Genomic DNA, 72,089 nt, shown 5'->3' with positions numbered 1-72,089 from the left:
AACATGTTCCCCATCATAACAACTCAGCCATTCTTTCTATCATTGCAACTGATGATATATAGAATTTATATGGAGGGTTGAGGAAATAATGCGACTCGGCTGACGGCGCGCCGGGAAGGAAATTCAAAAATAAATGTCTTCAAGGACTTTTAATCATTTGAAGCAATGAAGAGTAAAAACACCCCAATATGCATGCTATTTTGAGTAAGACACACTGTTCATAATAAGTTGAATATTTACGACCTGGAATACCTTGAAACCAACATACAAAATGAGAGTCAACTCATTTATCAGGGCCGTAAATTACCTGCCCTGTAAGGGGAGGCAGGTTATGTTCGCCGAGCGGAGCAAGGCGAAAAATTTTTGAACCCATTTTACACAGAAAAGGATATTTTTTCGGGCCTTTTCCTTGTATGCAATGGACCTCCCAAGAATACACGACTTGTTAATTTTTTGTTACATTTCATTAAATATGCGCCTGGAATATATTAAAAATAGTTATAAACCAGAGTTAGATTACGTGTCCCGATAAGGTAAGATTTCTTTTCGCTTTATCCTGCTTTATGACTCTTTACAAGGTATTTTTTATTAAGTTTAGGGGAAAATTTGCAAAGACTTGAAATGAAAGCACCCTGAAATTGATCATTGTTTGTGGTTTTTCCGGCTTAATTGGCTGTCTAAATCGAACTTATTTTGACTTCGTTTCAAATTAAAGACACAATTTTCAAACCTTAAAATGAAAATGCATACTCAATAACTCATAACTTTATCTATCAAGTTCAAATTATTTAAAAAAAAAAAACGTTACAATGTTTGTCTACACCAAAACGTTTTACTCTGGCTTTGTCAAATGCTAAGGTGATTTTTTCTGACTGGACGAATCCCATCTTTTTAGCACTTTTATGCATTCAATATTGCCAACATTGTCACTTCTATGTATGCAGATGCAATAGTATTTCGGTTGGGAAAATTTTATGTGTCCAAAGGAGCTGAGTTGGGTGCCGACCGTTCAGATCTAAATATCGAACACACCTGTATGGCACGCCTGAACCACTTTTATTAATTAATCTTAGATTATCTCAGATAAATTAGGTTTATCTGAGATAATCCCGGTTTATCTAAGATAAACTTAGATTATCTCAGCTTAATTCAAATTCGAAAAAATCCTAGTTTATCTCAGATAATACAGAAAATTCATTATCTGGAGAAAATCCCGGTTTATTTGAAAATATTAAGAAAAGCTAGGTTTATCTGAACGATTTTCAGATAATCCTAATTTATCTCCAGATAATTGATTATCTGAATTTCAGATAATTCATTATCTCATTTTCCAGATAATTCAGTTTTAAAAATACCAAAGAATAATGTAACGAGTGTTCTGATTGGACGACAATCGTTTGCCAGATTATTTTTAAAAAAATACCGTCAGATAATTCATTATCTCATTTTCCAGATAATTAAGGTTTATTACGGATTCTAAATTTACCAAAGAACAATGTAACGAGTGTTATAATTGGACTACAATCGTTTGCAAGATTTTATATGAAAAATAGTTTTTATACCGTCCTTTTTTAGAAGAGGGGCGACGTTCTGCACACGGCACGCAATTAACAAACTAATGACGGTGTGGACATCATCGTTATTGACACCTGGACAAGCGAAATTTGTTGAATAAATTTTCTTTTAAGACTGCTCAAAACAAAACAAAAAATAACTCATGCACGAAAAAGATATTTTGAAAGATTAACATTCCTAAGGTTTCTATTTTATATTTTTCTCTTATCTTTTATTCTAAATTAAATTATCACTTCTGACTGAAACTAAAAAAAGAGTTATAAGCGAGTAATGGATAAGAGCATTCGTAAACATAGAAAGCAAATTAGACACAAGATAGAAAACTTAAAATCGATTAACCCGAAAGAATACTGGAAGATTTTGAACGGTGGTAAAAGGGGAAACAATCCATGTGTACATATTTATATTTTGTTTGATTATTATAAATATAGGAAATTCTGAAGATGAAGAGATTGTTTTAGAAAATCAGAACAATGTAAAAGATTTAAATGTTATATTAAATTCACCTATTACAGAAGAGGAAATTGAAAAATCTTTGAGAAAGTTAAAAAAAATAATAATTCCTCTGGTGATGATATGATTGTAAATGAATATTTAAAACACTCTTTTAGTGTTATGTCACAGGTGTTTGTGAAACTTTATAATATTATATTTGACAGTGGAACTATCCCTGAAAATTGGCTTTCTGGAAATATAATAACTTTATTTAAGAATAAAGGTAACAAACATGATCCTAGCAATTTTAGACCTATAACAGTTATAAGCTGCTTTGGGAAATTATTTACTTCTATTTTGAATTCACGTTTGAATAAATTTTCCGATGATTTTTGTTTACTATGTCCGAATCAAGCTGGTTTCAGAGAAGGTTATTCTACTACAGATAATTTATTTGTTATCTACATGCTTATTAGTATCATGAAAAATAAGAAAAAGAAACTGTTCTGTGCATTCGTAGATTTTGCTAAAGCCTTTGATACTGTTTGGAGAAAGGGTCTTTGGCATAAATTACTTGTGAATGATATTAACGGTAAAATGTTTAATGTAATTTTTAATATGTACACTGGTATTAAATCTCGTATTATGTATAATGGTTAAATGTCAGAATACTTTTCATGCAATATCGGTGTAAGACAGGGTGAAAATGTGTCTCTTTTTTTATTTTCATTGTATTTGAACGACCTTCAACAGTTTATTGAAGAAAAAAATGTATGTGGTTTAAATTGTATTACTGATGAAATAGAGAATGAGTTTGATATCTACTTAAAACTGAAAATTAAAAATGTGTTATTATACGCAGATGATACAGTGTTATTTTCGGATAATGCATCCAATCTACAGTTGCAATTAGATATATTCTTTGAATAAAAATATTGCAGTACCTGGAAATTAAAAGTTAACACAAGTAAAACTAAGATAATATTTTTTTCTGGTGGTAGATTACCCAAAAATATTAACTTTATATATGACGGAAATGCATTGGAGATAGTCAATGAATTGACATATCTTGGGTTGAATTTTTCAAGAACAGGTAGCTTTATGAGTGCTAAGAAGATTTTAGTTGAAAAGCAAATAAAGCAATGTATGAAGTATTGAAAAATGGGAGGTTGCACAACTTGTCAGTGAAATCACAATATGATCTTTTTGATAAAATTGTGAAGCCATTTCTCCTGTATGGGTGTGAGATTTGGGATTTCAGTAATACTGATATTATAGAAAAAGTGCACCTAAAATTTTGTAAACTATTATTAAACCTTAAGAAGTCGACACCCAATTTTATGATTTATGGTGAACTTGGTATTTATCCCATGTCTTTATATACACAGCTGCGTATGGTTAATTTTTGGTCAAAAATGGTTAACGGGGATGATAACAGTAGGTCAGGTTGGTTGAAACACATTAAAAATATATTAGATAAATGTGGATACAGCAATATTTGGTTGTCACAAGGAAATTTCAATTCTAAGTGGTTGGGTATTAGTTTAAAACAAAAGTTATTTGATCAGTTTCAACAGAAATGGAGAGCTGATATTGACTGTTCGCCAAAACGTTTGGCCTACAAATTGTATTAACAAAATTTTGAATTTGAGGAATATCTGAATATTTTAAATGATAAAGATAGAATTACATATTGTAGATTTCGAACGGGTAACCATAAGTTACCCATCGAAACTGGTAGATGGAATAAGATTGAGCGACACCTTAGATATTGTAACGTATGTCATTGTAACGAGATTGGTGATGAATTTCATTACACTTTGCAGTGTAGTTCTTTGGCAAATTTTCAAGCACAATATTTGGATACTTTTTCTTACACAGATGTAACATACTAAAATTTAAAAACTATTTCAGTTAATAATTAAAAATAAGTTGAAAAAGCTGTGCAAATTTATCAGGATTATAACTTTTCAAGTGAGTCTTCCTGGTTAATCACCACTCTTCTTTACTATACTGTTTATTATATATTATTTGTTATTTTCATCTCATCTTGTCATGTGTGTTTGTGTTATGATATATGACTTTTGATGAACTTATTTGTACCATTGTATCTTTATGGTGTTGAAGAAATAAAGAATCTTGACTCAAAAACTAGCATATTTTAACACACAAGACACAAAATCACAATCCAGTGATATGAATTTTATTTCTTGAATTAGATCCTTCTCACAGGAAATATCCTTCTATAATAATTAATTCAGAGCTCTTCAAAATTGACGAAGAACATATAGAAAAGAAAGAAAAGAAATCTAAAATGTGTTCGTCAATCCGTGTACAAAGAAAGAATGGAACTTCATCCAGTTCAACCAAAAATCCATCTGAATTTCACATACCTCTTGATGATATTGGTATTGTCTCTGTGTTGTAACAAACACAGATGTTTCAGCATATTTTGTACATAATTAAAATAACTCTACCAAGTTGTAAAATGCTGGTCCTAAGCATGAAAAATGGAGGAGACAATTCAATTATTTAGTCGATTTATAAGTAAAAATAAATGATTTCATAAAATTGGCAAGACAAGATAAATTCATCAAACTTGTAAGACAAGGCGAACGTATGACAGAAAGTCACAGGACAAAAAGTCACAATTCAGTTTTGAGATTACTTTTGAACAAGAACACATTTATTTTGAAAATATTTTTTTCACATTTTTCTTGAAGTTTTATGTTTCAAGCAACATATCTATCACCCCTCTGAATATCTTACAATCTGTATATCTATTTCAACTCTGTATATATATATATATATATATCACCACTCTGTATATATATATATATATATATATATATATATATCACCACTCTGTATCTATCACCAAAGTAAATATCTAACACCACTCTGTATATCCATCAGTATTCTCTATATCTGTCACAACTCTGTATATACAACCACTCTGTACATATATCACATCTCTGTATATCTATCACCACTCTTAATGTTTATCACCACTCTGTATATCTATCAATCCCTCTGTACATCTATCATCACTCTGTATATCTATCACCACTCTGTACACATATCACCTCTCTGTATATCTAACGACCCTCTGAATATCTGTCACCCCTCTGAATATCTTACACCACTCTGTATATCTATTACCACTCTGTATAAATATCACCACTCTGTATATTTACTACCACTCTGTATATCTATCGACACTTTGAGTATCCATCACCCCTCTGAATAACTTACACTTATCTGTATATCTATCACCACTCTGTATATCTATCACCAATCTGAATATCTATTACCAATCTGTACATATATCACCACTCTGTATATATATCACCACTCTGTATGTCTATTACCACTGTGTATATCTATCATCCCTCTGAATATCTATCAACCCTATGAATAACTATCACCCCTCTGAATATATATCACCACTATGTACACCTATCACCAATCTGTATATCTATCGACCCTCTGAATATCTATCACCACAGTGAATAGCTGACACCACTCTGTATATCCATCAGCATTCTCTATATCTGTCACCACTTTGTATATATATATCATCACTCTGTATATCTATAACAATTCTGTAAATCTATCACATCTCTGTATATATAATACCACTCTGTACATCTATCACCACTTTGTATATCTATCACCACTCTGTATATCTATCAACACTCTGAAGGTATATCACCACTCCGTATATCTATCACCACTCTGTATATCTACCAACACTCTGTTTATCTACCTCTGATCTAAATATCTATCTAACTTTGTCTATTATCAACCACCCTGTATATCTATCACCTCTCGAATATCTATCACCACTCTGTATATCTATCACCACTCTGAATATTTAACACCACTTTGTATATCTATCACCAGTTTGTATATCTATCACCAATCTGAATATCTATCACCACTATGTACATCCATCAACACTCTGTATATCTATCACCACTGTGTATATCTATCCCCCCTCTGAATATCTATCACCCCTCTGAATAACTATAACCACTCTGAATATCTATCATCACTCTGTATATATATCACCACTCTGTACATCTATCATCACTTTGTATATCTATCACAACTCTGTACACATATCACCACTCTGTATATCTTTCGAACCTCTGAATATCTATCACCCCTTTGAATATCACCACTCTGTATATCTACCTCTGATCTGAATATCAATCACAACTTTGTCTATTATCAACCACCCTGTATATCTATAACCACTCTGTACACATATCACCACTGTGTATATCTATCACCCCTCTGAATACCAACACTCTGTATATCTACCTCTGATCTGAATAGCTATTGCAACTTTGTCTATTATCAACCACCCTGTAAATCTATCACCACTCTGTACATCTATTACCCCTCTGAATATCTAACACCACTCTGTATATCTATCACCAATCTGAATATCTATTACCACTCTGTATATCTATCACCACTCTATATGTATATCACCAATTTGTATATCTATCACCCCTCTGAATATCTTACACCACTCTGTATATCTATTACGAATCTGTATATATATCACCACTCTGTTTATATCTACTATCACTCTGTACATCTATCACCACTCTGTATATCTATCGACACTCTGAGTATATATCACCCCTCTGAATATCGAACACTTATTTGTATATCCATCACCACTTTGTATATCTATCACTAATCTGAATATCTATCACCACTCTGTACATATATCACCACTCTGTATATATATCACCACTCTGTATAGCTATCACGACTGTGTATATCTATCATCTTTCTGAATAACTTACACACGCTGTATATCTATTACCACTCTGTATATATATCACCACTCTGTATATATCTAATACCACTCTGTACATCTATCACCACTCTTTATATTTATCGAAACTCTTGAGTATCTATCACCCCTCTGAATATCTAACACTTATCTGTATATCTATTACCACTCTGTATATCTATCACCAATCTGTATATCTATCACAACTCTGTACACATATCACCACTCTGTATATCTTTCGAACCTCTGAATATCTATCACCCCTCTGAATATTACCACTCTGTATATCTACCTCTGATCTGAATATCAATCATAAATTTGTCTATTATCTACCACCCTGTATATCTATAACCACTCTGTACACATATCACCACTGTGTATATCTATCACCCCTCTGAATACCAACACTCTGTATATCTACCTCTGATCTGAATAGCTATTACAACTTTGTCTATTATCAACCACCCAGTAAATCTATCACCACTCTGTACATCTATTACCCCTCTGAATATCTAACACCACTCTGTATATCTATCACCAATCTGAATATCTATTACCACTCTGTATATCTATCACCACTATATATGTGTATCACCAATTTGTATATCTATCACCCCTCTGAATATCTTACACCACTCTGTATATCTATTACGAATCTGTATATATATCACCACTCTGTATATATCTACTACCAATATGTACATCTATCACCACTCTGTATATCTATCGACACTCTGAGTATCTATCCCCCCTCTGAATATCTAGCACTTATTTGTATATCTATCACCACTTTGTATATCTATCACCACTTTGTATATCTATCACCACTTTGTATATCTATCAATAATCTGAATATCTATCACCACTCTGTACATATATCACCACTCTGTATATCTATCACCACTCTGTATAGCTATAACGACTGTGTAAATCTATTATCTTTCTGAATAACTTACACCACTCTGTATATCTATTACCACTCTGTATATATATCACCACTCTGTATATATCCACTACCACTCTGTACATCTATCACCACTCTGTATATCTATCGACACTCTGAGTATATATCACCCCTCTGAATATCTAACACTTATTTGTATATATATCACCACTTTGTATATCTATCACTAATCTGAATATCTATCACCACTCTGTACATATAACACCACTCTGTATATATATCACCACTCTGTATAGCTATAACGACTGTGTATATCTATCATCTTTCTAAATAACTTACACCACTCTGCATATCTATTACCACTCTGTATATATATCACCACTCTGTATATATCTACTACCACTCTGTACATCTATCACCACTCTTTATATATATCGACACTCTTGAGTATCTATCACCCCTCTGAATATCTAACACTTATATGTATATCTAACACTTATCTGTATATCTATTACCACTCTGTATATCTATCACTAATATGTATATCTACCACCACTCTGTACACATATTACCACTCTGTATATCTTTCGAACCTCTGAATATCTATCACCCCTCTGAATATCACCACTCTGTATATCTACCTGTGATCTGAATATCAATCACAACTTTGTCTATTATCAACCACCCTGTATATCTATAACCACTCTGTACACATATCACCACTGTGTATATCTATCACCCCTCTGAATACCAACACTCTGTATATCTACCTCTGATCTGAATTGCTATTATAACTTTGTCTATTATCAACCACCCTGTAAATCTATCACCACTCTGTATATCTATCACCAATCTGAATATCTATTACCACTCTGAATATATATCACCACTCTGTATATCTATTACATCTCTGAATATTTAACACCACTCGTTATATCTATCACCACTTTGTATATCTATCACCAATCTGAATATCTATCATCACTATGTACATCCATCACCAGTCCACTGTGTATATCTATCAACCCTCTGAATAACTATCACCCCTCTGAATATCTATCACCCCTCGGAAAACCACCACTCTGTATATCTACCTCTGATCTGAATATTAATCACAACTTTGTCTATTATCAACCACCCTGTATATCTATCACCACTATGTACACATATCACCACTGTGTATATATTACCACTCTGTGCATCTATCATCACTTTGTATATCTATCACCGCTCTGTACACATATCACCACTCTGTATATCTATCGACCCTCTAAATATATATCACCCCTCGGAAAACCACCACTCTGTATATCTACCTCTGATCTGAATATTAATCACAACTTTGTCTATTATCAACCACCCTGTATATCTATAACCACTCTGTACACATATCACCACTGTGTATATCTATCACCCCTCTGAATACCAACACTCTGTATATCTACCTCTGATCTGAATAGCTATTACAACTTTGTCTATTATCAACCACCCTTTAAATCTATCAACACTCTGTACATCTATTAACCCTCTGAATATCTAATACCACTCTGTATATCTATCACCAATCTGTAAATATATCACCACTCTGTATATCTATCACCACTCTATATGTGTATCACCAATGTATATATCTATCACCCCTCTGTATATCTTACAGTACTCTGTATATCTATTATCACTCTGTATATTATATCACCACTCTGTATATATCTACTACCACTCTGTACATCTATCACCACTTTGTATATCTATCGACACTCTGAGTATCTATCACCCCTCTGAATATCTAACACTTATTTGTATATCTATCACCACTCTGTATATCTATCACCAATATGAATATCTATCACCACTCTGTACATATATCACCACTCTATATATCTATCACCACTCTGTATGACTATTACGACTGTGTATATCTATCCCCCCTCTGAATATATATCAACCCTCTGAAAAACTATCACCCCTCTGAATATCTATCACTCCTCTGAATATCTATCACCACTCTGTATATATATCACCACTCTGTATATCTACCATCACTTTGTATATCTATCACCACTCTGTAGACATATCACTACTCTGTATAGCTATCGACCCTCTGAATATCTATCACCCCTCTGAATATCTAACACTTATTTGTATATATATCACCACTTTGTATATTTATCACTAATCTGAATATCTATCACCACTCTGTACATATAACACCACTCTGTATATATATCACCACTCTGTATAGCTATAACGACTGTGTATATCTATCATCTTTCTAAATAACTTACACCACTCTGCATATCTATTACCACTCTGTATATATATCACCACTCTGTATATATCTACTACCACTCTGTACATCTATCACCACTCTTTATATATATCGACACTCTTGAGTATCTATCACCCCTCTGAATATCTAACACTTATATGTATATCTAACACTTACCTGTATATCTATTACCACTCTGTATATCTATCACTAATATGTATATCTATCACCACTCTGTACACATATTACCACTCTGTATATCTTTCGAACCTCTGAATATCTATCACCCCTCTGAATATCACCACTCTGTATATCTACCTGTGATCTGAATATCAATCACAACTTTGTCTATTATCAACCACCCTGTATATCTATAACCACTCTGTACACATATCACCACTGTGTATATATATCACCCCTCTGAATACCAACACTCTGTATATCTACCTCTGATCTGAATTGCTATTATAACTTTGTCTATTATCAACCGCCCTGTAAATCTATCACCACTCTGTATATCTATCACCAATCTGAATATCTATTACCACTCTGAATATATATCACCACTCTGTATATCTATTACATCTCTGAATATTTAACACCACTCGTTATATCTATCACCACTTTGTATATCTATCACCAATCTGAATATCTATCATCACTATGTACATCCATCACCAGTCCACTGTGTATATCTATCAACCCTCTGAATAACTATCACCCCTCTGAATATCTATCACCCCTCGGAAAACCACCACTCTGTATATCTACCTCTGATCTGAATATTAATCACAACTTTGTCTATTATCAACCACCCTGTATATCTATCACCACTATGTACACATATCACCACTGTGTATATATTACCACTCTGTGCATCTATCATCACTTTGTATATCTATCACCGCTCTGTACACATATCACCACTCTGTATATCTATCGACCCTCTAAATATATATCACCCCTCGGAAAACCACCACTCTGTATATCTACCTCTGATCTGAATATTAATCACAACTTTGTCTATTATCAACCACCCTGTATATCTATAACCACTCTGTACACATATCACCACTGTGTATATCTATCACCCCTCTGAATACCAACACTCTGTATATCTACCTCTGATCTGAATAGCTATTACAACTTTGTCTATTATCAACCACCCTTTAAATCTATCAACACTCTGTACATCTATTAACCCTCTGAATATCTAATACCACTCTGTATATCTATCACCAATCTGTAAATATATCACCACTCTGTATATCTATCACCACTCTATATGTGTATCACCAATGTATATATCTATCACCCCTCTGTATATCTTACAGTACTCTGTATATCTATTATCACTCTGTATATTATATCACCACTCTGTATATATCTACTACCACTCTGTACATCTATCACCACTTTGTATATCTATCGACACTCTGAGTATCTATCACCCCTCTGAATATCTAACACTTATTTGTATATCTATCACCACTCTGTATATCTATCACCAATATGAATATCTATCACCACTCTGTACATATATCACCACTCTATATATCTATCACCACTCTGTATGACTATTACGACTGTGTATATCTATCCCCCCTCTGAATATATATCAACCCTCTGAAAAACTATCACCCCTCTGAATATCTATCACTCCTCTGAATATCTATCACCACTCTGTATATATATCACCACTCTGTATATCTACCATCACTTTGTATATCTATCACCACTCTGTAGACATATCACTACTCTGTATAGCTATCGACCCTCTGAATATCTATCACCCCTCTGAATATCTAACACTTATTTGTATATATATCACCACTTTGTATATCTATCACTAATCTGAATATCTATCACCACTCTGTACATATAACACCACTCTGTATATATATCACCACTCTGTATAGCTATAACGACTGTGTATATCTATCATCTTTCTAAATAACTTACACCACTCTGCATATCTATTACCACTCTGTATATATATCACCACTCTGTATATATCTACTACCACTCTGTACATCTATCACCACTCTTTATATATATCGACACTCTTGAGTATCTATCACCCCTCTGAATATCTAACACTTATATGTATATCTAACACTTATCTGTATATCTATTACCACTCTGTATATCTATCACTAATATGTATATCTATCACCACTCTGTACACATATTACCACTCTGTATATCTTTCGAACCTCTGAATATCTATCACCCCTCTGAATATCACCACTCTGTATATCTACCTGTGATCTGAATATCAATCACAACTTTGTCTATTATCAACCACCCTGTATATCTATAACCACTCTGTACACATATCACCACTGTGTATATCTATCACCCCTCTGAATACCAACACTCTGTATATCTACCTCTGATCTGAATTGCTATTATAACTTTGTCTATTATCAACCACCCTGTAAATCTATCACCACTCTGTATATCTATCACCAATCTGAATATCTATTACCACTCTGAATATATATCACCACTCTGTATATCTATTACATCTCTGAATATTTAACACCACTCGTTATATCTATCACCACTTTGTATATCTATCACTTCTGAATATCTATCATCACTATGTACATCCATCACCAGTCCACTGTGTATATCTATCAACCCTCTGAATAACTATCACCCCTCTGAATATCTATCACCCCTCGGAAAACCACCACTCTGTATATCTACCTCTGATCTGAATATTAATCACAACTTTGTCTATTATCAACCACCCTGTATATCTATCACCACTATGTACACATATCACCACTCTGTATATCTATCGACCCTCTAAATATATATCACCCCTCGGAAAACCACCACTCTGTATATCTACCTCTGATCTGAATATTAATCACAACTTTGTCTATTATCAACCACCCTGTATATCTATAACCACTCTGTACACATATCACCACTGTGTATATCTATCACCCCTCTGAATACCAACACTCTGTAAATCTACCTCTGATCTGAATAGCTATTACAACTTTGTCTATTATCAACCACCCTTTAAATCTATCACCACTCTGTATATCTATCACCAATCTGAATATCTATTACCACTCTGAATATCTATCACCACTCTGTTTATCTATCACATCTCTGAATATTTAACACCACTCGTTATATCTATCACCACTTTGTATATCTATCACCAATCTGAATATTTATCACCACTATGTACATCCATCACCAGTCCACTGTGTATATCTATCGACCCTGTAAATATATATCACCCCTCGGAAAACCACCACTCTGTATATCTACCTCTGATCTGAATATTAATCACAACTTTGTCTATTATCAACCACCCTGTATATATATCACCACTCTGTACACATATCACCACTGTGTATATTCATCACCCCTCTGAATACCAACACTCTGTAAATCTACCTCTGATCTGAATAGCTATTACAACTTTGTCTATTATCAACCACCCTTTAAATCTATCAACACTCTGTACATCTATTAACCCTCTGAATATCTAATACCACTCTGTATATCTATCACCAATCTGTAAATATATCACCACTCTGTATATCTATCACCACTCTATATGTGTATCACCAATGTATATATCTATCACCCCTCTGTATATCTTACAGTACTCTGTATATCTATTATCACTCTGTATATTATATCACCACTCTGTATATATCTACTACCACTCTGTACATCTATCACCACTTTGTATATCTATCGACACTCTGAGTATCTATCACCCCTCTGAATATCTAACACTTATTTGTATATCTATCACCACTCTGTATATCTATCACCAATATGAATATCTATCACCACTCTGTACATATATCACCACTCTATATATCTATCACCACTCTGTATGACTATTACGACTGTGTATATCTATCCCCCCTCTGAATATATATCAACCCTCTGAAAAACTATCACCCCTCTGAATATCTATCACTCCTCTGAATATCTATCACCACTCTGTATATATATCACCACTCTGTATATCTACCATCACTTTGTATATCTATCACCACTCTGTAGACATATCACTACTCTGTATAGCTATCGACCCTCTGAATATCTATCACCCCTCTGAATACCAACACTCTGTATATCTACCTCTGATCTGAATATCAATCACAACTTTGTCAATTATCAACCACCCTGTATATTTATCACCACTCTGTACACCTATCACCACTCTGTATGTCTATCACCAATGTGTATATATATCACCCCTCTGAATATCTATGACCCCTCTGAATACCAACACTCTGTATATCTACCTCTGATCTGAAAAGCTATCACAACTTTGTCTATTATCAACCAACCTGTAAATCTATCACCACTCTGTACATCTATTACCCCTCTGAATATCTAACACCACTCTGTATATCTATCACCAATCTGAATATATATTACCACTCTGTCAATCTATCACCACTCTGTATATCTATCACCACTCTATATGTGTATCACCAATGTGTATATATATCACCCCTCTGAATATCTATCACCCCTCTGAATATCTATCAGCCCTCCGAATATCTATCACCACTCTGTATATATATCACCACTCTGTACATTTATCATCACTCTTTACACCTTTCACCACTCTGTATATCTATTTACTCTCTGAATATCTATCACCCCTCTGAATATCCAACACTACTCTGAATATCTATCATCACTCTGTATATCTATCACCACTATGTATGTCTATCACCACTGTGTTTATCTATCACCCATCTAAATATCTATCACCACTCTGTATATCTATCACCTCTCTTTACACCTTTCACCACTCTGTGTATCTATCGACCCTCTGAATATCTATCACCCCTCTGAATATCCAACACCACTCTGAATATCTATCATCACTCTGTATATCTATCACCACTATGTATGTCTATCACCACTGTGTATATCTATCACCCCCTCTGAATATATATGACCCATCTAAATATCTATCACCACTCTGTATATATATCACCACTCTGTATATATATTACCACTCTGTATATATATCACCACTCTGTACACATATCACCATTCTGTACATCTATCATCACTCTGTATACATATCCCCACTCTGTACACATATCACCACTCTGTATATCTATCACCACTCTATATATCTATCACCTATCTGAATATATATCACCACTCTGTACATCTATCACCTCTCTGTACACCTATCACCACTCTGTATATCTATCGACCCTCTGAATATCTATCACCACTCTGTGTATCTATCACCAATCTGAATATCTATCACCACTCTGTACATCTATCACCACTCTGTATATCTATCCCCACTCTGTATGTCTATCACCACTGTGTATATCTATTACCCCTCTGAATATCTATCACCTCTCTGAATATCTATCACCACTCTGTATATCTATCATCACTCTGTATATCTATCACCACTGTGTATATCTATCACCACTCTGTACACCTATCACCATCAACGTATATCACTAGTCTACACTGATGCAGTATTCCCCCTACTTAAACGAGGATGAAAATCAAATTTCAGTTGCACAGTTTAACATGCTATGCTAAATAGGGCGTATTGCATTTCCGCTAATTGTTTTAAGTCCCAATACTACATTTCCGCAAATTTAAAGTATTTAAAATATATAATAACATAGAAAAACAAGTAAATGTGTTAACATTGTAAAAGACTGGTTAAATAAATTAGGTTTTGGTCATCTCACTTTTGATACCTTTAATTTAAAATATCACATAAATAGTATCCAACAAAGAATATATGACCAGGCTTATCAAATTATGAATTGTTCTATCAATAAATGTGAAAATTTAAATTTCTTTTGTCATACTAATAGAATTAGAAAAAGGCCCCCATATAATGATATATGTAAATTCAAAACTGACCGATCAGTTCTCAGTAAATTTAGACTAAGTGCCCATTCCCTAGCAATTGAAAGATTGAAAGAAGTAAACGCATTTGCTTATCCTGTGACAGACAAGCAATTGAGGATGAATACCAATTCTTCTCAATCTGTCCATGCTATACATTATTGAGGGATACCTATATACAAAATATTAATAAAAATCTTAATTTCAATTTCATAAATAACATTGAAGCATTTGACCGTACTTTTAAATAGCAGTCTACCAGTCATTATAAAAATCACCATAAATTTTTGTTGGCCCCTTTTTAGGACTAAAAACATAAAATAAGTGAAATATGCACTTTTTAAACGGTTCCTGGCGTGGGGCATTCATATTTTGTAGTAGCTGGTAAGGTGTAAGGGTAGGACATTTAAGATGCTGTATCTCCTTATTAGTTTCTATCATTAAATGATAGTTTGGATCCAAGAGCTACATGTATGTACTGATACATTTAATGTGTGATTTGTCAGTAAAACATAGGCATATAAAATTCTCACACGTTTGTTGTAAGTTAAGTAAGAATAACCTCACAGAGTTCTTGTTGTTAACAAGATATACGCCGGGCTATTCGATTGAATTTGAAATACGGCCGACATGAGTTAAAAAAGACAAAAAAAGCAATTTTTATCCAAATGTTTGATTGATATGTTTCACCCAACAACATTAAGTGAAGAAAAGGGTTCCAAATCAATCAAAGGCTAAGAATGAGTCTGAAATGACAACGAATTTATGAATGCCGGCCGACAAATGAAGACATAAAGGCCACACCCAGCAGGCAGGTTGCTCTGATTCCTTTCACGGATTTGGCTATACTTTTTGGACCTTTTGAATTATAGCTCTTCATCTTTTATATAAGCTTTGGATTTCAAATATTTTGGCCTCGAGCATCACTGAAGAGACATGTATTGTCGAAATGCGCATCTGGTGCAAGAAAATTGATACCGACGCAACGTCAGATATTGCTACCATTTAGTGTAACAGAAAAATGACGTTAAATTGGAAACCACACTATCTAATTCTTCCTGCTTTCCTTTTTGGGTAAATGCAAAGTATAACAAACAAGTATAAATGCCGTGAGAATCCAATCCAATATGATTTTATAATTAGCATAGGATATTCAATTTTACTGCTAGTAATTACGTGATTTTTGGAGGAATGTTGCTGAATTATATATTCATCCCGAGTATGATTTTTTTCAAGCAGTGACATACAATAGCTTATAGTTATAGTTATGATACTGACGTTTTCTTACTTTTTGATCGTCTTATAGATGTGCATTTTTTTAATGTGTGTATCATTTCGTTTTGTTGAAAGCAGGACATTTATATTTAGTGGAGGAAGGAACACGCGAATGCAGTTCATGCCGTCCCTAGCATATTACGCTTGTGGCGACGTCAAATTATGATAACGGACAAACTTGCAAGACAAATTCAAAAGTACTTTTTATTGGTATAGTTATCAAAGCCGAAAAATAATCTTCACGAAATCAAATCTCTATTTTTTGGCACTAAAAGTTTTGTGAAGGCATGAAAGTTTAACTCGGACATTTCCGCAAGACATTGCAAATCTATTGTTTTGAATTGAATATGTAGCTCAATTTATTTTTTAATTCAAACTTTGTGAGCTGACACTTAGTACAAAACAATAGTGCTTACAATTTAATGAATTATCTGTCAAAATTTTATTTTTGAACTGAAATGTTTCAAGTTTTCAAATTAACTTTCCGATGGGACATTTCCGTGCATCATATTTTTTGGAAAATAAGTATGCAAATCTTAAAGTGAGACAGCCATGTTAACCAGTACTGAAATATATCACGTCATAGAATTTTCATGCAAAATTTTGAAGAGTTGCGTGGACATTTCGCGAATTGTTCGAGTTTTATGTTTCGAGTTTGTTACATGAGACAACGCTGAGTAAACGTTTTTTTCGGATAATCTGTGTCTTCCTAAGACTATGAATATTATATTTTTATTCTTTCTCTATCATAATGTGAAAATTCAAGAATCAATCTTTATTTTCATGTATAATTTGAAATATTTATTTCAGCATTTTTATAAAAAAATTTCCCTTCAAATATAACGCTATTTTTCATGGTAGTAGCTTTATCTAACGTTGCGTTACCGTTAATTTTATTGCAGTCTGGTCTTGAAAAAAGTATTCCATATATATCAGTTCGGCGAAACAGGCATTCCGGTCAGACATGAAAACCCCTGCCACAAAAAAATATGCCCGCTTTTATTCATCATGTTCATTTAATGCTAAATAATTCTGTTGGGAATTTTCGTTTCTAATAGAAAAAAAGTGGACAAGATTTTTGTTTTGCGTCTAGAATTTTTGTTTAAGGCAAAAATCAAAGTTATTTTTTTTTCTCTCAAATATCTAAGACTGTCTCCTCAAATCAAATGGTTCGTACTTACGACTTTGTATCTATATAGAGCTAACTAGAACACACCCGTGATATTGCGGGTCCGTGACTGAATCAAAGTATATAACTATGCGTATGCCTTATTTTAGTATTGGTATTGTCATCTGATCAAGTCATGCCGATTATAAGATGCACAGTTTTCTCTGTTTTCAAATCTTTCTGTTTGAACATGTTGAACCCGTCGACCTGGAACCTATCAATTATTGGTAATATTATTAATTTGCAAAACAAAAGGGCCGTGGAGTACTTTTTAACAGTATACAGCAAAATTCTAAATACACCGTTTGGTGGTGCGCCTGTCAAATGCGGAACATACAGATCATGTAGGAATAGGTAACAGTTGAATATACTATTGGTATCGGTGTCGGACTCGACTCGGAACTTCTTATTTATTGGCAGTATTAATTACGTGGAAAACAAATGGGCCTGGAGTGGTGTAATTTTTAATCAACACTATTGTACTATATTAGTTATATATAAGGTTGAATTCTTTGATTCATCGTTTTTACGTGATGACGGCTGACAAATTGGACCTCGTAATTTTAGTATTATAGATAGATACTGACTGGGGATCAATATTCAGCTATATCATTTTAAAATAGGCTGGGGCGTTTGGGGTTAAACATGTTTCCGTAGTTAGATACTATTTCTGTGGAAATTTTTTTCATGAGAGTGTAATAGTCTATAGAGCATTACTTTCTGTTTGGTGAATGGCGTACGCCCTGTACGCCCCCCTCTGGGTCCGCTACTGAATTGAAAGTCCGAGTAGAAGTATCGGAAACCAGTTCACATTGACTGAATCCTATAGTCTGTTATCACGAAACCAAAAAAGGTTTATCAAGTTTGTTTTCACTTTTATCATATTTTTACAATGATAATTTTGATAATTTTCTTTAAATTTTAAGAAGGGAAAATTTTTAGCGTTTTCTTTTATTAATCATTCAATATTCATTATATTTTTAGACCACGCATTTCTCTAATCTTTATTTTTTTTGCCCATTATTCTCTAATCTTCATTTTTTAAGGGCATTATTCTCTAATCATTTAACCCCATCCAAACCCTCATAGTAGATTAATTATTTTTTATTCATATTGTTAACATTGTATGTAGAGAGCCTTATTGAAAATTGGTTTAATCCAAATCAGTATTATTATCATTATTATTATTATTATTATTATTATTATTATTATTATTATTATTATTATCGCGAATTCGAATCAATTCGTCTATTTCGAATTAAAAAAGAAGAGTGTGTAAACGCAATTAGCGAATTCGATCCGCATTCGATTCGAATTCAATTCGAATTAAATGTCCGTGTGAACGACACATACATATAAGATTCGTGTTGCTTATTCTTAAATAGTTGTCATGTGTACCATTGTATGTCTACTTATACGGTTATACCTGTCTTTTTCATTTTTAGCCATGACGTTGTCAGTTTATTTTCGATTTATGAGTTTGACTGTCCCTATGGTATATTTCGTCCCTCTGTTATATATTCCTAGCAGAAATATTCAAAAGAGCAGACTCATTTGGCGGGTGGGGGAACCTACTAGAAAACTTTTTGGTAGGAATTTTTCATAAATTCCACCTAGCCAAAAGAAACAAAAACAAAGGAAATGCATGGAATATCGAGTGTTAGGACTGGTCATGGTATTTGCAGTTACCACTATCAAAAACTGGCGAAGCCAAAATCAAGTAAATTTTACTTCTTCTAATTTCTCCGTGTGCACGCGTTGTTTTCAAGAATGTACCATATTGTTGGGCGTGCATGTTATTAATATCATGCGGCCTTCACGATTACCGAAATAATAACTACCGATATTTTATTCCAATAATTTTGTAACGTATGATAATCGTAACTGGATTATACGATGGTGGTTACTTGGACATGATAATAGTAACTTATCAGTGATAATCGTAACTTTCTTTATATGTTGATAGAGATGGCGACTATACATCGTGTTTGGATATAATTTACTAATAAACATTTTGCTTTGTAGATAGAATCATATTCAAAACAGTGTGGTCCTGGCCATTGATTGACGATCTAAATTATCCCATTGACTGGGACAGATTAGGTGAACGTTTGTCTGTAACGACCATTGCTCACTTCTTACTTATTATAGAATTTAAACTGTGGGCAACCAAAGGTTCTTAACGCCTCTAATAATAAAAGAATTCGAAAAATTATTCAGGAATAACCTTTATGTTTTGATTCATATAATTGATATAAATCAACACATTGTATTATTCCGGATTCGTTTTTCGAATTGCTTTATTTAGGTGTTGAGAACCTTTGGTGACCCCACAGATTCAGTGTATTTAACAAGTACATAGTGAGCAGTGGTTGTTACCGACAAACGTTCACCTAATCTGTCCCAGTCAATGGGATAATTTATGTCGTCAATCAATGGCCAGGACCACACTGTTTTGAATATGATTCTATATAAAGTCTTTATATTTAACAAGTTATAATTTACGGTAAATGCTTATATCATAATGAAAAGGAGATGCTGAAACGTTTTTCATGTTCACATGTTGTTAATGGAAACTTTAATGTTTAAATGGTTCGTTTTCAAGTAAAGATATGAGTATATTCAATGTTTAAAAACATTTTTTCATACTTTTATAAGATTAATATTAAATGTGCAATAATTAATTCTTGTTTATTTAGCAAAACAAACAACAGTTGCATTGTTTATCTAAGAACATTTTACTGCATAAAATAATGTGGGACATTTAGAATTGTTCATGTGGGACAATCAGAACTCTAAAATTTTAAAAAGTGGGACAATCGGGAATAAACCACTGACGTAGTTGTACTACGTATTGACGACAAACAATATTCCTACGACTTTTGCCATTTGGGAAATCTAAACAACTTGTCTTTAGAGATTTTCGGCGATTAAATATTTCATACAGTTGTTTTTTGACATCTAAGCCAAAAGCTCAGGGGATAATAAACTACATAAGGATTCCTAATGTGCTGTACTTCCTATGTGCAACTTCAAAACTTTTGGGTGATTCGACGATCATTTAAGGTTTTTTTGGTCATATTTTTTGTAATCCAGAATTAAAAGTATGAAAATACTGTCCAATTAGTTATAAATAACATAATATCCAGCTAGATAATAACAATGGCACGTATTTCAGCATGTATTAGGTAGAACACAAATCTAGTGTGCTCGCATGAGGCAGCTTAACTGCCTAAAAATCATTAGACTGGAGCATAATTCGAAATTGATCTTTAACTTGTCATTATAAAACTATATACCGAATTTCAAATCAATATCTTTAAGCATGAAGAAACAAAAGTACACACGCTGACATGTCTCGCCTTCTTTACTAATCATTGATATTATGTTGGTAGTCCTAAATATATAAAGGTTTATTACAACTGTCACACAAAGTTAACATTAACCAAGAAAACTAAACATTGACCAATGAAGCATGAAAATGAGGTCAGGGTCAGATGAACCATGCCAGGCAGATGTGTACAGCTAACAATTCTTCCATACAACAAATATAGTAGACCTATTGCATACAGTATAAGAAAAACAAACCAAAACACAAAAACTTAACTATAACCAATGAACCATGCAAATGAGGTCAAGGTCAGATGACATCTGACAGTTGGACATGTACACCTTACAGTCCTTCCATTCACCAAATATACTAGACCTATCGCTTATAGTATCTTAGATATGGACTTGACCACCAAAATTTAAACTGATCCATAAAATGAGGTCGATGTCAAGAGAAAACTGTCTGACGGGCATGACGACCCTGCAAGGTACGCACATACCAAATATAGTTATCCTATTACCTATAATAAGAGAGAATTCAACATTACAAAAAATCTTCTTTTTTTTTCAAGTAGTCACTGAACAATGAAAATGAGGTCAAGGACATTGGACATGTGACTGACGGACACTTCGTAACATACAGCATCTATATACAAAGTATGAAGCATCCAGGTCTTTCACCTTCTACAATATAAAGCTTTTAAGAAGTGAGCTAACGCTGCCGCCGGATCACTATCCCTATGTCGAGCTTTCTGTGACAAAATTCGCAGGCTTGACAAAAAAGTATGGAAAATTGACAGATGGACAGACAGACAGAGTGCAAACATTAAGTCTCCACCGTACTGCTTTCTACAATGAGCAAAGCCCACACCGCATAGTCAGCTATTATAGGCCACGATATGACAATTTACAACAATTTAAAACAATTCAAACGAGAAAACAAATATGTAACACATAAACAAACGACAACCACTGAATTACAGACTCCTGACTTGGGACAGGCACATACATAAATAATGTGGCGGGGTTATAGGGACCCCCCTAACCTGGGACAGTGGTATAACAGTCCAACATAAGAATTGATCCAGTGGTTTCAGAGAAGATTTTGTGAAAGATTACAAAAAAAAATGTTAAAAATAACTATAAAGAACTCCTTAACAGGTCAATTGACAGTTTTAGTCATGTGGACCTATTTAAGGATCTTACTTTGCTCAATTTTTTTTGCTGTTTGCAGTTTATCTGCATCTATATTAATATAAAGATAAAAACCAAAAACTGCAAAAAATTCTTAAAATTACTTTTTTTCTAAATTGTTGTCTGATTTATCTGGAAATTGAAGAACAAATATACAAATGTATTCCTGATGAACATTTTTACCCATGTCAGATATACTCTGAATGCTTAAATTTCGGAGATATTATCCAAAAATTTCATTGTACTCCTACGTTCTATTTAAACAAAACCTAGCTTTTCTTAATATTTTCAAATAAACCGGGATTTTCTCCAGATAATGAATTTTCTGTATTATCTGAGATAAACTAGGATTTTTTCGAATTTGAATTAAGCTGAGATAATCTAAGTTTATCTGAGATAAACCGGGATTATCTCAGATAAACCTAATTTATCTGAGATAATCTAAGATTAATTAATAAAAGTGGTTCAGGCGTGCCATGAAAATTGCAATTGGCCTTCATTTAGTCACAGGAAACAACTTATCTAAATTTGAAAATATTTCTTCCAAGGCTTTTCATGTAATTTAACACACATGCCCGCCAGCCGTATATCCCTAAATCAATAAAAGAACCTTAGTGAGCACGCACACATACCCCACGTCCCCACATTGTCATTGGAGAAATTAAATAAGTGTAAGGAAAAAAATTGTATAAGAAAAAATATTGAATAATAATTTCCTGTCAATATGCACATCTACATGCATAGTATGTCCTTATTATCTACAAAATTTCATGAAATTCTGTTGTGTGGTTTCAGAGGAGTTGAGATGACAAACTGTTGCAGAAGTACATTGAAGCAAATAAGTTCAAAGGGGCATAACTCCTAGAAAAAAAAATGAATAAAAATGTCTTGTCGATATTCACATCTACATAGTATGTCCTTATTATCTGAAAAGGTTTCATGAAATTCTGTTGAGTAGTTTCAGAGGAGTTGCGATGACAAACTGTTGCAGTAGTACACTTAAGTAAATAAGTTCAAAGGGGCGTAACTCCTAGAAAAAAATTGAATCGCAATTTTCCTTCAATATTCACAACTACATAGTATGTCCTTATTAACTGAAAAGGTCTCGTGAAATTCTGTTGTGTGGTTTGAGAGGAGTTGCGATGACAAACTGTTGCAGTAGTACACTAAAGTAAATAAGTTCAAAGGGGCGTAACTCCTAGAAAAAAAATTGAATCGCAATTTCCCGTCGATATGCACAACTACATAGTATGTCCTTATTAACTGAAAAGGTTTCGTGAAATTCTGTTGTGTGGTTTGAGAGGAGTTGCGATGACAAACTGTTGCAGTAGTACATTAAAGTAAATAAGTTCAAAGGGGCGTATAACTCCTGGAAAAAAAATTGAATCGCAATTTCCCGTTGATATGCACAACTACATAGTATGTCCTTATTAACTGAAAAGGTTTCGTGAAATTCTGTTGTGTGGTTTGAGAGGAGTTGCGATGACAAACTGTTGCAGTAGTACGTTAAAGTAAATAAGTTCAAAGGGGCATAACTCCTAGAAAAAAAATTGAATCGCAATTTCCCGTCGATATGCACAACTGCATAGTATGTCCTTATTATCTGAAAAGGTTTCGTGAAATTCTGTTGAGCGGTTTGAGAGGAGTTGCGATGACAAGAAACAGGACTGACGGACGGACGGACTTGGTTAGTAGATTCTGTACAGCAATAAGATTAAGCATTTTATCATCAATACCATTTCGTAACAGTTTTTGCCATAGTTAACTATGGCAAGTTACGAAATGATATTGATGGTAAAATGCTTATTGCTGTACAGAATCTGTATGAAAATGCAAAATCATGTATAAGAGAAGGTAATAATTTCTCTGAATATTTTGCTCCAAATGTAGGAGTCAGACCAGGAGAAAACCTCTCTCATTTAATATTTTCATTTTTTCTTAATGATCTGACATAGTTCTTATCAGATGCCTATGATGGTCTTAATGATGTATGTACTATTTCTCACTTGCTGTTTGATAATGATGATATTGAAGGTTAAATTGTATTTGTTACTATACTAGTCAACACAAGAAACGATACAAGACTTTTTTCAAATTAAAGATGAAGTTTTTCGTTTATAGGACCAATATTGAAGGTAGTGATATTAAATGACCATGAAAATATAAATCCGTTTAAAAAAAAAAGATTTTTTGGGGCTTTCGTGACGTCATTTTGCGAAATTCAAGTTTTTTGACAAAATTTACATAAAACAACAATTTTAAAAACAGAAGTTCTAACTAATGATGTCACTTTCAATGACAATAAAGACAATGTTTGACATTAATTCTTTTTTTAAAAATCGTACAGTGTCTTTGTTTATTTGTAAAGCAAAGTTCTGCCCAACAAGAAATCGTTAAAATGTAAACATTATCAATTGATTTACCATTGACTGTATGTGTAAAGTGAAATTAAAAAGAACGTTAACAATCTTAAAACTAATCCGAAAGGTTCTAAAGTTACAGTGTGTTGTTTTCATATCTAAAACATTGATTTGAGACGAAAACAATTTATTTTTTTGCATTTTTGAGATTTCATAAACACATTTTTTACCCATTTTTTTTCAATTCAACCCATTATATATAATTAGTTACAACATGAACATATTAACTTGATTAGCGTTATGAATATTTTTTATACGAATTTGATAATTCTATTTGGTACTTAAAAAATTGTGTGACGATTTTGTGTCAAACTTTCCACAAAAATAATTTGCACCCTATGATCGTTTACATGGAATTAAGGTACTCTCCGAAAGGTTTTGATTTTCATTATCACAATTGCATACATTGCAAATGAAAGCCTTTGGAAATAGTGTAACTCATTTTGTTAAAATTTTAATACTCTTTGATAAATTTTATTCTAAAGTCGTGTATCGTTTCTTTTGTTGACTAGTATATATGCTGATGATACTGTTATTTTTGCAGAATCTGGCAGCTGAATTGCAATCTGCACTAAAGTCTAAATGTGATGTTTTTATATTGTGAGACCTGGAAACTTAAAGTCAATGTAACTAAGACCAATGTTATTCTACTTTCAAAAATAGGCAGTGTGATAATACTCAGTTTTTATATAATAATGAATAAATAGTTGTTATAGAAGATTTTCAATATCTGGGAACAGTCTTTTTTAAGAAAAGGTACACTTTCAAAAAATAAAGCTCGGCTAGTCTAACAGGCTAGGAAGGCCATGCTCTATGCATTGTGTAAAGCGAGAAGGCTTTGTTTACCAGTTGATATTTTGTTACAAATATTTGATGCAATGGTTGCACCTATATTGTTGTATGGTGCTCAAGTGTGGGGTTACGAAAACAATGAAATTATTTAATCTTTGCAATAGAATTTTGCAAGTATATTTTGAAGATTAAAAAATGTACTCCAAATTGTATTGTTTATGGAGAGCTTGGTAGAGAACCTATGCCTATTTGTATTAAAGCCAGAATGGTTGTCTTTTTGCAACTTATTTTAAATGGTAAAAAAAAGAAAATATCACGCACGATATGATATGTTATATAGACTTGACGAAGATGATGTGTATCACTCTAAATGGTTACCATGTATCAACGAAATTTTACTTGAATGTGGTTATAATCATTGTAGGAATAACCAAATTATGGAAAGAAATGTTATTCTGTCAAGACAAGTTAAACAGTTTCTTCATGAAAAATTTATTGAAAATTGGAAAGCACAAATATTTAACTCACCTAAGTGTATTAATTATAGAATTGTAAGACTGAATTTGGTTTTGAGAAATATCTCTGTTTCCCCACCTGAAATGATGTATACTATTAATAAATTTAGATGTGGAAGTCACAAGTTGCCAATTGAAGCTGGTAGTGTTTGTTCTATTGATGGATCTGGAAAAAAAATGTGATCTAAGTGATAAAGAACAACTAGATTATGATACATATTTAATTGTAACTTTTTTAATGGAGTTCGTGTTGTTCCTTATTTATTATTTGTAACTGTTTATGTATAAAATGCCACGGTCTCTTAATTTCATGAGTCTTTAGGATAAAAAAAGATCTGTACAAGTCATTTTTATATCAAATGTATTATCACACCTTTTTATGCTCGATTTGATATCTAAATTTTATTGTTAAAAAAGGCTAGCTGTTGTCAAATAAATTTTGTGAGCAGTTTTAATACCGAGGGTGTGTCTTATTTTGTGAGTTTTCATTGGTTTGGAGTTTTTAGACCCTTCATTGTTGACCAGTGGAAAACTTCCCGCCGAAGTGTTTCAAATAGCACTTTGTCTTCAAACGAACAAGATGGACACATGCAGTTTACAGAAGCAAAAGATTTGATTTGAACTCTTCGTGAAACCACACATACTCAAGGTAGATATTAACCCCTTGGTATTTTCCCAGATTATTTTCATTATTAAAAATATGGATCAAAACACGACTTTTGAAATCTTTTTCGAAAAATTAAGATATGATATAGAAGACTATCTGATGAAATTTAATAAGTTGGCTCGTGTTCATTGATCGTCCTGAATATGCATGAAATATTTGCCACTGGACACCAAGTAACCAACAATCAATCGTGTTCATTGACATCGGAATAAATGAAAAAAAAATAAACTAGAGTATGCACTGGTTACTACAAAACAAGTGCCTGAGTCGATGCTGTAGCAAGTATCGTGATGTTTGAAAAGGTTGCACCAACTGAAAATGCAGATGGCATATTTTTGCTCAACTATCGATAGCAAAGATTTGAAAATATTTATTTTACTTTTTCGTATTTTTACTGATACATGGAATTATATTTCAAGTTTACAGTTTTCAAGTTTATAGTAGATGCAGTCTTTTAGTATTTTATAAAGATGATAAAGCCATAATTCAAAAAGTAGAAGACTTGATTCTCCATTATATTGTCCTTGATCCTCGATTTACTTACAGCCGTTTTGGTGGTAATAAATATTATGTACATGGTTTAATCTCAATTGTTTTAACACTTTTTTCACGTTTTTGTTATTGATCTGAGTAAAGTTCAGTTACATAATTTATTTGCAGTATGTCCTTTGTCAGTAGATATTTTTCTGCACAGCCAGTTACTAAAGTGTGAAATGAGTAGATTGTTGTGTAAGACCTATATGGTCATGTGATCAAAAGGTTAGAATTTGAACCGATATATGGTCGTGTCATCAATAGGTTAGAATTAGAAGCCAAATCAGTTTAAATTGATTTTTACTTGGACAAAGACCTAGGTATTTTTATGCCCCACCTACGATGGTCCACTGAACATAGAAAATGAAAGTGCAAAGTTCAGGTTAAAGTTTTTGGTCAAGGTAGTTTTTGATGAAGTTAAACTGAGTCACATCTACTTGAAACTTGGTACACATGTTCCCTATGATATGATCTTTCTAATTTTAATGCCAAATTATAGTTTTGATCCCAATTTCATGGTCCACTGAACATAGAAAATGAAAGTGCAAGGTTCAGGTTAAAGTTTTTGGTCAAGGTAGTTTTTGATGAAGTTAAAGTCACATCTACTTGAAACTTAGTACACATGTTCCCTATGATATGATCTTATTAATTTTAATTTCAAATTAAAGTTTTGACCCCAATTACACGGTCCACTGAACATGGAAAATTATAGTGTGAGTGGGGCATCCGTGTACTATGGACACATTCTTGTTTCATTAGAATATTAGGGGACATGAACTATGTTTGAAAGAATTTTAAGGCAATTAATTGATTCAATGTGATCTGTGTTGGATTTTAGATTTCAAAAGTTCCAGAAAATTACTTTAGGAGAATTGAATGATTTCACTAATTTTTCATGTTGCATGTGAAATTACAATATGATGACTTTACCCCATTTCTTTAAGTTTATTGATTTATTAGAGTTGCTATGTTTTCAAGCTTTTACTCTTGTATAAACATCACCGAACTGTAACTTTAAGTTCTGTAACCATGGTAAAATTCATGATTGATTGTGGGTGCATAACCCCCTGTGGCAAATATATCATGCATTTCAAGTTGAAAGATCCATGTAACTTGACCAGGTATTGCTTCCAAATAGTATCTACCTTCAACAACAGGAATAGGGGACACATTCATGTATATGTCTAGGAGACTGACAGTGTACCAACTGAATTTGTTGGCAATACCTTCTGAATACATTTTTTATATAAAAGTTAATTACATTTGGTTTTTCAGAGAATTTACAAGACTATTATCCACAAAATGCAACAGTCTTATTTTGATGAATTGTTGAACCAGAGAAATGTGAAGACTTACAGACACCTAGACTGTATAGTCAACATAACAATGATTAGAGAATCAGACTACAGTGAACATTACAATGATTAGAAAATCAGACTAGAGTCAACATTACAATGATTAGAGAATCAGACTATAGTCAACATTACAATGATTAGAAAAGCAGCCAGCTGCATTTCATCAATCAGTTTATGATGAAGCTTTACAGCATTGGAAATGATTACTCAGGTATGTATTGGTTAAAATTTTGAGATTTGTTTTATAGGATAATAGTGGTGTTTAATTTTATCTTTCTTGAAATAAATATATTAGAAATGAGATGAAATATGGCATTGATTAAAGGAGATGTACCAAGGAAAACATGTGACTGAATAAACATTTTATTAAAAAAGGATGAACAATACAGTTTTGAGTTTCAATCCTTTCATATATTAAAATAAAATTATATTTTGTAGGGACCAAACAACTGAGCAGAAAGAAGAATCGTATGACCTTGAAGAGTAAGCAATGTATTAAGTATATTTGGGGTTACCAAAGAGTATGGTAAGAACCTCATCTTAAATTATACTTGGTGAGTATTCTTATTGTTGGTTAAATATTAAGCATCATTATGGAAAATGGGGGATCAAGGGTATACACCAACAAGACAGTGACCAAAGGAAAATAAATAACCAAAACCATCTAGAGGTTTCAACTATAGTCTGATGTTTATACAATACGTGAACTTGTAAATCATCCAAAGTCTAAAATATTTGTGAATAAAATGAACAGACTGACAAATAACTTACATACACACAAATATCTGACCTAAGCACATGAGCATGTTGCAGGGTGAAATTTTAAAGCTTGAGCCTGTTTTGTGCAATGCCTAACCATTTAACGACAAAATTTCATACAGAAAACTTTTCAAATTGAGGGGTTTCAAATTTTAAATAAGCCAATTTATGGTTTAAAAAAATAATAGAAATCTTGACTCCCCAACAAGAGAAAAATGTCACTCTTATCATTGAGGAAAATGGCCACTACCTGAATGGTCTTTAGAATTAATTCAGTTGCTCTGGTCATTTTTCAAAATTTAACAATGTAAGTAAATATGGAGTTGTTTGATCAATGGGAGATAACTCTGACCACATGGAATAATTCTGAAAACTTAAAGAGGGGTCCTGATCCCGAAATCCCGGGCTTAAAAACACAAAATCCTGAGCTCCCGAAATTTAAATAAATTTAGATCCTGACATCAAGAAATTAAAAAAAAAAAAAAATTATCCTGAAGGGGTCAATCCCTAAATCCTGTGCTTTAAAATACCAGATTCCTGAGTCCCAATATAGGTCCTATCCCCCTCACATATATAATTGATAACTAAGATAAAAGAAATACAGAAATTGTTTTGCCTTTTGCCATGCTTACAATCAACAAAAGATTTTTTTCTTCATTTTTCAAAATAAATTCCAAGACTAAGATGTAGGATGCCATTCTTCTAACAAAATACCACTGCATGGAGACCCTAATCAGCACACTAAAATGTCCAAACGTGTGTCCTACATCTTGAAATAAATATAATTTTATAAATGTTCAAGTATCTTCAAAAACATTTTTTACTCATTTCTACTCTGTTGAGACAATTTCACTAGCACTGCACTTTGACTTTGACTAAGACAAACACAATGTTGATTGAAGTTGAATGGTACTAGTGACAACTTTGTTGGAGACATGGAAAGCATTTCGTCATTGTTAGTAGTATTATGGGCTTTCACATTCTTGAGTCACAAAGAACCTTATGTACGTTAGTTCCATTGAAATGTTATATGCATTGTCAATGCTAAACATTTGATTGACTTTGACTGATTTTTTTTTTAGTTTCGTCAGAGTGTAAATGAGTTTGAACAAAAGGCAATATAACCTTTTTTTAGTGATAAGAAGATTTGACTTTCATTTTTGATAAAGTTTCACCAAATTTATTGTTGATAGCAAGGCTTATGGTTTGCACAATAGAATATGCCTTTTACACAATGAGCTCAGTGGTGAATCCAGGGGTGGGGGGGGGGGGGGGGGTCTGGAATTTGGAACCCCCTTTTTTTTGGCCCATCAATGCATTTGAATGGGAGCATATAGTTTGACTCCCCCCTTTACTCTGGGTTGGGAATCCCCCTTTTTAAAATGGCTGGATCCTCCCCTGGAGCTTGTCACTTTCACTCAAAAAACATTAAAGAAACCATCAAATTCCTAAGCTTAGGTAGGAGCTTCAAATTGTTATAAAAATTACTTAATTATCATTATCTTGTGTATTTTAGCCACCTTCTGCTTAAAAAAAAATACATTTAGATAATTTATCACTTAAAGAGGCATTTGCAATGATTTAGATAAACAATAACAGCACTTTGTTTTTTTTATAAATATTAATAAAAGTGGAATAATGAAGAAATGACTTGTAATTATTAACAGTCATTTTTATAGTTAAATTGGTAAAAATGATCTGAAAAGCATTGCTGATTTCATATTTTTTTTCCAAAACCACAATTCAACCTCATTTTGGTCTGTATGCATACAACATTTAATAAGAACCATTGTAGTAGATGGTTGCTCAGCTTGGTCAGATAATAAAAAGAACAGAATGTCAAAATAAAACGGTTTTGCCAACAAAAAATATTATTTCAGTGGTAAAACTCAAATGTTTTTGCTTCAATTTTTTACTCACTTGAGTGCAATTATTTGCAAAGTACAAATCTTATACAAAAGAATAATGTCTGAGACAACAACCCAACCAAAGAGCAAAAAACAGCCGAATCAACTAATGACTCTTCAACGCTGCAAGAAAATCCAGCATCTGGAGGCAGGCTTCAGCTGACCCCTACACAAAAATGTTCACTAGGTCAGTGAAAGTGGATGTCATACTAAACTCAAACATATATTTAAATGAACTGAAATTAAAAAACCTATGAGACTAACAAGGTCCAGAGGCTTCTAACAAGGGACAGGTGCAAAAATGCAGTGGGTTAAACATGTTTTGAGAGATCTCAACCCACACTTATACCTCTATGAGCCAATGTAGAAAAAACAAACACAGCAATTTGCACCGTAAAACTCATTAAAAAGAAGTCTGTGTCCAACTTCAGAAAAGGTAACAAAAGAAACAGACTAATAATTTGTGTATTTTTACAACATTTACAAAGCTAAATTTTGTGGGAAAATAAAGTAAAAGTTAAATTAAAAAAGAAATATTTAATTTTGAAATTTACTTCAAAGAAAAGAAAATAAAGTTTAATTGATTTTATTCTTATATGTGTAATGTTGTATATGTATTTATATTTCATTTCAGAGTTCAACAACAGATTATTAATTCTATAATTTTGATTTTTGCAGATTGCAGCAGTGGGATGTTACAGTCATAGACGTTGGATAGACTCCGTTGTACTAGGCCAGGGAGGGTAGCGCAGAGTTTCCGCAGCACTATACAATAGTAGCAAGATCACTCTACCATGAGCTTGTTAAAGGGCCCGTTTGATGAAAGTGACACCAACATTCTCCACAACACTACAGATTTGTTTTTGCAGATGCAGCCGAGAGGATGTTTCAGTCATGGACTCATTTGATGGAAGTGGCACCAACATTCTCAAACACTAATAATTTACAAATTTGTTTTTGTTGTAGATGCAACATCAGTCATACACCCTAGAGTTTGGCTATGTTGTGACAGAAGAAGAGTGGCATATAGACTTCTGTATGTCCATTTTTATGGAAGTGACACATTACTAATCTTTCTTCTTATATCCATTTCAGAGTTCTTACAAAGATGCATAGGTATAAAATATTTATTATTTTTTGTCTTTAGGTGTATTTTTGTCAATGAGTTAAAACCCAAAGAACAGTACATTGATCAGAAGTAATAAGTTTGACTAGTGTAATTTGAGAGAGAACACTCTGGAACACAAAAAATATCCTACCTCATAAAAATTTAACACGACATCTTATTTTCACCTTTTTTCATTGAAGCAGCACACAGTGTAGTCAAGAATGTATGCATGTCCTTGAACTTCTAGAAATACAATACCTAATAGTTAAAACAGTCTGGTATAATGGTAAACAAGAGCTACATAAAAAAAAGGAAGATACAAAGTTAAATTAAAAAAATATGTATTTAATTTTTGAAATTTACCTCAAAGAAAATAAAATAAAGTTTAATTGATTTTTTTCTTATATGTGTGATGTTGTATATGTATTTTTATTTCATTTCAGAGTTCAACAACAGATTATTAATTCTATTATTTTGTTTTCGCAGATTGCAGCAGTGGGATGTTACAGTCATAGACGTTGGATAGACTCCGTTGTACTAGGCCAGGGAGGGTAGCGCAGAGTTTCCGCAGCACTATACAATAGTAACAAGATCACTCTACCATGAGCTTGTTAAAGGGCCCGTTTGATGAAAGTGACAACAACGTTCTCCACGACACTACAGATTTGTTTTTGCAGATGCAGCCGAGAGGATGTTTCAGTCATGGACTCATTTGATGGAAGTGACACCAACATTCTCAAACACTAATAATTTACAAATTTGTTTTTGCTGTAGATGCAACCTCAGTCATACACCCTAGAGTTTGGCTATGTTGTGACAGAAGAAGAGTGGCATGTAGATTTCTTTTATGGAAGTGCAAATAACTAATCTTTCTTCTTCATATCTATTTCAGAGTTCTTACGAAGATGTATAGGTATGCAGTATTTATTATTTTTGTCTCTGTGTATTTTTGTCAATGAGGTAAAACCACAGAACAAATCAATCAGAAGTATTAACTGGTGTAATTTGAGAACACCCTGGAACAAGAGAAATATCCTACCTCACAAAATTTAACATGAGACATCTTGTTTTCACCTTTTTTCAAGGAAGCAGCTCACACAGTGTAATCATGAAGGTATCCATGTCCTGGAACATCTGGTAATAGCATATCTCTAATAGTATTTTTACTACTATCCTCAAAATTCAAACAAAACAGTCAGATATTTTGATCAACAAGAGGTACAATCTCAAACCATGTGGTGAAAAAAGACAACACATAACCAAAAAAAGTGACGGAAAATTGTCTACACTGACAACAAAATATTATACAGCAACAACCCATTCAAAGACCTGAGAGATTCTCAAGCACCAATTCAACCAAAGACCAGGGATGAACTCCAGCACTGAGCACCAACCAAAACAAAGAACAGACATGAACTAGGGCAAAAAGCACCAACCCAACCAAAGACCTAAGAGGTTTTCAGGCACCATGCAACCAACTAAACTAAATAGCCAGGGATGATCTCAGACACCATGCACCAACCTTTCCAAAGATCAGGGATGCTTTCAGGCACAACAACCTTACCAAAGACCAGGAATGATCTGACACCAAGCACCAACCAAAACAAAAAAAGGGTGATCTCAGACACCACAGAATGTTAGCAAGTATTTGATATGTTAACTTATCTACTACTTGTGTAAGTAAAATGGGTTTTTTTCATTCTGTGCTGCATTTATTCTATCAAAAATTGTCAAAATGCAACATGAAATTTTTATGTGTTTTTCATCTCTTTCTTCAAAATGTTTTACATATTGAAATTTTTTAAAAATTCCATTGGACTATCAAAAATAATTAGTAAACAATTTCTTGAATATTTTTTTTTTATTGGAAATGTTAAATTACTTTAATCAACGAATATGAAAATAAATGTTCAAACCTTTTTCATGCATAACCAAATTAATAAATGTGTTAAATAAAAGATTACAAATAAAAAATTTCTATATTTTTTTTTTTTGGAAAATTAAGATATGCTTCTAAGAGTTTTTACAATTGAACTGTTCCAGAATATAATAATGTATTGTTTTTTACAGAAAATATAAGGTAAAATAACAAATTATGATTCGGGTTTACATGAAAACACTGATATCTTGAATGACAGTAGCATAGGTGGATCCAGGAAGCCTTGCCCCCCCCCCCCTTTTGTGGGTAAAGGAGTAAGTTCGGTAAGAGCCATATTTGGCCCCAATTATAAAGTTCATAGTAACAAGACAATAACTGTTTCAAGTTGCCTTAAAGACATGTTAGAAAGTTACACAGAACTGTTTTTGTCAAAGTTTACTTCTAACACGTTAATTTTTACATCCCAAAAAGGTCAAAATAAGGGATTTTGGTGAAATTTGTCAAAATAAGCCAGATTGCAACCAAATGAAGGACCAGGAAACATAGAGCGCAGGCGTGGACAAGCTTAAGATTCAAATAAGACGTGTGAAATGTCTTCACAAACATTATTTTAAAAGATCTTTGTTGTCGACGTATGCGCTCTATATTTCCTGTCCAATAATCTATGGAAATTTACCCATTTTCATTGATTTTTTCGTGAAAATCAATATGAGTTCAACTTGTGACGTCATAATGAAACGCAGAAACGTAAAATTTCCAACAAAATGGTGTATATCCTAGCTAGTCAATGGATTAGCTGTAATTTATCGTGATATTGGTCGATTAATCTGAATTTGAAATTTACGCTAAAAAGGGGGCCATTTTAGGACCTTATCGAACATACTCCTTTTGGTTGATTATATAAGGAATCACTGTAGTATGACTAGAAGGGGCCCCCTCATGAAAAGTTCTGGATTCTGCCACTGAGAAGCGAAATAAAAGTTCACTAAATTAGAAGGGGAGGCAAGTTGTATAAAATAAGGGTATCAATACGATATGGTATTTCAACAAATGATGCAATTTTGCTCTAAATTTGTGAAGTAAAATTCAGGTACACTATGCCAAGATCAAATTCATGTATATTTTACCCTTGGGAAGTGGTAAAAAACTGCTTAAAAATTAAGATATGTCTGCAAAGTATTTAGTAATTTGGGAAAATATGGTTTGGTTCAGATTAATTGAATAAGATTTTGAATTTCTGAAATTAGTTGATATTGTAATAAAAAAAAATATTTATGATTATCCCAAACTTTCACCATCAACGATTCTGGAAGATTATGTCGAGCAATTTTTTTTTGTTGTAAAAGTTTTCATCCAATAATTTATAACTGTAGCCAAATAATAATTTGATTAATTAAAGCCATGGACACCTTCTCATAATTTAAAAATATTGAGATAAATATGCCGATATAAATACAAGTGGTACTTATTTGATTCTTGTCGGTGGATTCTGGAATAATTTTCATTTCATATTTAAAAAGTACCAAAAAGTATTTTTTTTGAGAACATATTCAGCTTGAATACATAAATGACAGAGATTTTTATTAAGCATTTCATGTGAACAACCAAGTTAGAAATTTGACTGAAAAAAACTCAAAAAAAGATTCAGGCATACAAATTATAATATACATTAAAAACTGGATATTAAATGATAAAACCGTGGAAGAAGATTGACTTAATTTGATTACAACACTATTTAACCATTGAATAAGATTTTCTTCTGAAATGCAGCAAAATGGTTTGCCCATCAATTTCAATAGTTAAATTGATATATATAGGAAGATGTGGTATGAGTGCCAATGTGACAAATCTCCATGCTTATATATGCAACAACATTTGAAGCTAAAAAAGAGGTTGGAGATTAACCCAGAGTGGAACGCCCATTTATTTAATTTCTTTATCAAATTGATCAATGCAGAAAGGGTGATAGTTGAAATAACTTAGGATGAGGTTTATTAGGTTGTAAAACAGTTTAAGGTCCTTGGATCAAATGATCAACAGATATTTATAAAACATTTTTAAACATTGTCTTGTTTGCATTGTTAGTGATTTCGGGTGGTTGAAATTTTCAAAACAATTCATGCAGTTTTTGGTGATACACTCGTTTAAATGATAAAACTGAAATTTCAGTTTTGTAATTTAACAGCTTCCCTAAATATTTTACTGTTTTCAATACATCTTGATTGTCAAATTGGAGAATAACAGTACATTTGTACTTGAAACTAAATTAAAGTTTGTCATCTGCATTTAAAGTTTCATAGCTGAACATTAATGTTCATCTTGATTTTTTTTTTGAAGACTAAGCAAATATCAAATGACCATTTCAGAAATACATTGAGCTCAGAGCGCTGCGTTTCTTATCTATTACTAACATAGTTTCTCTGTGGAGTAGCTTGCAGTTGCTAGGGTCTGGTTGTTTCTTTTGTTTTTTCATTGGTTCTTTGAATGGTGTCATGGTTTTCAAGTGTTCAGGATATGGTGTTCTGCTTTTGAGGGAATCTTTATATGTAATTCTGAAATGAAAATATTTGATATTTGTTTGGTAATTTAAGTATTAAAAAAATTGTAATTTTGAGCTTAAATCTAAAAAAGTTTTATAATTTTCGAAACAATGTCAAAAACAAAGGTCTTTAATCAAATTCTAAATTATATTTGACATATTATGATGTATTGGAAACCAAAATAATAAAAATATATTTGTATCTTAGATTGAATTCAAATACCTTATTGTGAAAAATTACCCAAAATGTTATATACTTAAGCGTCATCAAAATTATTTCAGGGTATCTGTTTCTTAAAAGCAGTGATTGCTAACAAGATAATGGTGAAGTAAAAGTAACATTTCAAAATTATAATCTACCTTTTAAATTAAATTCACTTAATGCTTTGACCAAGTGGGAAGAACAAGTATTTAAATCATTATAAATACCCCCCTTAAACCTTCATTCTTATTTATCTGAAACTATCATCATTTCCCAGAGTTATTTAGATAAAAATCCCTAGTATTAAACAGAAGTATCTAATTATTTTGCTTCAAATATATCATTCTTGGGTTCATTTTTAACTCTAACCCCCAATAATATGCTTTCATTCAGACATTTTACAAATTCTCCATACAAATCCCCCAAAAAATAATTTTGTGAAAACCTGTCAATAATAAGGAATCCACAGTATTCACATTTTGCTTGAAAAATATTTGTAATCAAGTTTCATCAATTAGCCTCGAATGTTGTATTTAAGCGAAATAGTTGTTTGTTTCTTTGCTCTGTCTTTACACAGCTGAAAACTTTTACTTTTAAGCAAGGGAGATAACTTGTTTCAAATTTAATTTAATTAAGAAATTTCTAAAAATGACATTTGTCCATTCGGCATCATATTTTTCTAAAATCAGTGTAATTCTTAAAAATGTTTGGTATTACTATTTGGTTTATAATTATCAATACATAATTAACAACTTTTTAATTTTAACTTTTTCGTCACATTTAACAATTACTCATCATGACAAGATTTTGACATTTCTTTTCGAAATTCCCCTTATATTTCTTTTAAAAATTGCATACAATATTCACTTTAAACATATTATAATTGTTAATGTTTGTGTCATTTTGGTCTTTAGTGGATAGTGGATAGTTGTCTCATTGGCAATCATACCTCATCTTCTTTTTTATAACTAAGCAGGTTCAAATTAGATCATGTACCATACTTTAGGGGCAGTGGTAGATTCAGAGGGTGGGAGTTCTGGAGAGGTTGGATCCTCCTTTTGTCGAGCCTTTGACTTAAGTTGAAAAAGTGACACATAGCGATCCTACATTCCGTCATTGGCATCGTCCACAAATATTCACTCTGTGGTTAACGTTTTTAAAATTTTAATAGCTTTCTTAAACTATCCTGGATTTATACCAAACTTGGACAGAAGTTTGTAAATGATCATAAGATAGTATTCAGAAGTAAATATTGTAAAAATAAAATTCCATTTCTTTGTATTTTACTTGTAACTGGACTTAGTTTTTCTCCTGGGAAATATTACATTCACTCTGTGGTTAAAGTTTTAAAAACTTTGATAACTTTCTTAAAGTCTCCTGGATTTGTACCAAGCTTGGACCAAAGCTTGTTTATGATGATAAGATAGTACATGTACCCAGAAGTAAATTTTGTAAAAATAAAATTCCATTTTTCTGTATTTTTCACTTTTCTTCAAGTTAACATAACATTCAGTCTGCTGTTAAGTTTTTAAAATATTTATTAAATTCATAAACTATTCTGGATTTTTACCAAACTTTGACAGAACTAGGACATGCTTCTTTTAATCAAAAGATAATAAAAAAAATTAAGGGATTGCTAAAGTGAATTTGATAAGATAGCCATATTTTGGATCCTATGGCACCTTCATCAGGATTGAAACTATAGGGAACTGCAGAATCCTGTAATGATAATTTGCATTTCACAATGTCACCATCAGGATAATTTATAAATAGGAGAGTGAAGGTAGATGCGAAAATAAACTAGATCAAGAATGTTAAATAAAATATGTTTTTGTATATTTGGACGACATTTGACTTGCAATTATGTACCATTTACTAGGCTGGATATAGTACAGACTTGCATACCGTACCATTTCGACACTGGAAGAAGTACGTTTGTCTGAGCGAAGCCAATTGGAAGCATGTACCTCTTAGTGAAGCTAATTGGGAGCACATACCCTCTGTCTTGTTGCGAAGCTGATTTGAAGCAGTACATATATACCTCTGTCTGCTAAAGCTAATTAGAAGCAGTACCCCTGGCAGCGCGGTCCCAATTAGAGGCATGTAACTCTGAGGGAAGCCAATTGGAAGCATGTACCTCTGCAAAATTTAATTAAACACTATTCAACAAATTTTATTTAACATTCTTTTTAAACCATTAATACTTTTTGTCGAGCCTTCAACTTTAATTGAAAAAAACATGAGACTTAGCCATCCTACATTCTGTCAGCAGCGTCATCATTGGCGATCACAAAAATTCACTCTTTAGTTTAATTTTTTTGAAATTTTTATAACTTTCTAAAACTATTCTGGATTTCTAAAACTTCCACCGAAGCTTGTATATGATCATAAGATAGTACCCAGAAGTAAATTTTGTAAATGAAACATATTCTACTTATAAATGCCAGGATACAATACATTCACTAAAGTTTTTAAAATTTTAATAACTTTCTTCAAATATTCTGGATTTGTAACAAACTTAGACAGAAGCTTGTTTATGATCAAAAGCTAGTATCTAGACAAAAAATAGTTAAAACTTATTTCCTGTTTTTCCGTATTTTGCTTATTAATGGACTTAGTTAACCTTATATTCTGAAGTTAAAGTTTTTAAAACAATTATTAGATTCATAAACTATTCTGGATTTTTACCAAACTTGGACAGAAGCTTCTTACAATCAAATGATAGTCTGAGAGGAATATTTTTATTGATATTCCCCCCCCCCCTCATTTTTGTTGAGTCTGGGATTAACAGCAAAAGTAAACGAGACACTGGGATCTGCAGAACCTGTACAAATTTTTGGTTGCAATTAAATGAGAACAGAACCTAGTTTGAACCCTGCCTTTTATCCTGGGTGGGAGCCCCATCTCTTTAAAAATGGCTGGAACCACCCCTGGGGGAGAATAATTGCTTTTTTATCATTTGAAGATGGAAAAAACTATTTACGTTATTACATGGGATTTGTTTCCAAATGGCAGAAAAGAGGTGTTTCCTGTCTTGTGTATTGACAGGAGCTAGTTCTGACTGTTATCCTCCATTTAAGGAACCAGTCATTCCCAAAGTTTACCTTGTGTCAGTCCATCTCTATTAATGTCAAGATATCAGTGATTTCTCTTCTCTTAAGTATTTTGGAAGCATTCTTGATCATTCTTATGAAAAACAAATTTTGACATCACCGATTAATATGGTTCATGTATCAAACTTAATTTGGGAATAAAAATGTTACTTTTGAATTGTAAATTTTGAAACTATTTCCTTCAACTATTCTAGTTTAATGATTTTATTACATGGAATTTGAATTTGGACAATTATTTTTTAATTTAAAGAAACGGGATTTTTTGAGTTTACAATATTTCATCCTAAATTTTATCCTAAATGTAAAGATTTCTTACAACATACCACTATTTTGTATTATATTTGTATTTTATATTATCAGCGTTTCTTTTACCATTGAAACTTCAAAGGAAGATTACACTCACGTTGAAGTTGTGTTATTCCTAGTATGAAACTGGTTGAGAAATTTCCCCCCATTTTCCCGAAATTTGTGAAATTTTATTAAAATTTACAGACAGTACTCGTTTGTGTAATCAACTCCTGCAGTTATAATTTTTTCTATTCTTGAATTAGGAGATTTTTATTTAAACCTTTGTTAGAATGTTACAATTTTTGTTTAGAACTCACATGATGAGCATGCAAATTGATTAAGGTTAATCGTCATCACAAATGTTTGACCTTTTATATTTCCATATATTTAAATTTCAGTAAAGACCATTCTCCTTTGTTGATGGAAAATATGAACTTGCACAACTGAGCTACTTCAGGCTATGATCCATTTTTGTAGAATTATTTTCATACTTATGATGTGTGTAAAGAGAAACTTAAAACAAGGGAAATTTTATTAAACTATGCTCCAAAATATTTTAAAAATGTTTGTGATTTATAGGTGTTAGCCAATAAATATTCTGTTCTTTTTTTATAACCTCTTTTTTTAGGTATTTACATATCAGATGTCTGCTAACTAATATAAGTGCAATAATTTGAGCTATGTAAATAAAAAAAATGTAAACATAGTTCTAAATAAAAATGGAAAGAGAAATTGTGGGTATTTAAAAAAAAAACATTTGGTCAATTTTCAAAATTCCAGTTACATGTATAAAAGCACATCTGATATTTTTACTGTTTTATGTATGAGTTCAAACAATTATTTTTTATATTGAGAATTACTTCCATGCTGCAATGAATGTAAAAAGAAAATATTGTGAGATGCTTTGGAACATTCTTTGGACAATTGTATATTGGATTATATACAACGGAAAGGACATTGGAATATAAAAATGGATTCAGTGAACTGGTTATCACAAAGAATTATGTTGAAAAGCATGAAAAGTAGCCATGGCAGCAGCTCCAAGGAAGATGGTTACATAAATCTTCAACCAAGTCTGAGGCTTCACCAAGAAAATAAGAAGGCAAGTTTAATTAAGCCAAACATTTTCTATACAATCAGTAATTTGATAAAAATTGTATATTAAGGGCATATGATAGAGTTGATGTTGCTAATGTAAAATGTTATTTTTGCCATTCAATGGGAGATAACTCATAATTTACCGTTATAAACAATGGAATATATTTAAATTATTATTTTTGTGGAGTTGAAAATTCAATCAATAAACTTAAGACTTACTGTTTTTGATTTTAATCTTTTATATTGATTTTACAGTTATTTATGTTATAGTAAGAAATTGGAATAATGTTTGGTAAATGTCAGGGAAATTGAAATATAAAGTATATAAATTGTAAATTTTCATATATTTCAGGTTTTTTTTGTGAGATTTTTTCATGGTGTGGGAATAAGACTTGGAGGTCTAATACAGCTAGTATATAGGTAGGTGCCAGTATACAGTTTCGAATAAAATAAATGTTTTATAAATATTCTTTTTAAATTTTATGTGGTTCAGGCTTGAAAGTTTGTAAGAGTTTGGTTTCTAGTTTACGCATTTTTTTTTTATCAGTACAAACATAATGTAATTTTGAATATCGAACCTAATTATTTAGTTTGTTGGATTGCTATCTAGTTAATATATGTTCTCAGCCTCTATTACACATATATAACCTATTTTTTTATAATTTCATATGGTAACAGTGATCTTTTGAAACCATTCTGGTAAGACTTAACACTTTATATTTCAGATTAGCATCAGCTTGTCTGTAAGGATTGAGGCTGAGAATGGCCATTGGAGCTGACTAATATGGTAAGAACCAATAAATAGATTAATGAGTCATTTAGCCAAGAACATGTAAATACCCTAGAATGTTATACAAAGAAGTATTATATTTTAATTATGCAGATCTTGAGACGTAGTAAACTTTAATTTTTCTTGAACTATAACTGTGATATAATCTAAAGGGAGGTATCAAGATAAATAAAGGAAATAAAAAAATTATTCAGTTACTTAGAAAATCTTACTATCTGTAAGTTTTCTAAAATTGTTCCCGTATATATACATTGTATAATGAATGGGATGTGGACCATCATGTGGTATGATTGCCACTGAAACAACCATCTCCCAGAGACCAAATGATATGTAAGCAACAAATGGTCACTATGGCCTTCAACAATGAGCCAAACATATACCTTACAGTTAACTTTAAAAGTTAGAAACATGGCAAAATGTGAAACAATTCAAACAAGAAAACCAACAGCTTGATTTATAATGAAACCATGAAATAATAACAATTGTCGCTATTTTGTGCATTTTTCCTTCGATCTTTTTTGTGATAATTTTCATATCATGCTTCTCGCTTGAGATGGAAAAATTATCGCTAAAAGGAGACCACGTGGCGTTGCTAACAAAATTGACATTGAAATTGACAAGGTCGTCATAGGTAAAATAGCGATAAACAGATTATCATTGGTCATCTCAACGATAATCTATAAATACGTCGAACAACAACCAACTACTTGTCATCCCTTGTTTGCTACTGAAGACTGGTTGTTTGTAAATTCAGTCTACAGAATCACTTCAAAGCAAAGTAAAAGCAATGTTCTATTGTTCTATGCATCATAAGTGCATTTATTAACTAGTTACTTATTCCTTTGCATTGAATATTGTTCTGAAAGATATTAGAATGTATATTTCTTTTTCAGGTGACTTCAACTGTGGCTGCAGGAAATTATTGTGCAATACAACTGAAACCAAAAAGAATGTAATTCAGACTATTTTTGTGTATGTTTTAAAAAATGTTCATATTTTTTTACCAAAAATAAAATTTATAAAAAAAAATAAAAATTGTAAAGATTCTCCATTTTCAACAAAGCTGGAAGTTGTTGGCTAAATTGATACTTCATAATTTTCCGATTTTACTTTTAGACCTACTCTTGATATCTTAATTATGGTCAATGTGTTATCAAACATTTCCAGAAGGTTAAAAATGGAGAATCTAAAAAAAAAAAAGAAAAATAATGTTATTTTGTTAAAATGTACATTTTGGTTTTCTGATTTGTTGGATGTATCTCTTTTTTTCTTCATTAGTTTGTTATTTTTTGCAGTGTTTTTAGCTATAAAAAAGATTATTTCACAAGAAGCATAGAAAAAAACCCATCTTGGTGAGAAAAGATTAATTCAGATTTTTAGTGTTAAATGCCACAATAAGCAAGATTTGTTATATATCTTGGTGTCCATTTTTTCAATTGGTTGAGAAAATCGGAGTAATGGAAGTGAACCACCTAGGTGAACAATGATGTACTAAATATTTTTGTTAATTATTTAAATAATTTATATCAAATTATTTATTATAGCTATACCATCTTGTATTTTTGTTAGATATAGCAATGATGTGGAGTCTAAACAGGTGAAATTTTTGGCAAAGGGAGGTAATAAATTATTCCCCTGTTTAACTCCTCATTCTTTTAAATTTATTATTTTACTTAAATATTGATATGTATAAGTTTTTTGTTTAATATCAGATGTATACTAGCTAACAATGACTATTATTCAGAGTTCTGTAAATAAAAAAAAATGTAAACAGAGCTCCAGATAATAGATTTAAGGGTGGGAGAAATTATGGGACACTATCGGTAGAATTGATTTGGTGAAATTTTCAAGATACGTGATTAATTGAGAGTGCATCTGATATTTTTTTTATTTATTTCTATAAATAATGGACCAAAAACGAAAAGATTGCAATTAAGATAATGATGACAGCCACTCTGGCAGCCAGGAGAGCAGCTCTAAGGAAGATGGTCAATAAAATTTTCAACCAAGTCTGAGGCTTTACCATGAAATTGAGAAGGCAAGTTTATTGAAGTCAAACAATTTCTATACATTTTCTAGAAATATTTGTTAAATGTACATATTCATCCTTATTTTCTGCATGAATAACATCTTTCAATAATTTATTTACCAGTTTAATATTTTGGGATACCATTGTCAAGGGGTACAATCAAAATCACGTGATGGATATACACACACCGGAAGTAACAGTCGAGCAGACCGCTTGAAAGGTAAGTAGTCGTATTTACTTGTTTATATCAATGAAATTTAATAAATAAGGTAGTGCACGGAATGTCGGATACTATCTAGTTTTGAAATACACAATTATCATTGCTGGAAATCGTGCAGTTAATGCTAACACTTCGACACAAAAATTCGTTGAAAATTTGGAACTGTGTCGAAGTGTTTTCAATAACTGCACGCTTTCTAGCAAAAACAATTGTGTATTTTAAAACTACATACTATCCGACATTCGGTGTGCCAACTTATTAATCAAAATTTAATTGATATAAACAAGAAAATGCAACTACTAACCTTTCAAGCGGCGAGTTCGACTGTAACTTCCGGTGTGTGTATATCCATCACGTAATTTTGATTGTACCCCTTGATTGTACATTAACAAGAATTTCTATTACAATTGCAGGAGTAAATTCTAAGATAGGAATTAACTTTCAAGGGGAGACTAGCACAATTAACAGCAAGATTTGTTCATTCAATGGGAGACAACTCATTTTCATTATTCAAATTAGTTGAGTGCAGAATTCAAATCATAAACCTTGACTACTTTTGTTTGTTTTTCAATCTTTACAAAATATGTGGATTTTATACTATTGGTACTTGAAGTAAGAAATCAGAAAAATGTGTAAATCAATCTTTAGGTTGACTTAGAAATTGGTTTGTAAAATTAATAAATGTGTTAATTTCTTTTTAGGTACTTTCTGTGGCATGTTTTCATGGTGTGGGAATAAGACTTGGTGGTCAAATACAGCTAATATGTAGGTAGGTACCAGTATTGTTAATCCTGTTTTAAAAAAAAAAATCTATAAATAAGATTATTTTAAAATGAATACTGACTTTTTTAGGGTTAAAGGTTTATAAGAGTTTGGTCAACAGTATATACTCTTTATTTGATCAGTATCATATGACAATGGTCTCTTGGCAAAGTATGGCCTTATAATAGATTTTAAATTTCAACTTTTATCATAGAATATCAAAGGGGCCCCAATTTGGATCTTAAATGGATATATTTCAAGAAACTTAATGTGACTTAAAATAAATCGCTTCTTTATAAAACATTGTAGTCTCCATAATTAGCTATATTGGGAGATATTATTAAAATGCTATAATTTTGTGAATTTTCTTACCTAAAAGCTTAAAGAATACCTTTGATCCAAAATGTTTCGTAACTTATTGGAACCAAGGGTAATACATGTATTTAAATAAAAAGACGTAAACTATTACTGGATATGCTAAAAACTGTTCTGAATTGTGAAAAATTGGACCTTAATTGGCGCTTTTCATATACACCAGAATTGCATAATCAAGATGTCATAACTTAATAGTTTATAGTGTCAGGTGCCAAAATGAAGTGTTTATTATGTATCAATAATGATACCAGAACAATATATATGTTAAATTTGTAGTATTTGGGCTTGATTTAAAAAAAAAAAAAATCTTAGGGCCAACTTAACCCTTTTAAGCCTACTCCTTTTAGGATTGAATTGTGTTGTTGGATTGATGTCTAACCAATGTTCTCAAACCTATCGCATATATTACCCATTTTATATATCATAGATACAGTATTTCAGAAGTTATCCTTTAAAACAATTTTGTATTTTATATTTCAGGTTAGCACCACAGCTTGTCTGCAAGGATTGAAGCTGGGAAACGGCCATTGGAGCTGAATTTTATGGTAAGAAACTAAAATATTGATTAATGAACTTTTAAATTCACCATGTATTTTTTTATGAATACATGTATTTTGAAATATTTTCCAAATTAATAGTTTTAATTATACTGGTAATCTGGATTGGGTATTTAAGAATAAAGAGATGTTATAAGATTGCCAACTACTCAACTATCAATAAGAGAAGCAAATTACAATCACTGTAGGACCTTCAGCAATGAGCAAAACCTATATGAATGTAAATAATGCAACTGGTTGATTATCACAATAGGAACTTGTATTTATAAATCTAATCTCTAATGCAAAACTTTGAGGCCCGATTTTTCTGAAATCTTGGGATTATTTATCTTGCATATTTGTCCATTTGTTGAAAAATCACAAGAATAGCATGCAATAATTTCTGGTTTTACAGTACCAGTTTTAAAGGCCCTGCCTGAACATAACAAAATGTGAAACAGTTTCAAACTAGAAAAACCAATGCATTAATTCATACAACTAATAAGGGAAAATAAACATGATGCACATCAACCATTGATTTTATCATCCTTTTTTGCTAATAATTGTATAAATCGGTATATCGGTTTGATCTTGTTTTGACAAATATGTTTAAGAATGTTTATTTCTATTTCAGGAAGCTGTGGCTGCAGCAATGATTATGTGATAAAACTGAAGAATGTTATTCAAATTTTTTTTGTATATATTTCAAAAAATGTAAATTTTTATAAAAAAAAAAAAAAAAAAAAAAAAGGTGTAAAGATTCTCCATTTTCAATTAGATTGGAAGCTTGTATTTACAATTGTTAGATCTTCTTCGTTATTCCCCACCCCCTGTATCTCTATTTCATTTTTACTTTGTAAATGAAATGGAACAGACAAATTTTACTTGTCAACTTAATAATGGTCTGTCTAGTCAAAAGGCCTCCAGTTGGTTTAGAATGGAGAATCTAAAAAAAAATATGTAGGTGTTTTTTTTTGGTTTCCTGAATTTTTATATACATTTTGTTATTGCTCCCTTTCAATTTTTATAAATTCCAGATTTTAAGTTTTGGATTTATGGGGCTTTATTCATAAAAAAGGGGGATTTTTCACACCTGGACAATAACTCAAAAAGGCTTTCACCAATGTCCATGAAACTTTGGTGAATTGTTTATATCTATTGACATAAGCTCCCTTTCCCTTTTTATTAATTTTAGATTTTACGTTTTCTTAAGTAATGAATTTTTATACTTAAAAAATGGGGATTTTATGCAGTTTTGGTGAAACTTAAAAGAGCAACGGCCGTATCATGTGCTAAAGCGCATCCCTTTATTGAAATGTGTTGTAGTTTTTACATATTATTATTTCTTTATTTTAATTATACAAATTTTGAATTGTTAAATATTTAAAGGGTGTGGAGTCTCAACAGGGTGAAATTTTCAGGACAAAAGGGAGGTAATTCCTTTGTTATACTCATTATACTTGAAATTTCCTGAGTGTTTATATGGAATATAACTTTTTTAATTAAAATATTGTACACATTTTCTTTAAATATCAGATGTATACTTGCTAAAATTACTATTATTTAGAGTTCTGTAAATAAAAAAAAATGTAAGCAGAGCTCTAGCTATAGACTGAGACTACTGTTATAGTAGTCTCAGCTATAGATAATAGATTTGGAGGGTGGGAGAAATTGTGGGTAACTACAATTGATTAGGTGAAATTTCAAAAGACTTAAAAAGTGCATCTGATATTTATTTTTACATAATGTTATTTCTGAAAGCAAATGGACAATAAGATGAGGACATAAACCACATTCCAGGTTAGGATAGCAGCTCTTAAGGAAGATGGTCAATTAAATCTTCAACCCAGTCTGAGGCCTTACCATGAAAAATATGTGGTGAGTTGAAATATTCCACAAAACAAATGATCATATTATTATAGGCATTTTAAATTATTTGTTTATAATGGGTTTGATTTTGAGGACATCTACATCAATGCTGAACAATTTTATAACACATTAAAAAGAAGATGTGGTATGATTGCCATTGAGACAACTGTCCACAAAAGACCAAAATGACACAGACATTAACAAATATAGGTCACTGTACAGCCTTCAACAATGAGCAAAGCCCATACTGCATAGTCAACTATAAAAGGTTCTGATAAGACAATGTAAAACAATTCAAACAAGAAAACTAACGGCCTTATTTATGTAAAAAAAATGAACGAAAAACAAATATGTAACACATAAACAAACGACAACCACTGAATTACAGGCTCCTGACTTGGGACAAGCATGTACATAAATAATGTGGCGGGGTTAAACATGTTAGCAGGATCCCAACCCTCCCCCTAACCTGGGACAGTGGTATAACAGTACAACATAAGAACGAACTATAAAAATCAGTTGAAAAAGGCTCAACTCATCAGATGCACAAAAATACAAATGGATGTGAACAACAACTTGTATTCAATTGAATTGTTTTGTACCTTAGGTATCAAGTTAACATACAGAAAATGATAGTATAAGACAAATTCATAAGAAATGTGACAAGGCATAATTTTGTTACACTTTTAAAAAAAATCTTCGCCCTTAGGGAAATAACCTTTTAAGGGTTGACAATTTTGGATATTCACCTTTCCTAAGGGCCATAATTGTATATTGTTAACATGATGGTAGGTATACAAGCTTTTAGTTTTTTTCATAATTTAATAGTAAGGCCACACCAATTTAATTTCTTGTTCTACGGATTTTTGGACTCCAAAAATTGGGACGAGCGAGCAATTTGAAAATTTTAATAAAAAAATATTTAATTTGAAAATTTTTGAGGCGAAGCTTAAAAAGTAAAGGCGAGCGATTATATTTTTTTTTTGTAAACATGAAATAGTAGGTTTTGACTATATTAAAACTTCATTGATCACTTGTACCTTGATATTTCTTAAATTTATGAAGTATTTTTTCCCTGTTCAACAAGAACTAATTGAATAATTAAGTCTGGTCTATGTATGTGTGACTGAAAATGAGACAATTCTCCATCCAAGTCATAATCAGGTTCAGAACAACCCCTTAATGTTATGATTCATAACTTATGAATATCCATTTTATGAGGTTATGCATATCCCTTTTATGAGGGGTCAATATAAGTTATAATATATTTTTTTTGTAAAAACACTTCAAGTACAAAAGGGCTTGTATTTTCCCAAAGAACTATAATATTTGGCATTAAATGGTCAAAAAATTTCCAAGAATTTTGTAATATTCCTGGACTTTAACCATGTTAACACATTTACTTTAACAGTTTAATATTATTCAAAACAAGTGGACCCATCCCTCTTAAAGGCTCTTTTAGAAAAGTTGTTTAAAATATAATGTATTTCTCCTCTTTTTTAGTAAAAAATTCTAAGTTGTCAAAGGTTTTGTATAGTAGCACTATACAAATCTTTAGTATTTCTATTTTCTTTTCTACAACAGTAAACAGTTACATGGTAAAATGACCCCTTCAAGGCCAAGTTGTCTGAGGGAGGGTTGGTCCCAACCTGATAATAACAGTCATAGGGAAAGTACGGCCTTTTACACAAAGCTTTGATCAAGACCAACCAGCAAGCTATAAGGGACCACAACTTAGTATTGTACACAATTCGAACAGAAAACCCAACGATCTAACTTATATTTCCAAACGGGAAAAATACCAATGGACCACATCAACAAATGATACCTGCTGCACGACAGGTCCCTGAATCAACCAGGACAGGTGCACAAACCTGCAGCAGATATGACCGTCGCCATATAATATAATTACAGTTAAAGGCAAATCCTTCAGAAGTTCTTTGTACTTTATTTTAACAACGAACATTTTTTTTGTAGGGAATATAAGTTAGGGGGAAAGAAACCAACGTTTTGTTATGTGCTGGTATTTCCGCTATAATATAGTTATATCGGAGCACTCCCGCTTGGAATAAATCGGTTTCATGCTGAAACAAAAATTATAGCAGATATTTACAGTGTTGTGGGGTGCTGATAGGTTTAAAATCGTAATATAAAAGGCTAGACTGTGATTTTAAAAACAAATATTGCGATCTTTTTATAATATTTACAAAAAAACGGTGCGGGAAATGGACATGTTTTCATTTCCGGATGCGGGAAGCGGGAATATAATAAAAATAAAAAAAATCTGTTTTGAAAAAAATAGGTGCGAGCGGTTCGTCGAACAAGGAATCAAATTGGTGTGGCCTAATTGATATCAATTGTTTTTTTAAAGGTTTGAAATACTATACTATATGATAAAGTACAAGTTTATTTTTGTATTGCAAACTTAATAGAATTGAAAATAGCAATCGAGAATGAGTTGGAGAGATAAAAAAAACATACAAAGAGCAGAAAACATAACCATTAGTTTGATTTTGAATACCAATTATTTTCTCACAGAATTTTGTATGTTATTCGAGAACTTTTAATCAATTATTATGATCTATATATATTTTTTAAAGTTGCGAATAACTGACCTTGAACTTTGTTTTACAGGTTAGCATCACAAGTTTCCTTTGGGTAACTTGCTTGAGGAGTAAAGAGAGCTGTTTAAGGTGAGAATTTATTAATCAACAAACAATTTAAATTTTAATTATACATGTATCTATGCCCCTAGATATCTATGTATCCATTTTTACTGATTTTTGTCCCTTTCCTGAACAAGAAATATGAAGGGGATATAACCTGATATCAAGTAAAAAAATAGCTTTTATAAAAAGATGCATAATAACTGCCTAATACATTCAGTGGTTCATATATTCGTTTCAACTTTCAAAAGAATTTTATTCCTACATTTTTAACATAAATTTTGTGTGGAGTAAGTGTCAACTAAACAACAAATAACATACCGTATTCAATTATTTTAATTTTTGTTTAGTGAATTTATCAGCAGCTTCTGCATTCATCATGTTGAATATTTCAAATAATTACTCATGGAAAATTGATGTTAAGGTGGTACCCAACACTTTCACTAAAATTAATTTGGCTCGTTTATATTTTCATAAAATTTGGACAAAGTATTACTTTTGACCCTTTGACAAAAATATAAAAATTTCAAAAACGTTGAACGAACTATTTTATCGGATAAATTACACTGATTATATAGCAGTTTTACAAACACTACTTTTGATCATTAAAAAGCTTAATCCTCCCTAAATAACACAACGTAATTAAAACGTTTAGCTGATAATACAGAGTTATCTCCCTGTAGTGTAAGGTACCACCTTAAGTCTCAGAAAAGTTTGGAAAGTTTATTTTTGTCTTCAGGAGCCTGTTTCTGGGGTTGTATGTTGATGTGTTACATATTTGTTTTTTGTTCATTTTTTGTACATAAATGAGGCCATTAGTTATCTTGATTGAATTGTTTTACAGATGTCATTTTGGGAATCTTTTATAGTTGACTTGATAATGGTTAATGGGCATTGCTCATTGTCGACGGTCATACAGTCTATAGTTGTTTTAAATTTGTGTATCATTTGGTCTCTTGTGGAGAGTTGTCTCATTGGCAATCATACCACATCTTCTATTTTTTATATTTCACATTCAGTGATATCAGGTTCTTTTTTTATTTGCAAAATTGCACATTAAATGTTATTATATTCCAGAATAATAATTAATTCGAAAATCAAACAATAATTAAAACTTGACTTTATTTCTTTTCAGTTGAAAGTGTCACCTTTGCTGCCTTGTGTGGTACAATCTTCAGACAATATCCTGCAAACCGTGGCTGAACTGTTACTATCTTTTTTTAGTAGAATCCTTAGACAGTAATCTTGTGGCAGAATGAGTTGTAAACAAATTGTTTTTATTCCTGTATTGAGTTTCAAATTGGATATTTTTTATTTATATTATTTGTATTCCATTTGCATTCAATTACTGTTTTTTAATTGATGAATCATTAAAACTTAAATTTTGCGGGGTCCTAAAGGACTTTCTTAGAGGGGGCCAGCGCAATTGATTAAACAAAATTTTTCCCGCAACAGGGAGAGGAGAAATCCCCATAAATATGCCTTTGAAATGGGGTGTTGAAGAAGATTTGTAATGTTTGTTTGTTTGTCCATCATCAGCTCTCATCCACAGCTTGGTAGATTTTCATTGAAACTTTCAGCTGATTTTCTGTACTAAAGGCAGTATGTTTTTTAATTTATTATAATGAAATTTTGGGTTTTCCCAACCTTTTTGAAGTGAAAACAATGGAACAGTGTTGGCAGATACTGAAGATTATTTGAAAGTTTAGAGAAAGTCCCATTTAATCTTGATAATTGTGGGTTAAAGTTGTAGATGGATAAACAAACATATCATACACTTACCCACTTTACCTATTTGCGAATCCAGAACTTAACATAAAGGGGCCCAACACCAGTCATTTCCTGTACAATCAACCAAATTTTTCCTCCGAAAGGGGTTGGGGGGGGGGGGGGGGGGGGGGGGGGATATTTAATAAAGATTAATATGCTTAGAAATTTGGTGTGAGTAAATAAACTGTACTTTTTATTTTAAAACAGCATGTGATTAAAAATATGAAATGAATTGTTAAACATATCCTTGGTGATCTAATAATTTTTTGCACAGATCAAGATATTTAGTCAGTGGTGGATCCAGAAATTTTCCAGGAATATGGGGGGCACTGACTGCTTCAGCGGGGCCCTGCTCCAGTCATGTTTTAGTGATTCCCTAAATATTAAACCAAATTTTTCCCACTGAAGGGGGCCCTCTGAAAAAATCCTCTTAATCCACGTCTCTGCTATTTTGTTTTTTTATAACCCAGTAAATAAGTTGAGTTTGTTCTCAAAAAATAATTTGATTCATGTATTTTTTATTGTAGCATAAACATAGCTTTAATTTCCTTTGTTTAAGAATTGTACTGTTTTTTTAATGTCATTTTTAAAAGTTGGCACTAATTGAGGATTCTGTTGTTTATGGAATTCTTTTATAAGTTTGGTTAGCAATAAAAAGGTTTTTTTTATTAAACAAAGAATAATTACTCTGTTTACAGAATTTAATACATGTATCAAAAATTAGACATGATTTAATTTAATTCATAATGCTTATTTAATTGGAAATTGCATTAGGATTATCTCCCCCTAATTAGTATTCAAAACAATATTATAAAAACAACCCGGAAAATAAATAGAATCTTCAGTAATGTCAACATTTATTTTGTATAATGATACAAAACCCATGATGCAGATCCTTTTCCTCCTTTTTATTGTAGAGATAATTTACAGACGTGTCCAAAATCATATCCCTAGAATCAATTTGTTTTTTGATATTCGTACACACCTAACAAAAGCAGATGTGTTTGGTTTCATTTGGATATTTTGTATCATTGTGATATATCATAATAATTATAATTGGTAAATAAAATATATTTGAAAAACCAGCCTCATTTCATTTGAATTTGGATAAGTAAAGGGGGAAGAGATTTCTGTGGTCCACGGTATGACACACATGCAGATGATTTATATTTCCATTAGGTGTCGATCATCATCATTCAACTTTTTTAAGAATTTTTTGTGTAATTTCTTTGCTGGTTTGAATAAGACCCAAAATAAACGATGCTTTAAGCACTACCTTACAGAATTGATCATTGTGTTTGCTGATTACCATCATATAGCTACCAATGCTGTTAATAGGTGACTAATGCTAAAAGGATTTATGTAAAATCATAATTATGCAAACTGTAGAAGAGGCTCGATAGCTCCATATCTGTATGCAGATGCCTCATGGTGTTTCATTATACATTTTACCCTATATTTCAGGTTCAATAACCAGGGTGTTTTTATGCCCCATCTATGATAGTAGAGGGGCATTATGTTTTCTGGTCTGTTCGTCCCTTTGTCGTACCGTTTGTCCGTCTGTCCCGCTTCAGGTTAAAGTTTTTGGTCAAGGTAGGTTTTTTTTAAGCTGAAGTGCAATCAACATGAAATTTAGTATGTATGTTCCTTATGATATGATCTTTCTAATTTTACAGCCAAATTAGACTTTTGACCCCAATTTCACGGTCCAATTAAAATAGAAAAGGAAAGTGCAAGTTTCAGGTTAAAGTTTTTAGTCGAGGTAGTTTTTGATGAAGTTGAAGTCCAATCAACTTGAAACTTAGTACACACATTCCCTATGGTATGATCTTTCTAATTTTAATGCCAAAGAAGACTTTTTACCCAATTTCATGTTCCATTGAACATGTAAAATGATAATGCGAGTGGGGGCATCCATGTTGGGTACTTTGAACACATTCTTGTTATGACATGAATTTGACATTTTTTAGGCAGCAACCATTTGATTTTCGGTTGCAACCTTATGTGTAATATGGCTGACTATATATTTGGTATATTATAAAATTATAAAAAAGGTATACATGTCCTTCATACAAAGATTACATCAGTGGTCTTGTGTTATTGCGTTGGTCTCAAGTTGGACCCCCTGGCATGTTAAAACCAATGATTTAAAAAATGGCATTTGCTGCTGCTCTATTTGTGGATTGCACAAAGTAGGCTTAATATTCATGAACCTGTCCTGAATATGCATTTAATTGCCACAGGACTTTAAACAGCAATTCATTATTACCATCCTGAGGGAATGCCTAGCCTAAACAAGTCATGGTTCAGTGATTAATGTTCAGTTTTGTGATTATGTATTTGTTTCTCTGAAACAAGGTAATTCTTCATGTTTATTTATGTTTTAATGGATGGAATGATTGTATGGTGCACATGTCTGTCTAACAACTGAAGATTCTTCTGACCTTGACCTTATTTTCATGGATATTTGTTCATATTTAAATTTTGTGATAAGGATTATCTCTTGGATACTATAAGTAAAAGTTATAAGAGATATTCAAAAAAGGGTCAACTATATTTGGTATACAGAATGATTATATAAAGGTAAACATGTTAGTCTGATGAGGTACATCTGACCATGAACTTATTTTCATGTTTTTATAGCGCCTGCAACTTTAGTGGCAAAAGCAAGACTATCTAAGCCATCCTACATTTCTTTTGTAGTCTTCTACAAATATTCACTCAGTTTTTTAAATTTTAATAACTCTGTACTAAACATGAACAGAAGTTTGTTTACAATCAAGCTTATATTCAGATGGAAATTTTGTAAAAATTTATTTCCTGTTTTTTTGTATATTACTTACAAGTGGTCTTAATTTTGCTAGCCTTCGACATTTTTCGAAATAGTGAAACATAGCAATCCTACATTCCGTCGTCGCCCCCACAAATATTCACTCTGTGGTTAAAGTTTTTGAAATTTTAATAACTTTCTAAAACTATCCTGTATTTGTACCAAACTTTGACAGAAGCTTAACGCTTTTACAAAAATCTTCTCTGAAACTACTGGGCTAAATTAAACTAAACTTGGCCACAATCATCATTGACATTGGCGTAGCCAGGGTTGAAATGATGTGGATGTTTGCCGAGCGGAGCGAGGCTAAAAAATTTTGGACCTTTTTATGCAGAATTTTTTTTATTTAAGCACATGTACTCCCCAGAATCCGACACTAGTTACATTTTTATTTAAATTCAAAATACCCACCTTTTCATATATTTATATTTTCAACTGAATTTTATTGTTTCCTCGAAAGTACCTTCATTTAATTCATGAATATTGCATTTAAAAGTTTCCCACCTAATTTTATATTTGACATATCAAAAACGGACCCCATTACAGCGGCACTTTTGTATAATTAAGGAACTTCGGAATATAGGAACTGAAGTGACTCTTCTTTCCAGGAATTTGCGTCTACAACCTTAGGTTTTTGATTTTTTATTACTAGTATTTAGCTAAACGCGTTGCAGGAGACATAAAAATACCGGGCCTCCGACCAACCGGTCGTGTTAGCACTCTCATGTGTGCAATTTTTGTCAGATTAAGTGAAACTCATATCATCAGCAATGTCTTTGACACTTTCAAAAATAAGTAATATTCAAATATTTTTAACCAGTTATGACCCTTTGAAATATAAATGGTAATGGAAATCCCATTTCATTTGCTGTAAGCTTTAATTTCTCTGAAGATATTGAAAAGAGAAAAGAAAAAGAAAACAAGTGCTTTTTTAGTTATTCCCTTGTTCCTTGCCCTTTGATAGATAAAACATGACATGAACATTTGTGATGTGCATGGCGGGGAACATTGGACCTTTTCTTTAATTGAAAATAAAACTAGAATTTGAACCTAGATAGAAACGGGAATTCATAAGCCTAGGAATTTTCACGGTATATTACAAATTGATTTTTTTTTATCACGTCGTTTACCATGTCACAAAAACGATATCAGGAGTCAGGATATGGTGTTTTAGTTGTTAGTTGCTATCGTCAGATGAGAAGACATCACTTCACTAGTAGGTTCAATTTCAGAGGAAACATGTCCAAGGGTCTGCGTTTCATCATCCTCTCCGCTTACCTTAATTAGCCGATAACGTAGATTTTTTTGACGAACAAAAGTTAACTTGAAACACTATTCTGCGATTGGACTATCTTGTTTACATATTCTAATTTATCCTGAATGAAAGACCATGCAGGCATACTGCTTCGAAAATGACTGGATATTAACCTCAGCCTTGATACATTTGGATACTTCTGAGTTGAAGTCTGCTATTTTATTTTTTTGGTCAAAATGATGTGGATGCTTGAGCATCTGAGCATTCATGCAAGCTACGCCACTGATTGAGGTATTTAGTTTAAAAAATGTGTGGTGTGACCTGGCCAACCAACCCAGACCAGTAAGGTCTAGATCACTTACCTGCTGATAGAGCACCTGCTGATATAGCACCATCAGCTGGCGATACGGCACCTTTTTGGGAAACTTTGATTTGTGATATTGTTTAACTAATTGCCAAAAAAAAAACACATTGTGTTCTTCCACAACCGTTTTTAAACTTAATAAAATATATCCACAAATGTGTATTTTCACAAACAGATCTAATTTACCACTATTTTCTTCTCATTTTAAGTTAATTTAAATTGTTTTGTCGGAATTAATTTGAATAAATACTTTGAAATTGTAAGTATTTTTTAATTGGCTTTGTAGTATCTCCTTTAGATTTAAATAATATGTAAACTATAAGCTAAAAGAATAAGATTTAATTTTCGTTCTTAATATTTTTCATATAACTCACCAATAACAATGCCTGACCTGTCATATATATGCATGAAGTTCTGGAAGGGATGTTTATATATATATATTAGAGAATAATAGAAAAAGACAACAGAATGGACACAAAAAGGAAATTAAAACAATAGGATAACAATAGAGAATAATATATCGTTAAACAACAACTTAAAGACAAAAATGTAAACCTCGTTCTAATTAGACAAACAATGGTGCCTGTCATACACATGCATGAAGGTCTGGATGGGTTGTTGATATAACAGAAAATAACGGAAAAAGAAGACAGAATGGACAAAAATGAATAGATAATAATATTGGGGGAAAAGAAGAGAATAATGGCATAAAATATAATGAACTTATAGATAGAGCAGGAGCATTTTTTTCTATTTGAATTTAAAGCACAATGAAATAACTGCCTCTATTCTCATTTAGCCAACTTTTTATTTTTGTTAATTATTGGGTTGTTTGTTTAGTGATAGTAAGGTGTCTTTCTAAAATTTGACAGTAAATTTGTTCCTGTATGTTTTTATACTATTTAAAAAAATATATAAAATAGGCGATAGTAAGCTATTTTTAAATAAAGTTTTCTAGTATATTTTACATAATAAATAAATATTTCATCTTTTATACAGAAGAAACCCACAAACTCAGGGGTTCGACGACTTACAGAAAAGCAGCATTTTTACTTCCCAATTTTGATAGACTTTGGTAGTATCATATTGTTTCAATATCCATTAGTTGGTACCACCTATCGGAACTAGACAGTGACACGATTGCTTTAATTTAGCACTGTTGTACATTAAAGTCAATTTTCCATATTCAATCGTGTATTCCATATCAAATCCGACAATATTTAAAACGAACGAACTTTATACTTCAGTGTTTGTTTGTCTTGTATCATGTATAATTGTTCAAAGAAACCAGAATCTTATCTAAAATAGAGAGATATTTATAAGTATAGCTTCTTCATAATTTGATGCTAATTGTTGAAACCCAGGAGCTTTTGAGCTTCCTCATAGACCCTCTACCAGGACAACCATAATTACGCCTTTCATTCATAAAATCCTGGCCTAGGACTATTGAAATGTTTAGTAACGCCTTATACCGTATGTTTGGAATTTCTCGTTATTGGTCTTCTGCTTTTAAGACCAATCCAACCATTTTAACAAACCATAGACAATTAATGGAGGAAGTTCGGCAGAGAAAAATAATTGCCGTTTTTTTTCATTCCCCGCCCCCTCTTTCAAATATCATGGAAACGCCCCTAAACCTACAAAGACAATTGCTGCCGAACCATCTATGGTCCGCAAATAGTCAAAAAATAACATAAGGACCTATGAGCTACGGTTCTGCAGCTACATAGACAACAGACTGACCCAACTTAAGGATAGACTACAGCAAGGACAGATCAACGTATATCACAACACTGATGCAGTATTCCACCTACTTCAACGAGGATGAAAATTAAATGTCAGTTGCACATTTTAACATGCTATGCTAAATAATACTACAGAAAATTTAATCCGGGTATAATTTTCACTCTTATTTTTCAACCAAAACTCTAATTTAAAAAAAAACCCTTTGTTCTTGATTACCTTTGATCTCATCTATCCAACTTTTTTTACCTGTACTACATATAGTTTTTAAAAAGTTGGATAAATAAAAATGAACCGATCAAACACCCAACAGCGTTTGTTTAATGGCTAACATTGCACTGGGCAGTCGCACGTGTCGTTAAATAACAAACCAATAAACAATATAATGAAGTTGTAAGGTAATAAATATTTCAGGTATTGGGCAGTTGCCATCATCATGATTAGATTATCTAATTGACCAAAAAACACTTAAAATTTTAAATTTCAATTTACTAAACACAAAATGTAACAGTGGGAAAGCCACGGATCGATTCTGCGCCTCCTTCCATATGACGTAACGGCCAGAAAATCAAGGGCGACAATCGCGATTTTTCATAGAGGGCGACAGTATCGCGCCATCGCGGCAATTTGTTTACATCGTGTACGTGTGATTTTTCGAGAAATTTATCATTAAAGACAATTAAACTTGTGTCATTTCATTATCAATTAGTTATATAGGTAAGTTTTACTGGTGACCATGCTATTTTTTCTTCTTATAAGATTTTATTTTACAAGAAACGAACATCTGAAATGGCAAGTGACGTTGTTAATTTGGAAGATAAAAATATGGCGGGTGTTTTCCCCTTCTGAAAATAACTGACACATTTGCATCCTATTGGCTATTTAAATATACCATGACCAAAAATAGTATCTATGATGATAGGAGTCCCTAAATATTTGCATAAATACCCATCACTCCGTGTCAAATTGTAACTGAGGCTGCGAAAAGGAAGCACATAAATCGACGCCATTTTTCAACAGATTAAGGTTTCTGAGCTCACGAAATCCTAGTATTATTACTTTTAATGGTTAGTAGAAAGATATGAGTACTATCCATAACATAATTTATTGATCTGATCGGGTTATGGCTACATGTTTGCCTCTTTTCGATTCTGAAATCCAGTAAATTTCCGTAGACCACATGTAAATAAACGCCCCTTTTCCAGCGTGAGACTTCAATTTGAATAAAACTTCAATTGTTAGCATTTAAATTTTAATTAAATTTTTACAGTTGTGTAAAGCATTTGTGCTGATTTTTTTGGTTGTCTCGAATAGTAAAAAGGTTAATATTTTTATTTTTGAACCCAAAAAGTGTGACAAAAAACACAAAAAACAAACAAAATTAAAATAAAGGAAAAAAATAACTATCCCCAGGATAAAGGGGGTTCCAACTATATGTCCCCATTCAAATGCATTGATCGTCCCCAAAAAAGGGAGATTCCAATCCCTGGAACCCTATCCCTGGATCTGCCACTCGGAACTATGACTATTAAAACGTATAAAGAATTAGAGAATTATTTAATACTAAAGGAACAAGAATAGAGAAAATTTACCATTAAATAAGGAAAAAATAGAGCAAATGACATGCTAGTCCAAATAATTATGAAGTCTGACAAGACTACTTTTTTTCTGGGACGACTTCCTATGCATCCCAGAAAAAAATCAAAATATTCCTAGCAGCAAGCCAGAGGTCTGGTCATAATCATTTTGAACTATTGATGTGCTAATTTATATATTGAGGAAAGAGAAATTATGGACAAAAAGTATAAAAAAAATAGAGACAAATGAACTTAAGGATTAAATAACAAAGAAATGCAGAACACCCCATCCAGACCCTTGTCTATGTGAACAACAGTACTATTATTTTTGCTGAATAGTGCATATGGGCATGTAAAATATCTTTTAAAGATTTCAGGTAAATGAAATATTCACCTGTAGGAAAGTATAAATTCTGTCCCTCCTTCCATGCTAAAAAAAAAATATGTGATTTATTGTTGAATTTTATTGCCACCTTCAGTATTGGCTAGGTATTGTGGCCAGGTTTTATTGGCGTTGGATACATTTATTATCAATTACTGGTATGAAGAATTAAAGATATGAATGATTGAATGAAAAGTTATCTTTTAAATAACAGATACCTGTAAGATAATTTAATATTGCATATTACGTTATAATTTATTTAAACATTATTTATATCTTTTAAAAAGTTTGATATGTTATTATGGTGATGAATTTTAGATACTAAGTAAATGAATTTAAAAGTAGAAAATTTCTCCAAACATCTGTTGGTGTGTATAATTATTACCTTTTCTAGAGGACCCTTTTCGGGACGTCTGGATTGGGTATTTTTTAGCTCAGGATTTCGGGATTGATCCTTCAGATTCCAGTATTTCCTTTCAATTTTTTTTTTTAAATTGGGACCTCAGAAGATCATGTTTTTGTCAGTAGACAATTAAAATATATTATAATTTACCGATCATATAGAAACTCTAGAGAAGTTTGAAATTATATTCATTTGATAATATCATCTGCATAAATTATATATTTTCAGATAACAATAGGAATAAGAAGAGCAGGATTTCTATATTGAGGATTTACATGTATGGGACAGAGGACTGTTTGACTTGATTTTACTTTAAAAAAAACTTTTTAATTTTAACAATAGTTCTCCTTAATTGTTTAAAATACTTTTTACATATTTTTCATTTTAACATCATTTTTATGACTTTGTCTTTATTCATCATTTAATAAACTTTTATTTCTAAACATTCTTATATTTTCAAATATACATACAATGTGAAACACTCCACCATTTTATATTGATAACGTGGGGTAAATGTACACGAGACACTATGCTGTTGCAATACAATATTACTTAATGTCATTGAAAAACCTGAGATTCATTGATGCAAAGCTAGCATATTCATAGGGCCCATCTTTCATAGGAAAAAATTGGTTGATTAAATAAGGAATCACTGGAGCGGGCCCCTCTTAAGTTAGTCAGCAGCAGCAACCCCCCCCCCCATAGAAAAAGTTCTGGATCGGTCACTGGTATCAGACATAAACATGTATGTACTGTAGTATTTGAGACATAAGAAAAATAAAAGATATAAAAAGTTGAAATGATGGTCTTTTATTCTTAATAAGGTTTGAATGACTTAAATGGAAAGTTTCTAGAATTGTTCACTTCTCCTAGACGTAGTGAGGTCTCTCAAGTGGCCTATCATGACATGACCTTTCACTGTTTTGCTTCCATGTAGATTTCAAAGTGTGGTAACCCCTGCACCTAAATAAATCATTTTCAGTAGATACATATCTCTTTTTTCATACTTTTTGATGAAAAGTTTAAACTAATATACAAATTAGAAAAAAGAAAACTGATCAACTTGAACCCACAACATATAATTGATCTCAGGTGCTCTGGAAGAGTAAGCAGATCCTGCTCCTTGTGTAGTATTATGAATGAGATGTCTATGTGCCCTTTTCCTAGATATGTTAACACATGATTTAGCAAATTATTGCAATTGTGTGCTTTTAGAATGGAGTAAAATGTGTGAAAAGGTATTCTATTGCAGAAAAATCAGCACACAGATATAGGAATGGTATGATTCTTAATAAACTATAGATCCTGTGTCCAAGAATTGTTTTCTTGTAAACTGGTGTAAAATAAAAATGTGGGTCAAGCAGTTATATCAATGCAACAAAACAGGATCACCAAAATCAGAGTGAGACATTCATATACCATTTTTAAAGTAGACCTTGGAAGTGATATAGCATTTTGTTAATGCTTTAAATGGTCATATAAATGTAGCTCTAACATGTATTAAGAATTTGATGTACTAGGCATTGGGCATTCCTATTGAATGTTAATCTCAAGTTCTCAAGAGTTAAATATGCCCCAGGGCCCAGACACACTCAAACATGAATAGTTAGTCACAGTGTACATCAGGTTGCTTGATAAGCATGATAAGGACAGACATTTATAAACATGTGTGAGTGTTAAATTCCCACTTGCCTAGTATTTTTTATATAAACAAGAATAAAATATGAAAATTATTGATGCATCAGTAGTAGGCAGGCAATATTTGTTGATTGGTACATGTACTTTTTTAAAATTGACAAGTTGAAACATTTCAGACTTATAATAATTTACAGAATCAAAGAATGACTGTAACCATTACCCTAAAAATTGGCTTAAAACAAAGACTACCTGAGTGCTTACACTTTGCACTTTTGCATGCTTATTCAGACAACAACTTTTGACTAACTGATTTTTTTGTTGTTGAAAAAAGGGGGGTAGGTCTACTTCCAGACAATGGAAGTTATTTATATGGACAAATTCGTTCATAGATTAAACCAGTTTCAATGTTCTACATAAATCTGTTATACAACAGCAGCAAAATTAAATAACTACAGAAAATGTGATACGAGGAGTTTGAGCAACTTGTAAACATCAACAAATGACGGTCTCAAGCCTTCAACCACTCAACATTTTAGGTAAAATATATTTAAAATCCTGAAAACATCATCACCCTTCGTTGTCTCAATCAATTCTGTGCTTAAAATCTGTAAAATATGACATAATTGGCTTGATTTTGCACCGAAATAACTCCCAAAACATCTGAAAAATGTTGAATTTTGACCTCCGGTTGAAGTATTTATTATGTAAACAAGACTCAGAGTGACGGGGAATCCTGTACATAGTCATGTGCCCATATGTTTCTAGGTCACATTTATTTATATCTCGACCAATGAAAAGCTTTAGGATGCATTTGTGTCAGTTGTTTGTAGTCGTGGGGATTACCCGCGGTTTTTTGGAAATCAACGGAGGTAGTCTTTTGGTTTATCATATTTCAGTAACGGAGCACTTATTTGAATACCGAATTTGGCAGTCGTGTGACAAAATCTATTCTAATGAAAAATTAACCTCAAATACTGATGGATGATAAGTTGTTTTAATAGATTTATTGTCTGAAGCACAAGCTACGTTTTTGTTTACACGCTGGTTACAGCGCCACCTCAAAATTTTTAGATTATGTCCCCTTTCCCGCGGGACTACCGGAAGTAGCTCTTCAATGTCACTGGCTTTCCCACTGTAAGTACTAAAATGTATATTTAAGCAATAAAATGTATGATACCATATTTCACTGTTTTAATAGAGAAAATTACGGAAAGATAATGGAGCGTGGTATCTTTTTTAATTAAGATTATAACTTTCTAAAAGGAAACTCTTTAGGACTTCTAAATAGTGTATTTCAACTGTGCTAAACTTATTTTGAACATTAAAGTTATTTGTCCTGGTTAATTGTGCGGATGTCAGATTTATGTAACACATTTCACTATCTTCATAAGGAAAAATAAAAACGGATATTACATTCAAATTCTCTTAAAAGAAACTTTTCAAGACAACTTCCCTCTGATCTTCATTAATATCGATATACTTGTAATACATGTACATCCTGAATAATTCACTTGTTATTTTTTATAAAATTTAGAAAAGAATAAACGTTCTAAAACGTTTCCCGTAAGAGCCTTATCTTTCATTATTCTGTCTGTATAGATGCTCCATGGTCTCTATACCTTATCCCTTATGACCATGAAATTTTCTTCCAATGTGTCGTGACTTTCTATTGGCTCCTTTTTTTCAGTTAATCAAATTTCGCAGAATTTTCAGATAATCCCGGATTTTCTCAGATAATCCCGGTTTATCTCAGATAAACTAAGATTATCTCAGCTTAATTCAAATTCGAAAAAAATCTAGTTTATCTGAAAAAATATAGAAAATCCATTATCTGGAGAAAATCCCGGTTTATCTGAAAATTCTGAGATAAACCGGCATTATCTGGAAAAAATCGAGATAATCCCGGTTTATCTGAGCTTAATGTAAAAAAATTAGATAATCCTACTTTATCTGAGAAAATCCTGGTTTATCTGAGATCATTTAGGATTATCTATAAAAGTGGTTCAGACGTGCCATACACCTGCATGCTATTATGATTAACCACCTTGTTGTTTTAACTAATAACCAGTGCTATAAAAATAATGCATGATTTTAACCAATTTTTATTTTTTCATATGTTTTTTGTCCATGGATTTATGAGTTTTGAACAGCGGTATACTACTGTTGCCTTTATTTATGCCTCACCTATGAAAGTAGAGGGGTATTATGTTTTCTGGTCTGTGCGTCCATTCGTCCGTCTTTCCTTCCGTCCGTCCGTTTAGGTTAAAGTTTTTGGTCAAGGTCGTTTTTGATGAAGTTAAAGTCCAATCAACTTGAAACTTAATAAACATGTACCCTATGATATGATCTTTATAATTTAAATGCAAAATTATAATTTTTACCCCTATTTCATGGTCCACTAAACGTAGAAAATGATAGTGCGAGTGGGGCATCCGTGTACTATGAACACATTCTTGTTTTCTCAGTGTTTTTTTTTCTCCATTATTTTTTTTTGTCAGCCCGCAATAGGAGGCAACTGCCTACATGCCTCTATGTAATTTACGACCCTGTTTATATTAGTCTAGAATAAACATTGCTACAAAAGAAAGGAGACAGAACATGTCATATCATTTATTGAACAAAATTAGTTCAATTTCCATCCTGCAAATGTAGACTTTGCATATCTACCACCAAGTACAATCCCGGTACAGTCTTTGTTAGATCGTAGGAATACGTTATCACCTTGATGAAGCGCCACCACAATAGTTCCGGAATCAGAATCGTAGTCAGCACTGACATCGTCAGTTTCACCATATATGCTATCGTATACAGCATCATTAACGAGAATGTCAAAATTGATTGCACCATTATTGCCAGTGTATATCGTGTACGAAAAGACATAAACCCCTGTAGTCGGTACGATGAAGGTTCCAGTGAATTTGCTGTAACCGTTGCCAAGGTTCGTTTTCACTTCATCGAATATAAGTTGGTGATGGGCGCTTGGGTGTGGTTCATCCTTACTCATATAAGCATAGAATGCAGGTGTCTGATGTGTGTTTACTTGGCCTGTGCCAATTAAACGTTTTGCTTTCAATTGCTCTGAAAATAAATAAAGAGAACTCACCAAATATGTTTAGTAATAATCTAATTTATTCTTGATTATTATCAATAATTATATGAACAGATGTACATTTTCTGTGAAATGTTCATTCTGGTGGGTGGGTTAAACAATCAACTATTGCTCCTCATAACGTTTTTAACTACAGCCATTTATTACACTGCATGGTATATAAGGTGTAATGTGAGACGATGAGACGCAAACCCGATGCTTATGTTATACCAAAAACAGGATCGAAAAGTCAACACACAGTTTTCAAAATAAGAAAGGTGCCAATATGTCAACCTATAAATCGGGACGATGCATATTCAATTTGTATAGAACAGAAACTAGCTGCAGGATTGGTCAACACATATCAATTTCTCCAACTTATAATACACCTTAATTTGACATTTAGACAGCCACTTGGGAGGTATTGATCATTACTTGGGACAGGCATAATTATGTGTCCGGAAGGGAGCATCGATTACCTAGATTTTCGTGTGCAATCATAATGATATATAACAAACTAACCTCTCCTTGCTATGGGGTAACGATTCCTTATTCTGTTTACGTCCTTCATAACCCCAACTCCAGAAACCTCGTTGGTGTGTTCCATTTTATCGTCAGTTAGATCTGTTTCGTCGTCACCTGTGCGCGAAATTATGAGTCCAAGACTGTCAACTTCCTTCTTAAGTGCCAGATTCTCAAGATCTAGTCGATCGACGTGTTTCCGAAGGGAACGTATCTCCATTTTGAGTGAGTGTTTTTTCATATCTAGTCGACTAACGTCTTTCCGAATAGCCTGGTTTTCCTCTCGGAGACTTATTATTTGCGATTCCTGTTGTTGAAGTATGTTACGAATTTCTGAGATTTCTGTTAACATGTCAACTGCTGCCATAATGCCAGGCAGTAAAAGCACTACACAGTAGAAAGTCTCCATTTCGTCGACAGAGTTTAACTTAAGAGATAACAGACTGCACTGCTTTTGTGCACATTACTGATAAGAGTCAAAACAAAAATGTGTTAAAACTTTATGAGACTACTATTCTTGCATACAATCATTCATTTTTTTTTACGCTTAACGCATCTTCCGGTGCGTGCAGATCGTGTATATATATATATAAAAAAAAAGGACTGGCAAGGTAGTGTTTGGACGAGTGATACTGCTTATGCTTTATGCATGATACATATGGCTGATTTCCCACGAGACAATCTTCACCAGAGAGACAATGATGTATAATTTAGAGAGAAAAAAATATGTATCACCGTACGGGCATTCTAGAATAAGCAAAACAAATACCGGATTATAAACTAAAAAATGCCCCGAATGACAATTGTAAAAACAATTTCAACAAGAAAACTAGACAGGATGATTATTTTTGCCGTAATTTTTGGTAGGATTGGATTGCCGTGTACAAAACACAAAACAAATGAGGCCTATAAGCACGTATGAATGAATATTAACTGGTACATCCGCATCCTGCAACATACCCCTCCATATATATAGAAAACATACAATTAGTTACTGAGTTACTGTAATAAAAAATAATAAGACTTGCAAGAGCCACAGTGACTACAAAATAGTAGATCTGTACAGCATAGTTTACTTTATCTATCATAGTATATATATTAATCAGTATTATAAAACAAGTTCTGTTCACTATAACGACATTGCAGATTTTGCAGAGAAAAATCATTATAGGTAGATCATATATATACTATATTATATATCAATTCTGTATCTGTATTTCCCACTTGTGAAATTATGATTGGTACGTCACAGATTCCTTTCGGCTATTATGTGACGATTAAAGCACATAGTTTCCATCATCGCTCTTGGGAAAGCATTTGGCTTTAAAAAGTCAAACGCTTGTCATTTTAACCAGAGACGTGTATACATATCTATGTATATGTGTCTCTATTTTAATTTCATTTATAAAAAAAACACTAATATAAAAAAGGTTCATAAAAAAAAGGGGGGGTCCGTTCCCCAAGCGCATCTCAGACTCTGTCGTTGTTCGATTTGATAATGACATTAATCACGTGCATTTCTTGTTTTATCGGAATCATAACATGGGCTTGTTGTCTGAAGTTATATGATTGACCCCCATCCCCCACATCAAGAACGTCATTTTTAAAATCCCGGATTTTGTTACACCGAACTTGTTTTAATGAATAGTGAATTTCGCGCATGCGTACTACAAATACACGTGTAAACTTCCGGTTATCAAAGACTGCAATAACTTTGTCCAAATACAAAAAAAATGGGTATGTCATTCACCAAATCTAATGTAGGCAAACTTTTTGACAGTTACCTACTCATGACAATAAGATATCTGCTATACATATGCTTGCATGTGAGACTGAGAGTCTCCAGTAGACTATCAGTGTCATCGTGAATTTCTCGTACACCCGATTTAAGTTACAGTCACTCCTGGTGATGGTATGCCTTTGACTTTGTGATTCAATTGGAAAGACAGTTCTAGGGTCACGATACTATGTAGTGCAATTGTAGCCTTGTTACATAAAGCCTGCATAAACAATAGACCTTATCGCTATTTCTTCTTCTTCTTCCGTTTAATAGGAGTTGTCCTCATATTTGAGTGATTTACTAACTCCGCTCGGTATTTGTCCGCCATTAATGGATTTCACACAGGTTCCCGTAAAAATTTGATGTTATAAAACAAAGTATCTAAAGCCACAATGGAAACATGATTGTTTTATGCGTCAAAAGGTCAAGCAACGGGGTTGGCTGGCCGAGTAAAGTAATAGCGATAAAGTGTATGCCTGCATTGAGTGAATATGTTTTTATGCCTATCTGATTAAAAAACACTTTTTCAGATCAGGACAATAAAAGATTGTTTGTAGGCAGCTAGCTATTTTTTGTGTACATGTACTGGTAGGTACAATGTACAGTAGGGTTAGGGCAAACAACATTTTTATGACCCTTCTGTCACATAAGCAACCACCTACTTGACCTGACTTCATACTTAAGTTGAAAACAACCACCACACAACAGCACTGTTTTAAAAACACTTGTCACTTTGAAATGTTAATGCCTATTGAAAACGTACAGTCATGTCGCAATCATGAATATCACAAATGTGTGATGAAAAAAAAACAATAAATATAATAAGATGTGGTATGAGTGCCAATGAGACAACTCTCCATCCAAGTCACATTTTGTAAAAGAAAACCATTATAGGTCAAAGTACGGTCTTCAACACAGAACCTTGACTCACACCAAACAGCAAGCTATTATTAAAGAGCTCCTAAAATGACTAGTGTAAAACCAATCAAACGGGAAAACCAACATTTGTTTAGAAACAGCATACATGTACATTGTACATGTAGGGCAAGATATATATGATCAGTTGAATATCTTTTTAATAGCTACTAACATTGTGCAGTTACCTGCTATGCTAAATATACAATAATACATGATATATATATACAAATGTATATGTTACATGTATAAACTTTTTTCTTTTTCAGGTGGAATTTGGAGTTATTTTTCTGGTTTATTTGGAACAAAAGAAAGGAGAATTTTGATTTTAGGTTTAGATGGTGCAGGAAAAACCACAATATTATACAGACTACAAGTTGGTGAAGTTGTGACAACTATTCCAAGTATGCCATATGTCATACAGACAATATTTTACATGACAAAAAATTCTTTAAGACCTTCAATCAAACAAACAGACAAAATCAACTGTTCATTTTACAATTTTCTTTTTGAAATAACTATAGATACAAGAAAATGTGGTATGATTGCCAATGGCAATGGGACAGTTCTCCATCTAAGTTAAAATTTGTAAAAGAAAACAATTATAGGTCAAAGTATGGTCTTTATCACAGAGCCTTGGCTCACACCAATCAGCAAGTTATGAAGGGACCCTATAATGACTAGCGTAAAACCATTTAAAAAATGGTCTAATCTTTATAAACTATATACACTTATGAACCACATTAAGAAACAACATCCTCTGAACGTCATTATTATTATGAAACTTATACAGGGTTCTGGTTAAGACGTGAATACACGTCCTGGACACATGGAAATCGAGCTGGGAGCATCATTTTTGAAACCCATGAGTCCCTGGGATGCATATAATATATGCAATGCTTATTACCACAAAATACATATATTTTTCGTATTTGGTGGCGTCACAATTTACTTCAATTATGACTGATAAAAATGAGTTAACAATACTCTAGCATGGTACATGTATATTAGTAGATACTTTAAATTTGTGTGTGTTAAAAAAGGGTAATAATATATATAAATGCAACAAGTTAAAGGGATGGAATTTATGACCCCCATGCAATGAAGGTACTTTATTCAAATGACAATTCATTGTTGTGTTTTACTGATCATTTTCCTGTACATGTATTTAACATATTTCTGTCTTTTTCAGCAATTGGTTTTAATGTTGAAACAGTTCAGTTTAAAAATTTAAAATTTCAAGTATGGGATCTTGGTGGACAAACCAGTATAAGGTACGTAATAAGTATAGGGTAAGGTTTGCTAGACAGTTGTTACAAAGATTTAGATTTGCTACATACATACAGTCTTTAATAAGATGTGTTTAATGTTATAAAAAAAATGTCACATTTGTAATAATGAATACAATGATATACATGCATCAGGTCCGTGGGTGGGTTCGTTGGACTCACAAACTCGACTTTAACAGTCACAATTCGAACAGAACATTGACTTTAACAGTGCTTATTTGTTTTCATTTTCGTTCGAACCCCCCTGGCTAGGGATATGTGCATGACATACAATACAATGTATTGCTGACTCTTAGTCTTGACACACAAGTACAGTATATGATCAGATGTACGCTATTTAAAATGCAATAGAAAAACGTCACATTGCATTGCTGATTCTAAAAAAAAACTTACAATTTATATACATGTATTTCAATGCTAAAATTTTATGACAGATTAATTATTTAGGAGGTGCAGTTTAAGATATCGACGTTTCAAATTTCATATTATAATAGAAGAAAAGTCGTGTTTTCTTCTTTATTTTAATTACTTTTCACTACCTATACAATGAGTTTTCAGTTATCCTGTTAACAATAGTTGTTTTACTATTCATAAATATATAGTTTCATTAACTTTAATATTTCAGACCCTATTGGAGATGTTACTATAGTAACACAGATGCCATTATATATGTAGTAGATAGTATGGATAGGGAAAGAATGGGCATCTCAAAACAGGAATTGTTCTCTATGTTAGAGGTAAGAAAATTATTAAAAAGGAAGTATTTGAAACCCAATGTATTTTGCTTGTTAGTAGAAAAGCTCAATCTTGAACCAATTGTGTTCAACAAAGTAGATTTTAGAATGTATAACACATATCAAAATAAAAAGAGGGGATATGATTGCCTAAGAGACTGTCCACCAGAGACCAAATAGTGTAGAAGGTCACCTTAAGACCTTCAACAAATAGCAAAACTGAATGCATAGCAAGCCATTAAAGGCCCTAAAATGACAAATATTTAAACAAGAAAAGTTATGGCCAGATCATCATATAGTTTTACTGTTAATTCAGTAATTATTGCCAGATTTTTATTATTGCGAAAATTGCAACTGAGTTATAAACACAATAATTTAAACTCGCATTTTAAAATATTTAAATGAATTAAGCAGGATTTTTCCCAAAATCGTAGAAATAAAAATTGCATTTAAGTCTAAAATGATAAAATCGCAATAATAAATGCACGCAATAATTTCTGTATTTACAGTATTAT

General features: G+C 32.2%; 2 protein-coding genes and 4 long non-coding RNA genes across 7 annotated transcripts in view; 5 read left to right on the top strand and 1 right to left on the bottom strand.

Moving 5' to 3' along the window:
• The first annotated feature begins 29,612 nt into the window (after positions 1–29,612).
• Positions 29,613–34,668, top strand: LOC134683161 (uncharacterized). Its single transcript, XR_010100969.1, has 3 exons — positions 29,613–29,698; positions 32,906–32,926; positions 33,811–34,668. It is a non-coding gene; the product is annotated as an uncharacterized LOC134683161 (long non-coding RNA).
• Positions 34,669–42,384: 7,716 nt separating this feature from the next.
• On the top strand, positions 42,385–44,862 carry LOC134683160 (uncharacterized). The gene is made up of 3 exons (XR_010100968.1): positions 42,385–42,457; positions 42,763–42,824; positions 43,721–44,862. It is a non-coding gene; the product is annotated as an uncharacterized LOC134683160 (long non-coding RNA).
• A 74-nt stretch (positions 44,863–44,936) lies between these two features.
• LOC134683159 (uncharacterized) lies at positions 44,937–47,568 on the top strand. The gene is made up of 4 exons (XR_010100967.1): positions 44,937–45,076; positions 45,778–45,845; positions 46,694–46,758; positions 47,384–47,568. It is a non-coding gene; the product is annotated as an uncharacterized LOC134683159 (long non-coding RNA).
• Positions 47,569–48,392: 824 nt separating this feature from the next.
• On the top strand, positions 48,393–52,632 carry LOC134683158 (uncharacterized). Of its 2 annotated transcripts, none has more exons than XR_010100965.1 (3): positions 48,393–48,627; positions 51,253–51,311; positions 52,420–52,632. It is a non-coding gene; the product is annotated as an uncharacterized LOC134683158 (long non-coding RNA). The 2 variants fall into 2 exon arrangements; XR_010100966.1 differs by lacking the exon at positions 48,393–48,627 and adding an exon at positions 48,667–49,406.
• A 13,208-nt stretch (positions 52,633–65,840) lies between these two features.
• LOC134684047 (uncharacterized) lies at positions 65,841–67,319 on the bottom strand. The gene is made up of 2 exons (XM_063543339.1): positions 66,857–67,319; positions 65,841–66,324 (listed from the first exon to the last, which is right to left on the bottom strand). The coding sequence occupies exons 1-2, from the start codon at positions 67,263–67,265 to the stop codon at positions 65,870–65,872; spliced, it is 864 nt and encodes a 287-aa protein (XP_063399409.1). The 5' UTR covers positions 67,266–67,319; the 3' UTR covers positions 65,841–65,869.
• A 1,198-nt stretch (positions 67,320–68,517) lies between these two features.
• Positions 68,518–72,089, top strand: part of LOC134683157 (ADP-ribosylation factor-like protein 1) — a 6,797-nt gene continuing 3,225 nt past the window's right edge. Inside the window, exons 1-4 of the mRNA XM_063542270.1 lie at positions 68,518–68,593; positions 69,821–69,955; positions 70,744–70,825; positions 71,466–71,577. Of these exons, the coding sequence (XP_063398340.1) occupies positions 68,590–68,593; positions 69,821–69,955; positions 70,744–70,825; positions 71,466–71,577 (333 nt within the window). The 5' untranslated portion in view covers positions 68,518–68,589. The remainder of the gene's footprint in view (positions 68,594–69,820; positions 69,956–70,743; positions 70,826–71,465; positions 71,578–72,089) is intronic.

This window comes from Mytilus trossulus, chromosome 9, assembly GCF_036588685.1.
Source record: "Mytilus trossulus isolate FHL-02 chromosome 9, PNRI_Mtr1.1.1.hap1, whole genome shotgun sequence".
Classification (NCBI taxonomy): domain Eukaryota; kingdom Metazoa; phylum Mollusca; class Bivalvia; order Mytilida; family Mytilidae; genus Mytilus; species Mytilus trossulus.
This window is presented reverse-complemented; position numbering and strand designations above follow the sequence as displayed.

What these genes read in the sequence shown, in the direction of transcription:
- LOC134684047 (XM_063543339.1), bottom strand. Translation starts at nt 67,265, where the DNA reads ATGGAGACTTTCTACTGTGTAGTGCTTTTACTGCCTGGCATTATGGCA. An exon ending in TTACCCCATAGCAAGGAGAG is followed by an intron (nt 66,325 to 66,856) that starts GTTAGTTTGTTA and finishes ATTTATTTTCAG; the next exon opens with AGCAATTGAAAGCAAAACGT.